Source organism: Podarcis pityusensis (genome assembly GCF_964106645.2).
Source record: "Podarcis pityusensis genome assembly, chromosome: 9".
Taxonomy (NCBI): domain Eukaryota; kingdom Metazoa; phylum Chordata; class Lepidosauria; order Squamata; family Lacertidae; genus Podarcis; species Podarcis pityusensis.
The window spans coordinates 52,293,608-52,365,696 of NC_138034.1; the positions used below are offsets into that span (position 1 = coordinate 52,293,608).

The 72,089-nt window shown below is 42.0% G+C and overlaps 1 long non-coding RNA gene across 4 annotated transcripts; it reads right to left on the minus strand.

Moving 5' to 3' along the window:
• Positions 1-13,475: 13,475 nt before the first annotated feature.
• LOC308485081 lies at positions 13,476-59,402 on the minus strand. Of its 4 annotated transcripts, none has more exons than XR_013990324.1 (7): positions 59,187-59,402; positions 37,023-37,091; positions 22,683-22,892; positions 19,196-19,293; positions 18,028-18,077; positions 15,200-15,275; positions 13,476-13,615 (listed from the first exon to the last, which is right to left on the minus strand). It is a non-coding gene; the product is annotated as an uncharacterized lncRNA (long non-coding RNA). The 4 variants fall into 4 exon arrangements; XR_013990325.1 differs by having other exon boundaries at positions 37,023-37,088; positions 59,187-59,400; XR_013990326.1 differs by lacking the exon at positions 22,683-22,892 and having other exon boundaries at positions 59,187-59,398.
• Between the last annotated feature and the right edge of the window lie 12,687 nt (positions 59,403-72,089).

A 72,089-nucleotide genomic window follows, 5' to 3' on the forward strand; every position in this document is an offset into this window, starting at 1 on the left:
GTGAGAACAGGATGCTGGGTCACATGTACCATTGGCCTGACCAATCATACACTTCCTACCTTCTTATTTAAAATCTTTTTATGTTACCTTTGACCGTAAAAATCTTCTCAAGGTGACTAATAAAACATAAAACAGGAAAAGATATCAGAAAGCAATATAGGGATTCCAAGTGCATTGAAGGCATTGTCTAGTTCGAATTCCTACAATATGCTATATGGTAAGTCAAGGGAAAGTTGCTTGCCTAAGGCTGCCTAAAGGGTTCACATTGGAGGGATGAGATTTAAACAGGGACTGCCTGACTTAGAGCTATGCCAAATCAATGATGGAAACTGTCTCTCAACCAGGGCCAGTGAACATGAGGAGTTGCATCCTAGGAAGTCATGGCTAACTTAAGTCCATTGATTTCAGTGGACCTACACTGAGTAAGACTCCCAAATGCAACCCAAGAATACTGATACACTCCAGGTTAAATATCAGTCTTGGCATATCACCAACAATTATGTGGCGATGGGCAGAGCACTGAGGGGTTATGCTTTATACTTGCGCTGCATGAGACCACTTCTTTTCTTGGATGTTATACCTGCATCTTTTTCTATAATTGGGATAATTTCCCCAGAGATGAGCATTGCCTTGGTGCTGACCTGTTAACACAGCACAAAGAACACAAAGAGCAGGAATTAGTGTGAAAATGTCACTGTAAACTACAATAACCTGTCAAGTTATTAATACAGCATGCTCCCCAAGCAGCAAAATTGGGCCAGTCACATTTATGGGAAGTATTTATATTCAGCCTTTAAACCCCTGAGATTCAGGCGTCACAATTTGGGCACCATAATTAATTATCCCTTTTCCCCAATCTGTTTGTGTAAAATTTGCACTGAGTTCAAATCCTGTGGTTGTCAAGGAGTCTCAGGATATTAGATTTTTAGCCTTGTGAAGAGAACGTCCTTCGGGGGGGGGGGGGGATAGTCTGAAGAACCCTTGACATGAAACTGGCTTTCAGCCCATATATTTTTAGTTGCTGAGAAACATAATCCTAGTGCACGATGTTTAAGGATTGTGTAATATGTTCCTTGATGACTCTGAGAATTTTCTGACAATGATTGAAAAGATTAAAAGTGTGTGTGTGTGGAGGGAATTGGATGAGATATTTGGCTGTGTACAGGTAAACAGTCCTTTGTAAAGCTGAATAATTAGTACTGTCCACATTTATTTTGAGTAAGATAGTAAGAAGCAAAAATGAGATATCTCCACATCAAAACACAGTAGATGCATTTCATGACAGTGATGATGATGATGATGATGTGTGTGTGCATATTCTCATGCCCCAGCAAAATGCACTTCCTAGTTTGGAGATAATTGAGTAAGTCTACAAAATGGGGCAAAAATATAATTTCTTTCAGAGTTGAGGGCAAGAAGCATTGCCCTCACTGTGATGTGGCTTAATTGAAACTGGAATTATAAGTATTGGCCATACTTATTTTGACTGAGGTGGTAGGGAACATGAAACAACACAGAGCTTTAGCTCAACCCCAAATCTTTAGTTTTTTTTTTTTAATTTATTGTTTCAATTTCCATCCCAACCTTCATCAATTCATGATCCGTATGTGTGTGTGTGTGTGTGTGTGTGTGTGTGTATGTGTAAGAATTTGATTAGCTATATGGCAACATGTCACCGTCACACTGGTAACCTGAAGCCTTCATGCCTGGATCACATAGCCAGGAAGCAGTTGCTGAAAAAGGCAGTGAACACAAAGCAAAACAATGCAAAAAAGAAAAGAAAAGAGGGAACTATGGTTGGGCTAAGGAATATTATGGATCTTGCAAAACAATCCCCTTCACACCATGGGAATTTTACTCCACCCCAATCTCTCTCATTTTATTTATTATTTCAATTTCTGTCCTGTGCTTCATCAATACATGGTCCCACCAGAGGCTGCAACATAAAATACCATCAAAATGTCCAGAAAAAAGCCAGTTAAAGCAATTGACAACTCAGATAAAATATATAAAGTAACAATCCATAGTGCAACAGCATGGATTACAGCTGACACATCAGGTACTCCCTGCAAGACCTTGTTCTGAGAGGTGTGCCAAGAGGGAAGCAATGAAGCAGACCCTCCAAGTGTCCCTGTTTTCCAGGGACAGTCCTGGATTTACAGAAGCCATCCCAATTTCTGGTTTGATCCCGGAATGTCCCACTTTTCCTTGGGATGTCTCTATTTTCATTGGAGAACTGTTGGAGGCCTTCTGTGACCGCCGAGCCAAGGAGATAAGTAACTATACAATCTTTAGAAAACATCTGAAGGCAGCCATGTATCAGAAGGTTTTTTAATGTTTAATGTTTTATTGTGGGTTTTTTTTTATGTTGGAAGCCACCCAGAGTAGTTGGGGCAACCTAATCATATCAGTGGGGGTATGAATAATAATAATAATAATAATAATAATAATAATAATAATAATAGACATCCCTATTTTCACTAGAGAAATGTTGGATGGTATGCTGTATCTCATGGGGGTGGAATTCCAGAACTAAGGTAGCCATTGGAGGCTGGTGCTCATTGGGTCTGGTAGGATGGAAAACAAGGAGGCCAACAGTAGACAGAGCCAGATCTCATGACAGGTCAACTGATTCTGGTTTTGTCTGCAGCCTTTTCCTCCTTTTGAGTTCCACAAAGGCATTGAGACCAAGGAGGAGGCTCACAGCCAATGCCACCCACTAGACTGGTTGTAAAAAAGGAGGTAGGCAGGTGGGTGCTCTCCGAGTTTGATGGGGCAGTGCCTTGATTGTCCTCATCGACCAGTAATCACTAGGGGGTAACACCATATTAATGGTGAGAGGAACAAGGCTAAAAGGAGGCAATTGGAATCTCTTTATGGCTACATCTAGACTTCCAGTACTTTGTGGGAGGGATTCAAGCACATACAGTATGTTTAGGCTTGTGCAATGAGTGTGGATTAGAGTGTTCTATTGACCTAGTGTAACAAATCTACGCTAAAAGAGAAATGGACTTTTTGTGGTTAGGAAAGTGGCAGTGCCTTGAAAAGTGTGGGATGAACAAATGATCAACAGGAAGATGTATAAACTCTCAGCAAACAAACATAACGACATCAGAATGCATGCTCAATAATCGAGTCACCTGGAGGACCTCAATGACTCTAGCATAGGGATTCATCCTGCAGGGAAGGAAAGAGGCCTTTTGGATTTGAAACTCCTGATTTCATTCTATGCTAGGACCTACTGACAGCTTTACTGACTGCCTCTGTGTGATGGAAATGGCAGGTGGAGTCGGCTGCAAAGAGGATTTCTGTCTCAAGCATCTACTTCATGGCACATGTGTAACTGAGAGTGTCTAGAGGTCAGGAGAGGACACATCTCTGTTGATATTGGCTTATGAAGAAACGTATATTTATTTTCTTTAATCATCCTCATGACAAGAAGCATTTTCCATTGAACTAATTATACCACAGTGTAAAGTAGATGGGGAAGCAGATTGGTTCAGTGTGTGATGGGTTTGTTGTTTGCTTGTTATTGCTGTTGTTAGCACTAATGGTATTCTTCACATGTGTATCTTGCCCTTCCTCTAAAGAGCTCAGGGTGGCTTCCAGGAGGGCTGCCTCTTCTTTGACCTTGCCTTGTAAAACGTTTATTTTCTCACATTATATCCCATCTTTCTTCATTTATGGAACCCAAGACAATGTACCTGTGGTTCCCAGATGGTTATCCATACAGGGACTGACCAGAGCCAGACCTCTTTAGCATCAGCAAGGTGGTGGCCTTATGTAACTTCTGACCATATTCTGGGTAGATTAGATCGTCATTCTAACATCATCCAACAAGTTTCATGGAATCATGGTCTTCTGACCTAAGCCTAGCATTCTGCGGTATCTTTTTTCCAGAACACAGCGAACTACTAAAATATGTTGCTAAATTGCCCTCCTCCCCACCATTGATAAAGACTAGTGGGACTTTGAGTGCCTTAGAGAGGGATTTGATAATCTGGCACAAGAAATCCCTGCCCAATCACAAGTACTACATAGCGAAGCCTGATCTGCTGGAGCAGAAGATAAGGTCATAGGGATCAGAACTGGGTATTGGTGCCACCCCTAGACAAATTCTGTGTTCCTCAGCTAAATTCATGTGAGGTGACATTTATTACCAGAATGTGTCTATGTGTTTTTTTCACTATCAGCAGCTGAAGGCAGACAGTAGCTCTTTCCAAGAGTCAAATGTGGCTTTAAAGAGTGGCTGCTGCTCACAGTATGTATATTTATCCCACATTTATTTCTGGCAAACAAGTTTGGCTGATTTTGTCTTAGCACATGATAAGCTGGTCTTATACTAGGTTAGATGATTGGTCAATCCCAATATTGTCTATTCTGATTGGCAGAGATCTTTCCTACCCCTGCTGATGGGAAGGCTGAGGGAACCTTCTGCATTTACCACATGTGGTCTGTCACTGAGTTACGGTGCCTTCCCATTAATGTATGTTTGACCAAAGCTTACAACTGGACAAAACAAAGGTGTTTATACTCCATGGGAAGAGAACCCAATTTTAAACTGTTTCCAACTCTTTTATACATTACTATTTCCAGCCACAACCTGATTGGTGTGAATCTGGTTGTTTGTATTTCAATGTATTTGAAGTGTTTAATTGGGAAGAAAGGTACACAGCTAAGATGGTGGTGACTATCAACATTTTAAAAGAACAGTGTAATGTAACGGTGCTAAACACTTTTTTGCTTAAGCTGTATTTCATTAATAGTTTAAGATATATATTAAAAATAGAGCCAGAAAGCCATTTAGCACTAAATAGAAGACTGATTAAAAAAATCAACAGGGTGCCCCATCACAAGTGATATAAGTAATGTGTGCTGGCCTATAAAGGGTAGTGTTGAATGTATTTGCATTCCTTTTGTAAGAAAAAGATGGAAGAAGCACTGGGGGGAATGCAAATGGACAATGGCATAATATGGGCCCCCATAACATGCGGATGAACGAGACATGGTGATTCCACATTAATGTCTAATGTGGAAGCAGCCTTGATTGCCTTCTGATTCCATTCAATCCCATGCTTGTACTCTAGGCTTTGCTGAAAGCCTCAGTGAAAAGCCATAGCTCAGTGGTAAGCATCTGCCTTGTGAAGGCCCATGGGTCCAATTCCCCAGAGACCTATGTCCAAAATCCTAGAGTGTTGCTGCTAGTCTGTGTAGTGTAGTGTAGACAACACTGAGTGAGATGAACCAATGGTCTGAGTGAACCAGAGAGCTCTCAGACACAGAGCTTTAAAGTATGAACCATGCATGGAAAGTTTGGAGGAAATGTAAGTGTGGACAAGCCCTCCATAACAGGCACCTTCCTACATTCCTATGGTCTTACATTTGGTCATCTTATGATTTTTTTTTCTCTCTCTCTCACTCGCTTGCTCGCTCTCTGTATGTATAAATGTCTTATCATCTTTCACTTTCTGTAAGCCATTTCCTTTCTTTTATAAAACACAGTAGCGCTTTTGGCAGCAAAGCATCAGAAGGCATTTGCTGTTGACAAGCGGTATCCATAGCCCACTTCCTAGATCATATAGCGCAACTTCGTGATGGTGTGCTACAACCAGATACAGAGGCATTAACTGGCTTAAATGTGCAAAGCGACTTCGTTCCGTGAGTAATTGCACTGAAGAATGATTGCTCTCCCTGTGCCCTTGTCCCAACGCCTTGTGTTAAGACCAAAGAAACATGTATCTCTCAACATCGCCGCAGCTAACGATGACATGACTAGCAAACGCTGGGAATCAAACCACAGCCAAACAAACACCAGGATTTAAATGCCATTAACACACAAGTGAAGACCTTCTGCTTGCTAGGATTCTTATATCCCAAGAGTACTAATTTTCAAATCACTCTGCTATCAGAAGCCCCACTTAAACAACCGTCCCTCAGCTTGAGAAGAGGAAGACAGTAGACCCCTTACAATAAGAGAGTAGGAAATACCAAGGGTGGGCCGACTTTAGCCTTGTGCACAGCGGCGGAGGAAGCTGCTTGAGCGCCTGGGGCGATGCGCCTAGGGGCGGGGTGAGTTGCCCATAGGGACGGGGCACACCGCAGGGCCTCTGGAGTCTGCCTGCCTCCTCCCACTCAGCTGCCCTACAGCTGGAGGGGCAGCAGGCAGACCGTTTGAGCAGTGCAGAGCCTGCGCTCACCCAAGCCACCTGGGAGAGATGCGTGGCTTGGGCGCGCTGCAGGCCCCGCGGTGAGTGCCGCCTGGCATTTTGTCACCCTCCTCAGTGGTGACACCCAGGGCGGACTGCACCCACCACACCCCGTTCTTCTGCCCCTGCTTGTGCATCTACTAATTCCTAGAATGAAAGTTAATAATGAGCTCAAGGCGGGGCTGAAATGCCAATCAACTCCTTTCCCCCACCTAATTAGATGCAATGATGCTCAAAGCTCATTATGAATGGCTACCAAATAATCTTACAGGAACAAACGTGTGCAGGTAATAGGGAAAACATATACAAATGTGCCCTGCTACAAACTCTAATGAAGTCCCCCACCAAAGGAGGGGCTAATTGCTTCTAATCCCTCGCCCCTCACCATGAAGAGAACAAGCAAACAGTGTTGTGCCTATGTTGCTAAATTCCTGGTGCTCATTCTTATTTCCCAGTGTAGCACTTCATGAAAAGGGAAATAGAAACACACAAATCTCACAAAGGAATTTGCACTGTACAGTTTTCCCTCCAGGGTGATAAAACTATTAGCTTGAAACAAACAGTTTTTAGATGAAAATAGATCTTCCTGCAGAGAACAATGCGATTTTCTAGTATATTACAGAAAGTTGTGTGTTTCTTCTAAATAAGAACCTAAGGAAGGTGGAAAGGAAGGAAAGGGATAGTAAGAAAGATATCAGAGTCCCACAAGATCAATCTATAATCATAATGAAGTGCTGGCGGCAATTTGGCAACTTTGTAGCATCTGGGAATAGAAGGTCATTGGGTCTAATTATACCGCAAAGAGAGGAAAGGAAGAAATGTAGCATGTAGCTGAATTCAGAGCCGTCTTAGATTTCAATCTAAGGGAGTGCAATAAATAAATAAATAAATAAATAAAATGCTTTGGCAACAAGAATAGTATCAGCTGGGAAAGGCTGGGAGGCAAACGATCAAGAGGGCCTTTATATATTTCCTCAGTGGTGAATACTGTGTTAGTGAAAGATGTCAGGATGAATTTGGGCAGTGGGTGGAGGAGCAGAAGAGTGAGAGGAGAATGAGTCCAGGGTTGTGAAATGTGTTTAGGTTAGAAATCCAGCATATGGGTTTACGGCTTTAGTTTTACAAGCCAACAGTGATGATATCTGCAGATGTCATTGGGCGTCCCATTTGTTTCTATTCAAGAAGACCATCATTGGTATGGGAGTCTTCCTCTTCTTCAAGAACAACACTTGAGGGTACCAAGAAGGATCAGTGTATCTCTCAGTTCCCAGTAACACGTGCCCTCCCTCCAGGAAGGAATTGCAGAAGTGGGAATTGCAAAGAAGCAGGGCAGCTTCTCAAGGGTACAGTAGCAGAATCCAACTCTTTGTGAGCAAGTCCTAATCATCATGCAATGACAGATTTCTGGGGCAGACTTCAACTACTGCACGTTTCATAGCCCTGAGATGATTGTTTCTCCAAAGAACAAGAACAAGACTTGGGAATGTCTTGCTGTGATCCTCCTAAGAGGATAAGCAGTAGCAGAAACACAAGTTGGTTTAAAAAAACAAAAACAAAACCAGAAACACGCACACATTTGGATCTTTCCTTCTAACTATTTCTTGCCTATCTTACAGCAACAAAGGAATGGACAAATGATTCCAAAAACTAAGCAGAATTGATCCTAGACAGTGCCAAGATGGGGCACTGCCTGTGAATCCTATGTAAGCCACTGTGAACTTTGGAAACAAAAGGTGGTATCCGTACACAGTGGCGGAGCTACATGCTCCGGCACCGGGGGGGTGGAGAGCAGGTGGGGGTGGGGCTGGTGTGCGTCCCGGGGGTGGGCGTGCTGCCCACAGGGGTGTGGTGCGTGTCCTGGGGGCAGGGCACACCGCCTGCAGGGACGTGGCGCCGAGCGCGGGCGGAGGGGGCAGCCATGGTGGCACCCAACTGGGATTGCACTGCCGGGGGCTGTGTGCTCCCCCGCACTCCTCTTCCCCTGCCAGTGTCTGTATACAACAAATGTGCTAGTCTTCTTTGATGGTTTCTTCTTTGTAACAAATTTCAACCATATGAGACTGATAAGGAACAATCTGACTGGGTAACTTTTCATATTTTTCTGGTGACCCTGGGAAATGTGAAAAAGTTGCCTAGTCAGCTTGCTGTATTAATCCTATCTGTTTTATGGTCAACAGCCTTCTTTTGTCGCCAAGTTGTCTGGCCTCCCCAACTTCCTCACTATTTTATTTCCTTACCCTTTCTTACACTATGGAAGGAGCCACTTCGTACCTGGTAGACATCCTTTCACCTCAGGGCTTTTTTCAGCCGGAGCTCACTGTAGCTGAGTTCCGGCACCTTTCAGGTGGGCACCATTGCCATTCGAAGAGAGCAAGGAAGAAGTTCATGGTGAGCTCAGGCACCTCTTTTTCTAGAAAAAATAGCACTGAGCAGCCTGTATTGTTAAATTGGGGTGGCTAAGCTGCTGTTGTCCGGATGCTGTTGGACCCTTCATTCCTGACCACTGGCCATGCTGGCTGAGACTGATGAGCATTGTAGTTCAACAACATCTGCAGGGCTACAAGTTGTCCATCCCTGTCTTAAATAAACAAGCTGTCAAACAATGTTGGGTAGCTGGACTGGAGAGCCACTCAAAGTCAAAAGGGTGTTTTGCTATTGAAAGTAGACCAAAAGCGTCTAGAACGATGCCCTGCTCCATCTACAGAGAGAGACAGGCAGCCTGAAGTAAGAAGAAAGTGTCAGTTTTTACATTTAAGGATTGGTGCTTTATGAGGCTTGATGTCTTAATGCTTCCTCTGGGACTATTCTGCATGAGTGCATTGCACAGGTGGCCCATTGCAATTTATAGTCACAATAATTGAACAGGAGAAATAAGAGCCTTGAGCCTTAACAGCACATGGGATGCAGCTGGTTTGGGTGCTTAGGCGGTAGGCATAACTTTTATATGACAAAGTCTCTTTCTGAAAGACAGGAAGTTGTTCTCTCCTCCCTAGAAGCGTCATGCCCCACTTTTTTTTTGGTAGTTGTGCATACCAGGGCATGCTCCTGGAATCACTTTGTCAAGCCCTAAAACGAGCAATTTAATCCACCATAATTTATATGGCTATGGAATTCTTTTCAATGAACATCTGTGAAAGAGTCAGTTTGAGAAATGCAGGAACCAAGTTGTCATTAAAGCTGGAGACTTGAATGAATATTTTATGATCCTCTTTTTCAAGTTTTTATATGCTAACATCTCATATGAAGTTTTCTTTCAGCACGCGTGCAAGGAAAGCACGGCCTTCGCCCCCCTAAGTTGCCTCCTTTTGGAAGATATTGCAGGATCAGCTATCCCCGAGTTTTCCTGTTCATCACTCAGTTTTAAATAAATGGCCAACCATCTTAGATTGTTTCTTGAAAGAGCAACAGGCCTGTTTACTCTGCCTGGAGCATGCTGCCGCTGCTGGTTTGGGAAGTGGTGTGCACATGGTGTTAGTCACAAGCTATATCTATCCTATCGTTTCCCAAACTTCTATCCACAATGAGAAAAAGAACTAGATATGTTTTATGCTGCTAATGTGGGCACAGCCTCAGAGTCAAAATAAAATCTTCTTCTGAAAAAAGAAATCTAGAATGTCATTAGGGAAGAGAACCAACCATTATGAATGTGAAATTAGGCTGCAATACTGTGTCCTACTGAATTCAATGGGTCTTACTCCCAGGTAAGTAGGGTAAGGATTGGAGCCTAAAATAGTATCTGTTTATTGGTGTGTATAACATGGGAAGTTTAAAATCAGTTTCATTAACACACAATTAGAATTATTAAAGATAGTGGGAAGAATATAGTTGGTACCATATGCACACTGTTAAGTGTGAACAGTGAGTACAATTCTCTGCTTCTAAAAGTGTGGTTGATGGGATGGGGGTGGGGGGTCAGCTCAAATATATGATGAATTCAGAAGCCAAAATGTGTCATTTCACATCTTAGGTGTTTTAAAATGAATTTTCCAGTATAAAGGTCTGTATCGTGGGCATTATTAGATTGTTTGAAAACTACTGAAGGTAATGGAATGAACAGACCAGGCCCCATAGATGTTTTCTCAGGAGCAGGGTTGGGGGAGAAATTGAATTCAGTTCACACTGAAAGCTGAATTTACCTAATTCAACCTTTCTGGAACACTATGAGAACTGAAACACAGCCATCCATCAGAATTCACACTTCTACAGATTTTGATATGCATTTCTCTAGCAGAGCAATGTGTACAAAAATGTGTGCATTAAAAATCCATATTATTAGGAGAAATTGCTTTGCTTTGTGCTTATTAGGCAAAATTGCAAATTTCACACTACAGTAAAATGCTGGCAAATTTTCACGAGGACAAAAATTGTAAACTGTTGATTCTTGCTATAATAGGGTGAGATAGCACCGTTCAATGTGCTGAGAAGATATGAAGTGAATATGGCAGCAAGGGCATGAATTTGTTTCATCTGCACTCTGATTCGTTTGCAGAATCCCAGTTTTCCATGCTGAGCCCTATTTCCCAGAAAATACCTCTGCATATTTGGAGAAAAATGAATAATGCTGTTGCCTCTGAAGTATATCCAAGCTTCTGCCACAGGAGGTCACTCAATAGCAATGCATAAATCTCTGAAGAAGTGCAATGTGAAAGGTGACAGGACCTGTTCAAAACATTTGAAAACCAAACCGGGGTATGTCCATGTCCATTCTGAATATACTGAAGGGCAGGATTTTCAGCTGATCCTTTTGAAACCATATGTATTTATTTATAAAAATATTTATATTCTTCTATTTCTAGAAAAAATATATTAGAGCTAATTACAATTATACATTCACTGTTCTCCTAGCCTGATTTTAGAAGTCAGCTGAGCTGGTGAGAAAATAATTGATGAAAGATGGGGAAGAAAGTTGGGGAAGAATTACACTTCCCTCACCAACTGGCATATTTTGGTCATAAAAAATAGAACCTATCAGGTCATTTCTAAAGATGTGACCAGGGCAGGTGTGTGAACAAATATGGCTATATGGCTCCCTGTATCATATCTAATTTGTTTTGCTCCAAGCGTTTCTGGTTTTATGAAACCTGGTTTGTGGTTAAGACTAGCAAAGCTAAGATGGAAGAGAGGAGATCTCATTTGCAAAGACTGCATCTCTCAGCTGCTTGCATCCCATCCCTTGCCTTCACTTCCATGTCAAAACACACTGTGGTGCACTTGTGCCTGATTCTCCAAGTCCTTCACTGTTATACATTTAAGCATGTAAGAGTTTCTGGGCTGGATGTTTTTTGTCTCCACTTCTGTATATTCACATTTATTATTGACCCTATATTACTAGATCTGTTTAGCAAGGCACATCCAGTCCTGGGTTTGTCTCACTCTCTGCTGTTTCCATTCTGCTGCAGTTCCGCTTCTGCTAAAACCTATGTTGTTGCTCTTATTATCTACTTTGTGCAAAACTTATGAAATTAATTGCACGATTAATTTCAATGCATTTCAGTGTAAGTCAAACATCAAAAATAATACAGTAAATTAAATCCTTTCTTGCATATATTTGGCAGTTATGCAATACTGCCAATACTGATGGTATTTGCTTGTATGATTTCCATTCATGACCTCTGATGAACATTTGAAATGCAGGATTTCTGCTCTCATTTCCATTTCAAATGGAATCCTCCAGCATCCCTAATTCCCCACCCACCCCATTCCTTAGTGTGAGATTAGATTGCAGTTTATTGAGAATTCATTTGTAATTTTCCTTAAAATGATTAAAATATCAATTAAATAGAATGCTGTACCTGATTTTGTAATTTCCTTTAGGCTGAGGAGGATCCATCCATCAGAACTGGACTCTGAGGAATGGGATGGGGAGGGAAGTTAACACAAGCTTCTAAACAATGAAAAATGTCAGCTCCCCACTTTAGCTTCCAGTGTGAGACTATAATGCCAGAGTGTTGAAGTAGTTACCACGGGGTGGCCAACATAGTACCATTCAGATAACATTGACTACAACTCCCATCAGTCTTGAGCACTGGCTACACCCCTGGGTAAGAGTGTAGTGCAGTGGTACGTCGGGTTAAGAACTTAATTTGTTCTTGAGGTCCGTTCTTAACCTGAAACTGTTCTTAACCTGAAGCATCACTTTAGCTAATGGGGCCTCCCACTGCCGCCGTGCTGCCGGAACACGATTTCTGTTCTCATCCTGAAGCAAAGTTCTTAACTTGAAGCACTATTTCTGGGTTAGCGGAGTCTGCAACCTGAAGCGTCTTTAACCTGAAGCGTATGTAACCCGAGGTACCGCTGTATTCTTGGTTCAATTTTTCCCTCAGTTCACTTCAAATTGCACACTGAACTTGGGGCAGTTTTTCTCTTTCAGTCTAATCTACCTCTCAGGGTTGTTGTGAGATTAAAATGGGAAGGTTGTAAGAACTGAAAGCACCTTGGAGAAAGGGTGGGGGGAAATGAACAAATCCAAGGCCTGTTGATGGGCCGGGCTGGGTTATGTGTGATACTATGGCTGTGTACATACCATATATTTAAAGAACGCTGGGAACTGTAGTTTTCCCTTGCAGAACTGCAGTTCCCAGTGTCCTTAACAAGCTACAGTTCCCATGATTTTGGGGAAACGCATGTGCTTTATGGTGTGTACACAGTTAAGGTAGGAAGTTCTTTTTAGATCTTTCAGTCCTAGGAAGAGCCTTTGCATGGTTTCCCTTTGATTATATGGAAACTTACTGTCCCATTTAAATACTGAGCATCACAGAAAAAAGAGATGGTAAATTACATATTTTCTATGTTTCACCTTCTAGGGAGCCGGGGGAACCTCCCTACAATTCTGATTTGCCTGTTGATCTCCAGCATTGTTTTTGATGAGTTGCTAAATTGCTAAATTGATGGGCCAAGCAATTTATTAGGTGTTTTGTCTGTTTTTAACTGCAGTCTGCCTCTCAAGGAAACAAGTATTGTCTGTGGTGTGGAAGATGAGTCTCTGTGTGATGAGAGCCATGTGTACCAAGCCCCCATTTTTCATAACTGCTGTCATTTTACAGATGTATGACCCTCTTCGCCTGGTTACGGAGAAGCCGGGGGTGGGGTAGAGAATGGGGAAAGAAGATAATATACAGGGCTCCGCAGAAGAAACTCTGGTAGGCAGATACACAAATCATGTCATGCAAACCAGACCCGGCTAAAGGAACATTGCATCCCTCTTCAGAAGACAATAACAGATAGGACAGAGAAAGATGGAGTCTGAGATGATTAGGAAAACAGGAACGGTTAATGGATAACAGCAATGTGGCGCCAAGTAGTTCATTTCATGTCATAAAGATATGAGAAGCAGCACAAACAGAGAGCAGGTAAAAGGTCTTTGAAATTCATCCAATCAATGCAGATACAGGCTTGTGTCCCCAGTGGATCTGGCAGAAATGGTTACAGATGGTGGAAAAGTTAATTTATTTCAAATGGTGTCGTTTTGTTTTCTTGGGTATTTCAGCTTGGGATTCTTTGTAATGGGCCTACAGCTCCAGTCTATGCCGGTGCTGCAGCACTGACAATGTACAATGAGAACCAGAGCTACCATTTTGATTCTCGAAAGCAGCTACAGATGTGATGCAGATGTATAACCAATGGGGTGCAGCGACCTCTCTCCCATGCTTTGCACGCAGGTGGCCTCATGGTTGATCCCTAGCATCTCCAGCTAGAGCTGGGAATAGCCCTTGTCTGAAATCCTAGAAAACAACTGCTGGTCAGTGCGCTGCAAACATCACTGAGCTAGATGACTCAGTGGTCCAAGGCAGTTTATCCTCACCAACTGGCAACCATTCTTCATCATGTTGAAAGGAGGGACTTGTCCATTTGTCTCTCAAGTGAGATGGGAAGGTTCTGCACCAGGGACTTGTGTCTGCTGGTAATAGGGGAATGTATTCAAGTTCCTGTCAGGCTATTTCCTGCTATTTTTCTAGAAAAAGAGGTGCCAGAACACAGCTCCCTTGTTCTTTTAGAATGGCAATGGCATCCACTTGAGAGGTGCCAGAACTGAGTTCCAGTAAGTTCCACCTGAAAAAAGCCCTGCCCTCGGGACATTTTGACCGGCAGACACTAACTCATGAACATTCATTGAAGATGAATGTTGGAAGATGTGGGACTTACAAAAGAAAGTACTTCTTCACACAGCACATAGTCAAACTTTGGAACTTAGTCCCACAGGAGGCAGAAATGGCCACCAACTTGAAGGGATTGAAAAGAGGACTGGGCAAATTCATGGATGATATGGCTATCCATGGGTACTAGCTGTGATGGTCATGCTCGGCCTTCATAGTTGGAGTTTGTGGAAGCCACAGGAGGGGAGAGTGTGCTTGTCCTCAGGCCCTGCTTGGTGGTTTTCCACAGGCATCTGGTTGGCCACTGTGAGACAGGATGCTGGACTTGATGGGCCTGATCCAACAGGCTCTTCTTATGTTCTTATGCTGTCTCCCATTCACTTTTTTAAAGGATTGATTTAGGTAAAGGTAAAGGGACCCCTGACCATTAGGTCCAGTCATGGCTGACTCTGGGTTTGCGGTGCTCATCTCGCTTTACTGCCCAAGGGAGCCAGCATACAGCTTCTGGGTCATGTGGCCAGCATGACTAACCCGCTTCTGGCAAACCAGAGCAGTGCACGGAAACTCTGTTTACCTTCCCGCCAGAGTGGTACCTATTTATCTACTTGCACTTTGATGTGCTTTTGAATTGCTAGGTTGGCAGGAGCAGGGACCGAGCAACGGGAGCTCACCCCATCGTGGAGATTCGAACCGCCGACCTTCTGATCAGCAAGTCCTAGGCTCTGTGGTTTAACCCACAGCGCCACCCACATCCCATTTGATTTAGGATAGAGTTCAATTAAAGCTATGATTTTCAGCACAGCACAGTACGATTATACAATAGTTGTTAACACGGGTTACATTTTACCCTGACCAGTTCCATACAAAATTTCAACACATTCAAATACAGAAAAATCTAACCTCTGAAATAATAAGATTGTTAATTATTGCAAAGTTCAGGCTGCAATTCAACAAATGATGCTGCTTCCAAGATAACCTGCGTAGGGAAACATAAAGATCAGTCTCTGTGTGCAGTGGTTACATCACACATGATAGTGCTGCCCAAGATGGTATTGTGTGCCCTTTAGATAAATATCCCAGTCAACAGATGCATATAGACTAAAGAAGAGCAATTGAGAAAAATGCATGTGCTGGGAAAGTGCAAGGTAACGACTCTAAGCAAAGTAGATTTGTATTGGCATAAAGCCCTTTCAGAAACATTTGCGGTTCATTTTGATCAATGGATTTGAAAATTCTGCTTTGTGGATATAGCAAATACTCAGCTCTTTGCTTAACGAGGTGATAAGGGGCTATAAAGTCAGCTGAGATACGACATTGCAAACAAAATACTTTAGATTGTAGGTGCTGTTTTTGTACCGAAACACATCTGCCTCAATGTTGGAAGCAGTGCCCTTCACTGGTGTTGACAATGGCAGAAGAAAGCACTATACAGAAGTCTGGAACGAAGCCTACTTCTTCAGCCTATTTAGGCAAACTAGAACCCTGGGCAATGGCATAATTCCTCCATGAAACAGCTTGGCTGAACACAGTGGGCCCCTCCCCAGGCTGAAGAACAGAGCGGACTGCAGAATATCTCTTCTGATAGGAAATGGGAGTATTGTATTGAAAAATGCTGTATCCCATTCCCCAGCATGAAGAATGACTGCTTGTCAAAGAAGCAGCAGTACTTTGCATGCTACTTCAGATCATCCAGAACTTCTTCTCTAGGCTTGGGGGCAGGCAGGCTGGTCTAAGAGCAGCACACATATATAAGGCACTGCTTCTCACTTTGGGAGCAATCTGAACCCAAGTTCTGCAGGGATGAGCAAGTTAGGATCCAGTGAGTTAGGATATAGTGGCCATTGATAGTCTTGTTGTCTATGTATCTGCCTAATCCTCATTCAAAGCCATCCAAGTTGGTGGCCATTCATTGCTTTTCACCTGGCAGACACTCCTTCTGGTGGGATAGGATAGATCAGCTTGTATTTCTTGCTGGGGAGGATGCCTGTCAGGTAGGAAGCTGCTCCTTCCATGGTGTAACAAAGGGTAAGGAAAGAGAGGGTGAGGGTTATGGGGCAGACAAACTGGCAACCAAAGAAGGATGCAGTCACCTCTTAGCCGTCCCTGAACCAAGCCACCATATTCATTTCTATATCTCCACCAGTGCCAAAGAAGGTTGCTGTTGTTGCTGTTGTTATTGACAATAGTTGCCAGGCTTAATCAACATTTGAAAAAAGCTTTGAGCGCCTGGAATAAAAGTGACTATAGTATAATTGCAAAGACACCTTAATAAGGATAGTGATCTGTGATAAGCATCTTGATGATGAACAAGATTGAAAGTAATGAATGAATCAATCCAAGTCACATTCCTTATTTATTCTTTTGGGGGGGGGCAATGTTATTTTCTTCCAAATCTTTCCAGATCTCGGGGCATGCAAATATCTATTTTCTTTGCAGTAATGTTGTTAAGAGCAGCCTGGATAGGAGAAGGAGGAGGAGGCATCCCACAGAAGAGATAAAAGAGTACAAAACAGCTCTTGATACCGTGGAGTGTAACCAATTCCTAGGAGTGAGCTTGTGCTTTTGAATATTTTATAATTTATAAACTGGGAACACATGATGTTTTGCTTTTCAAACAGTAGCTCATATTGCATATGCCCTCCATAGACGTGGGATGAAAAACAACAACAGAAAACATGCCCTTTTGTTCCCCAATATTTGGTAGTGCTCTGTGATTTTCATCAGAAGTTTGGCACAGGAGTCATCTGACAGACTGCCTTGTCTATTAACAATGTATAGTTTGGGCCACCCCAGACAACATAATTTGGAGGGCTGCATTCCTGCTAGTTCCATTGAGTACTTACAGCATGATACACTAATCCGACATAAAGACAGTGGCAAATGATGGGGTTAGTTTTGCTGTAGATGACAACGAGGGTAGAAGAACATTGTTGGAGGTAAAAGGCTTTGCTTCTGCTTCCAGTGTTGTACTTATTTGCTAATTTGGACTGGGGGAAAGGCTCTAAGTTGGGTTGTGCCACAGCCTCTGGGGTTTGAAGCAATCTTTTATTTGTCCTGAATATTCCAATTTTGCAACATTCAGCTTTACTGGATTTTTGCAAGCAAGTTTCCTGTAGTAGAATTCTTTTTTTGTACATTATTTTCACTAAAGTATGGACATCTGTATGCATTGTCCACTCACATTTACATTTCCTAGATGTTCTTTGGGTGGATAACAGCATTGCAAAACTTGGAGACATGTAAATTTTTGCTTCAGATATTGAAGGCTTGCTGTGTTTTGGTTCAGGAAGTGTGAATCCAGTAAGCTCACATGAAAATGTGAACTAATTTCACCCCCCATCCCTGCACAGGACCTCTAGGGGATAGCGCCAATGCTTCAAAGAGGTTGGGGGGAGAGGGGGGCAAATTATGAAGAGGGCCACAGCTCTGTGAGACTGATAAAAAGTGTTTGTGCCTATACAAGCAGTGGAACAGAAGCACCCACCCGAACAGGAGTTTGCTTGTTATATGTGTCAGCATTTATGCATAGCTGTGTAAGAGCCAGGCGGTGCGGGGATACTGTACATCTTCAACCCTTGAATCGTACAGCGATAAGACAGACTCTTAGGATTAACAGCCCTGTCAAGGGGAAGTCTCTGAAGTGCTTATTTGTTTAGATGGAGAATTTCATTCATCATTAAGGGAGTGATAGAAATGGAAGCCCATCTGACGTGGTATCTGAAGCCTACCTGGAAATATGTTGAGGGTGGTGAGATTAAACGCCGTCCCCTTTCTGGATCTGAAAGTAGCAGTAGATATGAGACATATGACTTCTGAACTATTTGCTTTCTTCCCTGTCTCTCCCCCCTCCCATGAAAGCATGACAAACCCACTTGAATGAGCAAAGGCTTTTCATACAGGCAGCTAGAGAACAAATGACATTACAATTTTAAATGCAATTTTCCAGTCATACTCTAAGATTAAATAGTGCACGTTTATACAATAACTTATAATTGCATTTTCCTCATTTTGTTCCTCCTAAATTTGCTTAAATTGATAAAACCAACACATGTGTATTGTTTTGGAAGTATTAGCTAGAGATGGAAAGACTACAGTCCTACCTTCACTTAAAACGTCATAGAGTTCAATGAGACTTACTTCTGAGTAGGCATGGTTAGGCTTACAGCTTTATTTATTATCTGCTATCTTAATAATTACTGCCCTGCCTTTCTAGAGTGAGAGTACTTACTGTTATTAACATCAAACAACAAAGTCACAAATATAACAACACAATAGCTTAAATTTAAAAACAGAAACAAAAGTATACAGCCTTGCATTTATTACCTGGATCTGAACCCAGTGCTAAAATAGTAAAAGGTAAAGATAAAGGTACCCCTGACCGTTAGGTCCAGTTGCGGATGACTCTGGGGTTGCGTGCTCATCTTGCTCTAGGCCGAGGGAGCTGACATTTATCCACAGACAGCTGTGGTCATGTGGTCAGCATGACTAAGCTGCTTCTGGCGAACCAGAGCAGCACATGGAAATGCCATTTACCTTCCCGCCAGAGTGGTACTTATTTATCTACTTGCACTTGGCGTGCTTTTGAACTGCAAGGTGGGCAGGAGCTGGGACCGAACAACAGGAGCTCACCCCGTCGTGGGGATTCGAACTGCCAACTTCTGATTGGCAAGCCCTAGGCTCTGTGGTTTAGACCACAGTGCCACCCGTGTCCCTTTAAGCTAAAATAGTGGGGAATGTCTATTCCATAGCTAGAGGCCTGTGTGCTGGGGACTTCGTGGGAATGTAGACCTATGCATTGTGGAAACTATTTAGAAGTAAATACCATGGAAAGAAATGGAAACTTCTGTTTACTAAGTAAATTTGGGAACTGGAATATAATAGTATGTTTACACTTACATTTAATGTACACTTATCAAATTTTCCAGTGCTGTATTTCAAATCTGTGATCCCATGATGTTCACATCCTATGTTCTGCATGGTCATCCTGTTTCTTTCTGAAGAAAAACAAAAACATTTGAAGGATATTCTTCTTCTTCTCAAAGCAGCTTCACAGCAATTGGAATCTACAAGCCAATACAAGTCTGAACAACTTTGCAAAGCCACCTCTGCTGCTGTGGGTGGTCCTGCAGTAGTGATATCATCATGGGAGTGAACAGGACCCAATTCAAAAGAGCATCCTCAGAGTGCAGACATCCAGAGTGGTCAGAATGCGCATGCTCAGATATGCACTTGACACCCACTAGTATTTCTCAGCAATGCCACATCTGCTCTTACTGTCAAAACTTTGAGTGTGTGCAGATGAGAGTGATGGTACAAACGCGTGTCAACTATGGATGGGGTAAAAACAGTAACTCCCCTAAACATTCCTCGGTGTGAGCACATATTGAAACAAATCATATCCAGATCAGCAATATGGGACCTTTGGTGATGTTAACATCTCAGGTAGAAAGCATTTTCAGGCGCAGATTTAGGGGAGCGTGACTGGTTTACCTGCACTGGGAGCTGAGCTGGGAGGGCGCTACAGGGGGCACCACAACAGTGATGGAGAACAGAAGGTGAGAGGTGGGGAAGGAAGGAATTTTGGCATTGAACAGGGTGCCACTGAAATTTGAAAGCCCAAGGTCCACCACTGGCATTTTGAAGAACAGCTGGAAAAACAGACTTCAAGTCACTCTGAGTTGAAAATCAGAATCACTAAGTCAGAATCACTTGTACTCTAGTCCCCGAATTACCTTACTAGTGTGTGCTTCAGGAAATAAAATGTGTGGAGATCTATTCTGAAACCAGCTTTTACAGTTGGGATCGTTTTATTCTAGAGTGGCAAAATGAGGGGAGGGACGTCAAATGCAGACATGCTCTAATTTGGTGGGAGAAGTAGTTTCAGAATTCAGTTGTTTGTAGGCATGATTGTATGTCAGCATCATGTTCAAAGAGGCATGAAAGGTGAGAGTAGGAGAGGCTGTAAGATCTAAAACAACTGAGAAAGCAAGAGTGGTTCCACGCTGTTGGTGGTCTTCCAGATACTGGACCTAATTGGATGTTAACTAATTAAAGCTATCTTGTTCTGTCATTTTGACAATGTGTGCAGTGAAACACGTTGGTGAAGAAGATGCTTGTTTTCCTGAGTGAAAGAAACAACAGTGGTGACAATTCAAATACAACTCTGTGTAGGAGAAAAGCCACAATGTTAATTTTGTATACACTTCTCTTGGCGCTCTATAGAAGAGTGGTTTTACATTGTATTTAAATATGTGTAGGGAAAAATGGGATTGAAAATAATAATATTCTAAGGACATTTAATTTGATGTTTGGACTCTGATCCTAAACACAGCAGGTGGTTTTTAACTGGGGCCACATTGACACCATTGATTTAAAACACTATGATGTCACTTTAAACAGTCATGGCTTCTCACCAAGAATTCTGGGAGCTGTAGTTTGTTCAGGGTGCTGAGAGCCCCACCCAGAGCTACAATTCAGCGTTGCAGGGGGTTGGACTAGATGACCCTTTGGTCCCTTCCAACTCAAGATTCTATGATTCTATGAATTCCTAGAGTTCCCTGCGGAAAGGGACTGAATGTTAAAACACTATGGAGAATGTTTTACATTATTCCACAATTTTGCACGATAGAATCATGGAACTGTAGAGTTGGAAGGGACCACAAGGGTCATTTAGTCCCACCCCCTGCAATGCAGAAATCTCAACCAAAGCATCCGTAACAGATGGCTACCCATCCTCTGCTTAAAAACCTCCAAGGAAGGAGAGTCCACAACCTCCTGAGGGAATCCATTCCACTGTCAAATGGCTCCTACAGTCAGAAAGTTCTTCCTGATGCTTAAGTTCTTCCTGTTAGGGAATGTATGCTAAAAATCCTGGAAGATTATGCAGCCAGAATCTGACATTTTACTCGCCTAATGTTTCCCTGTTTCCCACAGGAGTGTTCACTCCAGGATGAGCAGGAAACATTTACAGAAGCCCCAAAACTAACATGTCGATTTGATAGCAGCGCCTTTGACAAACCGGTGCGGTTTAACGTGAGGCTATGAGACCAAGCCTAGAGTGAACTTAACTTCAGAAATAGGAAAGAGCAGATGAGAAAAGTACAGTGCACAACCCTGTGTTGAGGACCGTAAATCCTGTTTTAAATCCTGCTGTAATTTTGGCTTTCCGTCCTCTCCCCCCCACCCAACCTGTATTATTTCACAACTGATTACTTCTGACTGCTCAACACCCAGTTCCCTCGGAAAGTGCTAATTAAGAGACTGAAGAGGCTCATCTAATATTTATACTGGTGGTGTTGCACTAGATCATTTTGCAGTGCATGAACAGCGTCATGAAGAAGGAATTAGAAGCAGTATAGCTCTGAGCCCCAGATAATCCTTCGCTGATTAGTGAGATTCTCATTGCCACCTATTCTGAATGCACTCCTCTCAGGATGTTGATAAAGCCTTTCGGTATCGCAAGATGGACTACCAAGCACAGCGCTAGCTTTCCTACCCAATCAAAGTGAAGCCCCCAGTTCACCTGGTTAAGCTATCCTAATCCTAAATCGGCTTTTAGATTGTCGCTTAACAACTCTGAGGTACTCCAGAAGGATCCAGCGCAAATCCGGCAGTAAATGAGGCCTAGTCTGAGTGAAAACGAACAAACAAAAAGCTTTGAGGAAGGAGGGGCAATATTTTTCACCCCCTAAGACTTACAGGGGGGAAAATCTATTCAATGAGAATTAAGGTGTCACAAATTAGATGGTTCTATGAAGTCAACCTTCCTGTGAAGACTTTGAATTTTTCAGCCTACGAAAGATTATATACAATTGTATCTTAAACCCCATATGATGACAAATAGGGGATTTTCCAAGTGGTGGTTTTTTTTTTACACTTTGGAGGTTATTTTTGCACAGGGAAATGACAAAGAATAGAGCACCACAGAATTTTAAAGTGTAATTATTCTGTGTGTATTTGTTAACAATGACAAATGTCTGGGCAGCCTGTCCAATTATCGATTAGATCTGTATTTCAGACCTTCCAATTAACCTTTATATTAAGGTATCATTTTGTGGTAAAGAGAAGGCTGTGCCTTGTAGCGAAAAATTGTACCCTATAATGTATATTCTTGAGTAATGGTATATATGGTGCACCGCAAATCTCAGCGCCCTTTATTGACTATTTTAACAAGGACATGTTTGAACACTCCTGCTGGACGCTTCTCCCATTCGTAATTAAAGAGGGGGAAAGAAAGCCAAGTTAAGCACAATGGCAGAGAGGCTTCATGCAGACATGCACTGGCGTTGTCAAGGTTGCTTGGAAACCCCTAGACTTCAAGAGATTATTGTATGGATGAATAGAAATGCTGGGAGTCATTTCAAGTGCTCTGAGTTGGGCTTACTGCTCGTTTGACTTCTCCATTTAAAGAGCAATGCTTGAAAGAAGCAACCGCAACTTCCCTGCCCACAGCAAGCTTTCAAATCTCATGCATTATTGGATAAAATCAATATATCCTGTTCAGTAGCTTGAAAGCTTCTGTTCCAAAGGAATGGCATGCTTTGGAGCCTGCTGACTGAATCTGGATGCAAAAGGAGTGCCTGATTTGCTGGTGCTGCAGAGAGAGAGAGAGAGAGAGAGTCAGTCTCACCCTTGCTTCTGTTCTCCTTAGGAGCCAGCTGGGCCTTGGATGAGCCAGTGGCTCCAGAGCTCAGATCTACCCCAGGCTAGAGTTAGAATTGCTCTAAGTAACAACTAGCCAACCAGCCTACCAAACAACAACCCAACATGTGCAAAAAAATTTAAAATGGTGAAGTTGACAATAATGACTGAAGACCTTGAACTGAAGCCTCTTTGCTCTAAAGAGGAAGTCTGTTTTGCTTAAAGTCTGTTTTCCTCAAAGAAAATGTCAAAGAATTCAGCATTCTTTTCTTGCTCTTTTTCTTTTTTCTTTTTAAATATACACACTATTTTGGAAAAGGGGATAAGAAAACAAAAATGCCAACTGCATATGGGGCAGTGACACCAGCCAGCAACTGGCACTTAAAGTAGATACAATGGGCTGTATCCAATGGTCCTCCTACTTAGAGTAGACCTATTGAAATCAATAGACAACCAACTCAGGCCTGTTAATGTCAGTGGGTCTACTCTGAGTAAGACTTAGTTGGAGGCAACCCACTGAGTACCAAAGATCACTGATTCTGGAGTTCCCACCCCCGACGATCGTCCTTGAGATCTAAGATATTATCCTTCATAAATAAATTGAGTATAATAAATCCAATACACAAACCCCATCCTGTGGTGGTTTGTCTTTTCTTGTGGGAAGCTTTAGCAGTTCAAGGATTAGCTAGCTTTCCCCTTCCATGAAGGGTCTGATGTAAACCCTTGGACCAAGAGCTTAAAGTCTTAAGACTGTTAGAAATTTCCATCAGTCAGCCGGTATGTTCGTGAATAAAAAGTTAGTTGCTGATCTGACCCCACTCATTGCTCTCTGGAAAGAAGCCATCTAACTACAGACATTCAGCTGTGCCAAGTGAGGGAGAAAGGGGGGGCAGTTATTAATACAAAAGTAATGGGGCCGTTTGCATTGGCATTTGAAGTCACATATATACCTAGGATGCAAAACCACCCATATCTATAGATCAATTTGTTTGAACATCAGAGTCTGGATTTGCAACTTCAAATTAAGACCCCTATGATGGGGGGGGGGGAGAAGAGGAAAGAGACATTGCACCCTCTTTTGTAATTCAAGAACACTGTGAATAAAAAATATTTTAACAAATTATTTTGTAAATCTATGCTGAGCACAGTGTGAACTGTAGAATTTTATTGTATATAGAAAATTAAAACTGAAAATTAAAACTATTGTATATAGAAAATTAAAACTGTTAAAACTGTGTGCATCTCAAACAATGATCCTACTCATCGGAAACACTAGCCCTTTGCAGCCCCCCCCCCAGTGGAACAGTTCCTCATATGTGTAGAGTGCCCTTCACATGCTGTCTGAATGTTCAGATGGTGTTCTTTCAACCTAGGTGAGTGGGTGTCTCCTCAACCATCCTAATACAACCATGCTCCATCTATCTCATGACAAGACAGTGTCTTGAATAGGGAGGGACAAATCTGTCAAATTTGGTTTGTTTCTGTTTCTCACATTTCCAGTCATCAGTCCTGCACATTCCCAGACCAGTTTGTGATATATATATGTAATGAAATTTAATTAGCATTTCAGTGTGAATTTCTTTGAATGCACACATTTCTGAATACAATTTTGCCTAATATGAATTTTTCCCCCAAAGCAAGTTCCCCTAATTTCTCCTGCTGCCAGTGTGGCTATTTCTGTGGCTCTGACCCAACCAGTTGACATGGCCCAAACCTGGGACAACATATTCCTGGTGTTCAAAATCCTGCATGAGTCATGCAACATGAGTGACATTGTGGATCTGAAAAAGTGCTTTTTGGGGGCATGGAACAAAACACGCTTTTTTCAGGGTGAAATCTTGGCCCAAAATTGTGCTAGAGCAAGATGTCTAAAATGGCCACTGTGCTCTTGAGGGGAAAACCAAGATGTCCTGTTTTGTTTTTTTTCTGGGGCAGCTGACAGGTATGAGATGAGCCATTCCAGGTTAGCCCTAGAATTTTTATCCCTCTTTAAGAAGAGTTCTCTTTCCCTTTTTTACTTAGTAAGGAAATGAATGAATGGATACATGCACACATGTGTATATGGCACCTTGAAAAATTAAAAGGCCAACAGCTTCCCCAAAGTATGGGGTGGGGCGAACAAGACTGAACAGGGATGGCTCTACCATTAAGGCTAGGTGTAGAGAAACTTTGGTCCTTCAGATCTTGCGGAACTACAACTACCATCAGCCCCAGTAAGCATGACCAATGGCCAGGGATGATGGAAGATAGAGCCCAGTAACATCTGGAGGGCCAAAGCTTCTGCACACTTCCATTAGGCAAAGTGAGGCAGCTGCCTTGGGTAGGACATTCTGGGGAATTGTGGCAGGACAGTGGTGCCAACTCCCTGGCTGTTTCTCATGAGTTCCCTAGGCACTTCACTCTGAGCAGGGTTTGCCTGCACCCTTGAAAATAGCCTGGTGCCCACAGATATAATAGAGGACCTCCTAGAGGTCCTCTAGGAGACAGAGGACACTATCTCCTAGCCACCATTGAAATAAGATTCAAATGACACTTGACATCTGGGCATGGGATGGGCAGCAAAATCTTGCCTCAAGTGGCATGATGTCTCAGGGAAGTCCTGAAGCTTAACCATGTCCCATGTGCTGGTATCCACACTTGTCCTTTCCTGTGAGAACCCAGGAGAAAACTTGACTTGCACTGTGAGTCAAATATTCACTCTGAACTTGGTTTATGTCAATCTTCATCCTAGGTGGTGTTGAAGTCTACCAAAAGGATGGACCTATTCCCTACAGCGGATTAATTAATAAATAAAATCTTGCCAAATGGCATTTCATGAAGGACCATGAATCCTAAGAAAGATTGGCCCACAAAAGAGAAAACATTGCCCCATACCTTTTCCTAAATGGTATTTAGACATTGGTACTGACATCTGTTTACATGATCACATGATTGGAGTGACAAAAAGGGGTCAGGTCAAGGGTGCACTTCGTCCCACCACGTTTGTAGTTGAAACAAACAAGCTAATAAAAGTTAGGTTAGTTAATTTTTATGGCTCTATTAGTGAAATGCAGAGTTTATCATCGTGGAGGAAGGCAAAATCATGATAGATTTTAAAAAACAAACAGCATGCTCCGGACTGCACAAACACCAGCAAAGTGTAGGTCAGTGGCTAATCAAAGCTGACAGGGACAACAATGGGCTGGGGAGTGACCAAAGAGCAGAGTTCTAGATATGGGAAGAAAACCAAGAGAAGTAAATCAGCTTAAGTCCAAAATGCTTCAGATCAATTGAGTTGGGAGCCTTGGTGAAAGAGCTAAACTAGATGTGACATTAATTGCATGATTGCAGTGAGCATGGGCTGGGTTACCAACTATTCTGAAGCTACTATTCACTCGGGGGCGGGTAGTGGGGAACTTCCATTGGCACTCATAGGATTTCCCTTCCTAGAACAATTTCCTAGGTGGAGATTTTCTTTGGGACCATGGTGTGTGTGTGCGCGCGCGCATAAAAGGGTTAAATCCTGGCCTCAATCTTGATCCCCCCAGCTGCTATTTAGAATTTTGAAAATTATCACAGAATTGGTGTAAATGTGTAGTCTAACCCCCACAACACTAGACACTCATCAGCAGGAGCCCTTCTCCATGTGCCTCCTCTAAGGGAGGTGTGACCGGTTTTCTAGTGGTAGCTTCCCAGTACAGTGGTACCTTGGGTTGCAGATGCTTCAGGTTACAGACGCTTCAGGTTACAGACTCCGCTAACCTGGAAATATTACCTCGGGTTAAGAACTTTGCTTCAGGATGAGAACAGAAATCGTGCTCCGGCGGCATGGTGACAGTGGGAGGCCCCATTAGCTAAAGTGGTGTCTCAGGTTAAGAACAGTGTCAGGTTAAGAACGGACCTCCGGAACGAATTAAGTTCTTAACCCGAGGTACCACTGTAGTGGAATGCTCTTCCCAGGGAAACGCGACTGATACCATCACTGTCAACTTTCCAGCACCAGGCTAAGACCTTTCTGTTCGTCCAGGCTTAGGGTTCTTAAATTGGATCTTATGGCAGCTTTGTTTGTGGTGCTCTTTAGTGTAAGGTTACCAGATTTTTTTCAATGAATCCAGGGACACTTATTGTTTGCTATGTACATGTGAATGCTGAGAAAGCTGTAAATCCGGGGACTGTCCCCGGGAAGCGGGGACATCTGGTAACCTTACTTTGATAGGGTGGGGAGAATTTATCCTTTTTATAGTTACATTGGATGAGTTCTGTAGAAATTACGTTTATTAGATCTTGTTTTCACTTGTACCTGGTTCTTAACTCATTTTTAAAATCTTGCTTGAATTCTATGGATTCCAAACAATAAATGTAACAGTTAATAAGATAAATAATATTATACACCCAGAGTAGGATAAAGCTATGTATCTATCTATATGCAGTATTGGGATTCTTAACCAAGCATGGTGACAGTAAAGTGTTACAGCCAAGAGAAGCTCAAAGGCACTCTACAAAAGCCTCTGAAAAAACAGGCAGATGCCTTATACTGAGTCAAGCCACTGATCCATCTTATCTCAGTAGTGTCTACACTGACTGGCAGTTGCTCTCCAGGGTTTCAGGCACAGAGTCTTTTCCAGTACTACCTCAGAATATTGGACATGGGACCTTCTCCATGAAAAGCAGATGTTTCCTATTAAGTTGCACTCCCTCCCTCAAAAACAAGACCTTTATTCTTCACATGCTCTGTTCATTAGCAGCAAAAGCTGAAGACGGCTCAGAACTAGTCCCATCCTTTGGCATTGATATCCTAAGGACATAAAGATGCCATGTCATTTCTACATTCTCCTCCCATAGCTGCCATGGATCCAAGTTACAAGTCCTGAGGGACACAGCTGCTGGGGAGGGAGAAGAACGTATCTTCAGCCACCCTGCCCAACCATAGTGGCGTATTTAGTGATAAAAGCAATACCACCAGGTGACGACCTGGCTGGCAACCATCACAACTCTCATTTCACCCAACCATACTCTAGGGGTAGACTGATGTTCTCCCCAGGAATTATCTCCAGACATGACTTTAAAGATAAGTTTGCAGCAACAAGATATAAGCAGCAATTCTTCTTTGTTGGCAACGAGGGATTAAAAGGCAATCTGTGCACAATCTTGTAAAATCGAGGCAAAATCTAGGTCAGAGGTCTTGGGTTTAGTCATATGATGGGGCTTCTGAAATTCACTAGTTGCAAATTTGAGGCCTAAATCATTTGAGATGTAGAAAAGTAGGAAGATGCATTCATGATACAAGAAGTATCAGGTGACAGAAATGTGGAAGCACGAGAATGTGCTAGTAGATATGTCCATGCAGTGATCTCATGTTGGGAAAGGAGCAAAAATTAGTGTGTTGTACATGGAACATGACACATTGCATTATTAGCACAGCGTAGCAGGTTGGACAGTGTTCTCGAAGCTACCAACATGAGTTTGACCAAACTACGGGAGGCAGTGGAAGACAGGAGTGTCTGGTGTGCTCTGGTCCATGGGGTCACGAAGAGTCGGACACGACTAAATGACTAAACAACAACAACAGCAGACATATGAGTGGGATATCAGCTGCCAAGCCCTGCATTCAGATCTCAGCTCAGATGCAAGCTTATTAGATAGCCTTAGGAAAGCCTCAATCCACCATCCGTAAGATCAGGATGATAATAGTGGCTTACCTAACAAGTAGCTGTGGTGATGGTCACAAATGCAGATGGTTTTAAGAGTGGATTAGACAAATTCATGGAGGATATGACTATCAATGGCCTCTGGCCATAATACCTCCAGGATCAGATGAGGTTTTGCTTCTCCAGTCACTGGAGAACACAAGCAAGAGGTGGCGATTGTGCTCATGCCTTGTTCATGGACTTTCCAGGGGTATTATGTTGGCCACTGTGGGAGACAGGGTGTTGTACTAGAGATAGTTCTGTGATCTGACCCAGCAGAGCTCTCCTAATGTTCTTAAGCTTATGTGCATGAAGTTCTTTGGGCAATTAGGAAAAGTTCCATACAAGCACCAGTTCTATGTATAGCAAGGATGGGGAATCTGTGGCTCTCCAGATGTTGATGAACTGCAGCTCCCATTATCTCTCCCCACGGCCAGAGCTGGCTGGGGCTGATGCAGGTGGTAGCCCAACAATATCTGGAGGGCTATGCTCCCCCCCCAAACAATGTATAAGATTACGCTGTTGTTTTGTGTTTCATTGATTTAAATGGGAGGTTAAGTATGTCTCAAAGAAACCAATGAGATCTACAGTGGTACCTTGGGTTACATACGCTTCAGGTTACATACGCATCTGGTTACACACTCCACTAACCCAGAAATAGTGTTTCAGGTTAAGAACTTTGCTTCAATCCAGAGGGGCCACTAGGGGCGCATTGGAAGATGGCTGACAATAACATCTCTCCGACCCACATGAGGTAATTAGGAGGCTGTGATGGGAGTAAATAGCCTCCCTGCCCCCCCAAGGGTGTGGGGGGACTGCCCTTGCCTGCTGTGCCCGATACCACCCCCCAAATTTGTGGGGATGGGAGCACTAGGCAGAAAGCCCTCCTGTGGATCTCGGCACTCCTGGACGCTGTCTCTGATCCACACCTCTAGTTTGCAGCAACTTCAAAAGAAACGATTAGGAGGAAGCGAATGCACATATTTCAAGGAAGAAGGGGGAGTAAAGACTGCTAACTGAAGAGATCTCTGATAAACAAGACGGGTTGGAGGAACAAGAATAAATCATGAGAAGACCCACCAAGGCTCGGTATGGCAAAGGGACTGGATGGGGGAGGCGGAAAAACTTTCCTTTCTTTTCTCTGTGTGATTAACCAAGAATCCCCCCCCCCCCACAAGTCACAAGTTAGTAATGCTGTTTAAATGACTTAAGCTGTGAATTTATGACTGTGTGGAGATAATTTACTAACCAAAGCATGTTTCAAGAAGATCGTGGAAACTATAAGAGCTTTGGAATGGCGCAGTAAAAAATACCGTCGCCATGTTGGCAAGTTCTGTCGGAGGACTTCAGTCTGGGAGGAGGAACAGAGCTGTTTTCATATTGTGGGTGAGACTCCTCAGAGGGACTTAAGAGCGACAGATTTGCAAGATTAAGGATGGAAAGAGTGATGTTATTTATGAAAGCGATGATATATGGAAACCATCTTGATATGAGGACTGGACGAACGGAAAAATTCACACAGGATTATAATTGGTGTTTGTCTGCTTAAGGAGATTATCAGAAGAGATCATAAAGGAAAGAAGAAAAAATATACGAATAAGATGAGATGTGGAAACAGCAAGATAAGACTGGATAGAATTATGAGCATTATTTGGACTGATTTGTAGATATTAACGCAGTAGCAAGAATCCCAGTTCGGAACTTGAAATATGGGTCCCCTCAACAAAAATTTAAAATTCGGCTTTGTAATTCGGAATTTATGTGATGTGATTTGATTTGATTTGATTGGTCGGTTAATAAAAATTATTTTTTTTAAAAAAAGAACTTTGCTTCAGGATAAGAACAGAAATCGTGCTTTGGCGGAGCGGCAGCAGCAGGAGACCCCATTACCTAAAGTGGTGCTTCAGGTTAAGAACAGTTTCAGGTTAAGAACGGACCTCCAGAACGAATTAAGTACTTAACCCGAGGTACCACTGTACCTTGTTTCCATTAATATTCACAATAACACAGGTGCATGGAGACTTCATAGGACCTACTAATGAGTATCATGTGATGCTTTGTACTGGAAGAATGTTCTTGGGTTGTGCCTTACAAATGATAGGAAGCCAATCCGTTTCCCAGATCAGTTTGGAAGCTCTCCCAGCACTTGTTGATTATTCTTTTCTTTTTAAACAATGCGCTGTAGGACATTCTCAAATGTTATGGAATCTCCCCTTCTAACTAAAACTGAAGTGAAGTAACCCCTAATATGACATGAAATTGCTGCCATCTCATCTATACTTTCTCCTGGTGGGGCTCATTCAGCGTGGATGCAACTCTTAAAATGCACTGAAAACACACATGTTAATCTCTAAAGATGCGAGTAGCTTTGCTGAAATCGATGTCCTGAATGTTTGTAAAGATTTGTGGATATAGAACTATTTGCAGGCCCAGGAAGTAAATGATAAACCACACAGAATCCAGTAGTTCATAATAAGTCACCCTGGCTGTGTTCCAAGAATTGTTGCCAGTAATAAGAGTTTGGGAGGCTGACTCTATCTAAAAAAAGATTCCTTTTTACCATTAAGGCTTAGTCTGTGTGCTCATCCTTTGAACAGAGTGGGCTGTTTATTTATCTGTATGTGTGCATAATAGCCTGAGACAAGGTAAATCCCCCCCACTTTTCTTTCTTGTCTTTCAGGTATTTTTCCATCGTTTCTTTGTGCGTGACTGTTTGATTTGAGGAGGCTCCTTTTTTCTTTCAAATAGAACAGGGGAGTAAACAAAGCACCTTTGCATTATGAAGAAAGGAGGGGGGGGAGAGAGAAGAGGCAGCTGAACAATCGACACAGCAAATAACACTAACTCCTTTTGGCACTTCTTCTTTCAAACCTGGAGAATTAAGAGTAAATGCTTGCGTTTAAAAACAAAATGTTAAAAACCCCATGCACCCCCCACCCTTTATCCCACCCTCCCAGAAAACCCCAACCCCCCCCCCAAATGGCATAAACACACACCAGAAATATTTGATCTGGTCTTTGTTTGTGTGCTGGTCTTTCTGATCTACTGAGGGGCAAGAAAGTGGTACGGTGGTACCTCGGGTGAAGTACTTAATTCGTTCCAGAGGTCCGTTCTTAACCTGAAACTGTTCTTAACCTCAAGCACCACTTTAGTTAATGGGGCCTCCCATTAGCCGGAGCACGATTTCTGTTCTCATCCTGAAGCAAAGTTCTTAACCCGAGGTACTATTTCTGGGTTAGTGGAGTCTGTAACCTGAAGCATATGTAACCCGAAGTACCACTAATTGCTATACTGCACAGAGTAAAGAGCAGCAAGGTATTTCATCCATACGTGCATTTATCACTGAATCCATTGTTGGAATAATAGGCTTATACTTGACTCACTCAACACTGACTGGCAGCAGCTTCCCAGGGTTTCAGACAAGGGGTTACTCCCAGTCGGGGCTTGAATGTGGGACTTTCTGCATGCAAAGCAGATGTTCTACCACTGAGCTGCAGCCCCTCTCCAGAGATCCTCTCTAGATTCACAAGCTGTTCCTGCTGATTCTCCCCAAGAGGAAAAGGCTATCACAAAGCGAAATGGGAAACTCTTGCTGTTTTTCTCTAGATGGCAGCATCTACCTTATGGTCTGTCTTCTGAATGTGAAACAAAATTCACATGCAAGACATGAAACGTTTAGCATTCTGGTTTGGTTCTGAATGTGTAGATCCCCATGGCCTGGAGTATTTGCATGGCAATGCTACTTACTCAGCAGTAAGTCCCACTGAGTTCAACGGGGTTTGCTTACTCCCAGAGAAGCAAAGGGAGCGCAGCCTTAGTTTGCAAAGCTTCTCTTGGTTTCTCAATTCCTCTTGTTGATGGCAGTCCCTTGTCTAGTCGAGGGCACTTTTCACATGCTTTCCCTCCCCATCTCTTTTCCGTGAAAATGGCATGGTATCTCTATGGTTGTGCTTGCCAAGATTAAGGAGCAGGTATTTAAATGGTGTTACTGAGTGCAATGGTGCATCCGCTATTAAGCAAATGGTTGCCATTTACTCCTCCGGAAAAAGAAAAGCAGAGCACTGTCCAAATTTCCAGGGGGAGAAGCACCTTCCTGCCTAAACACTGGCTAGCTCAGCCATTGCTGATGAGAAATGCTTGCACTGGTGTAGTGCATCTGCTGCACTATATGAATTTCCCCTATAGAAACAGAATATCAGTGACACTGACTGGAATGTTACTCATATTATAATAATTTTATGACTGATACAACGGGAAGATAATAAAAAGCAACAGTTTCACTTACAATGCATTTTCCTGAATGAACTCTGCTCCCCTTGTAGTCCATACATCAACATTCTAAACAGATATATACATTAACAGAATGTGATCCTCATGTGGAGTGTCCAGCTAGTGGAACAATCTTCATGGGTTCTCAACCAAACTTGGACCCTGCTCTGAGCACACACCAGGATACTATAAGAAATTGGGATATTGGCCAACTTCCATAACTTCATAAACCTTCTCTTTCTCTGAACTGCTAGGACTCAGCTAGATTGGTAAAGAAAAAGTGATCTATACGTGTTGTATATGCAGTATAGGGATGCGGGTGGCGCTGTGGGTAAAACCTCAGCACCTAGGACTTGCAGATCGCATGGTCGGCTGTTCGAATCCCCGCGGCGGGGTGCACTCCCGTCGTTCGGTCCCAGCGCCTGTCAACCTAGCAGTTCGAAAGCACCCCCGGGTGCAAGTAGATAAATAGGGACCGCTTACCAGCGGGAAGGTAAACGGCGTTCCGTGTGCTGCGCTGGCTCACCAGATGCAGCTTGTCACGCTGGCCACGTGACCCGGAAGTGTCTGCGGACAGCGCTGGCTCCCAGCCTCTAGAGTGAGATGAGCGCACAACCCTAGAGTCTGGCAAGACTGGCCCGTACGGGCAGGGGTACCTTTTTTATATGCAGTATAACATTGTGCCGCCAGATGGCACTGTTGGAGTCCTGTTTCTTCCTACTGGATTTCCCCGTTTAAATTACGTGTTTAATGGAAATACTTCTTTGATGTGTCTAGATTTATCCCTAGTCATTCAGAGTTGGAATATCAAGGAACTTCCAAAGTCAGAGAAGGATATCATGACTTAGAAACTCCAGATCATTCAGAAACATAATCTGATCCAGAATGCAGCCATCCAAGCGAGACCTCTTGGAAGCTGGGTTGTCATCGTGTTGGACATAATTATGGTACCAGCTGTGCTTTCAAAGGAAGTCAGAGTGCTGTCCAAGGAATGGAAGCTGATAACCAAAATAACCAAGCAAGGATCAGACAGCATTCAAATGAGTGAAGAAGAAAGAAGGGTCCCAGAACTCTGAGCCAGGAAATGGTTGTGAAGCACCAGCCCCACTGAGATAACATTTGAAGATATTAAGAAATACCTGTATAAATGGGTTGCGACTCCACTTTGCCATGCTGTTCATAAAGCGAGAAGAGCTGTGAGCCTTTCTCAAGCCAAGAGGAACAGAAGGGTCATGTTTAATATAATAATCAAGTAATCCATAGGCATTAGGACAAATAGCATACTCCAGATACACTTTCAAAGGGCAGAAGAGCTATCGTATTGAAATCAGATGCCGTGTACATCACACATAATTTCTTCCCGCACTCCACTTCTGTCCTGCTCTGCTTCTTTCTGGCTCTGGAGATACATCTGTTTCTCCTCCCTCAGTTGATATGATCCAGTTAAATCCAGGCTTTGGAGACACTTGCATGAAACATCCGCGATTCCTTGATTTTTCAGAACATAAATCTTGCGACGAGCCTCACTATGTAGGCCTCTGTTATGAGATCATTTTCCCTATGAAATGCTATTCCGCCCCCCTTTGCAGCTATATTGAGACCCATGCAAACATAGCACTGTCAAAACTGATCTCCATATAACACACCAAACAATTGTTTCCCCAGAACACTGATGAAGAGAGTGAAAAGGGTAAGGAAAGAAAAAAAGCTGCTAGCTAGGGCTCTTCAGCATTTTAACAGGCAGCTATGGCATAATTGGAGATCTCGAGAGAATGCAGACCCTGAACATATCAAGTCACAAAAGGCTTTGCTCAGATGGAGATTCTGAAAACAGGCAACCTGCTATCAACAAAGATGGCGTCCTGTGTGTCTACTGTATTCCCCTCTCAGAGCTACAATTCTCAGAGCAGTTTAACATTCCTTTTTTTCACAGAGAACTCTTGGAATTGTAGCTCTGGGAGGGGAATAGGTGTCTGCTAACAACTCTCAGTACCCTTTGACTACAACTCCCAGGATTCTTGGGAGAAGTCATGACTGCTTAAAGTGGCATCATAGCTATCAGTCAAATCAAAAATTAAAAAAGGAATGGAAATGTTTTGAAGATTATGTGTTAAAATATTGTTCTAAGGAAGGTATGCCTAGAATAAAAATGTAAAGTATATCTATGATTTGGAAAAGAGAAGAGATAAAAGAAATACAAGGAATGATACATTTGGAGAATGCAAAGATAAAAGTTGAAATAGAGATTCAAAGAAGTTGAATTGTGGCGGAGGGAAGCTGTGGGTGGGAGGGGGAGTATTATATGATAAATATGTAATATTTGCCTTCAATATTTTTGGATTGTATTCAATCTATTTTTCCTTTTTTCTGTACTACTTACTTAAACAAAATAAATAAAAGTTAACATAAAAAAAGTGGCATCATAGCATTTTAAATGTATGGTTCCCAACATTTCTCCAATGAAAATAGGGGCGTCCTATTCCATCACCACCACCACCACCACCACCATCATCACCATCATTTTATTATTTATACCCTGCCCATCTGACTAGGTTGCCCTAGCCACTCTGGGCGGCTTCCAATGTATATAAAAACATAGTAAACCATTGAACATTAAATACTTCCCTATACCAGGCTGCCTTCAGATGTCTTCTAAAGGTTGTATAGTTACTTATCTCTTTGGTTCGGGGGTCGCACAACTCCATACCCGCCAACATTTTTCTGATGAAAACAGGGACACCCTAAGGAAAAGCAGGACATTCCAGGATCAAATCAGAAACTGGGACGGCTTCTGTAAGCCCGGGACTGTCCCTGGTGGGTCTGCTTGGAGGGTCTGCAATAGTTTAACAGTGGCTCTACTTGAATACCGCCTACTGATCAGAGTCCTAACATTACATAGTTTTAAAATGACTTGGCCCAAGGCAAAAGCTACTATCACTCGGAGACTTTATGATATCGAATTACAACAAGAAGGCGCCCTACTCCCAGAGACGTATAGATGTTTAAAAGCTTGGCCTAATTTTGCAGCTGCCCCTTACTTAACTAACATCACTAACGAAGCCTATAGATGGGCTTTCTCTAGAGCCCGCTTTGAGACAATGCCCTCAGCAGTGCTGTACGGCAAATTCACGCGGGTTCCAATGCATGCGCGTCTCTGCCCTTGTATGTCTAATAAGGTAGAATCTGTCACACACATTCTTCTATCTTGCGAATTCTATAGTGAAGAACGAGTTCAACTTATTTTACCGCTTCTATCAAAATTTATACCCCTTCAATATTATTTGGAATCCTCCCCTGAAATTCTTCGAAAATACCTCCTGGAAGATTCCTCAAGCTCAATATCATATGAGGTGGCTAAATTTTGCACTTTAGTAATTAAGAAGCGTAAATCTCTTCTGTTGAATGGCACACTGTGAAGTTCCCTTGTGTAACCTTTTTTCTTTTCTGAAGTTGTTGCTGATTTCTTGTTGTCTGATCTTGTGGTGTTTAGTGTCACTGGCTTTGGCCGCAATAAACTTGAACTTGAACTTGAAAATGACTTGGCCTTTTCCTCCATGAATTTGTCTAATCCCCTTTTTAAAGCCACCCAAGCTGGTGACTGTCACTTTATGTTGTGGGAGCAAATTCCCCAGTTTAATGATGTGCTGTGTGGAAGAAGCAGTTGCTGGGAACCGCAGAAGGGGCGGAGTGCTCCTGTGCCTCTGTCCTGCTTGAGGACTTTTCACAAGCCCTCATCTGGGTGGCCATTATGAGAACAGCAAGCTGGACTTTTCTTTATGTTCTTCAGCACTTTATTTTGTCTGTCCTGAATCTCCCAGCATGCACAGCTTACTACAGAAGTCGGCTGAAGCTGTTCTCAGTTTTATTCCCATTTATTTCAGACAGGCAGTGAGGTTGTCTGGATCCTCCAGAACAACCAAGTGTTCAAATTATGTATCATTTCCAGAGAAATTGGCTAGAGTGGAAGCAACCAGTAGCAAAATGGGTTTGTGTAGTATAAAGGAAGTGTGTGTGGGTTTTTGGAGGGGGGGGGGGAGAAGAGACAATAAATCACCCATACTGTTGCATCCCAGTAGTATCTGGTTTTGAATTAATTAGGTTAATTCCTTTCCAATATCTAGAAGTTAGGAAGGCCGACTGAGACAAACCTCATCCTAAGTCTTCCAGGCATTTCCCTTCTTAATCCATTCCACTGGCAGGAGGGATTCATCTTACTTCTTTCAAGGAAAAGAAAAGAAAAGAAAAGAAAAGAAAAGAAAAGAAAAGAAAAGAAAAGAAAAGAAAAGAAAAGATGTGTCAGGTTGGTTTGATGCTCTCTAACAATATGAAAATAATATTCCCAGTTCAGTATGGACATAGTTACACTAAGGAATAAAGCCCTTTCCCCAGCAAATACTGGGAATTTTAGTTCTGCATATGATGGGCACTTGCTCAGTTAAAACAACCAAACAACGTGTCACCAACAATATTTTCATGAAATCTGCAGCTGGCAATTTATCTGTTGAATTATTATAGTTTGAGCAGAAATATTATTACCAAGGTCCGACCCTGCTCCAAGCAGTTTTCCATTTGCCACACCACTTTCCTGCTCTTTGCCTTTGAATCAGAGCAAATTCCAATCCACAGAAAACCCAATTGGTGTATGTTCTGATTCCACACACAAAAAAGAATAGGTTTTCCCAGGGGAAAGCAGCAGGACAAATGGAAGTGTGGACTAGCACACCCTAGTTCTGAGAGTGGGATAAGGGAATTTCTAGCAGAGAACTATCAGTGCCGCACCAAACTACTATCCCTAGGATATTTTCAGTTAGAGTGGTATAAAACTAATATAGGTTGGTAGGGCAGATAAGTCCAAGCTTCTGATTTCTCTAACACTTTCCCCAAAGGACCAAACTCTGATGCCATTGGCAGCGAGGCGTCATCCTTCCCAATGTGAAAATGGGCGCTGTTACCTGCTATATACATTTCTACATATACAGTGGTACCTCAGGTTACATACGCTTCAGGTTACATACGCTTCAGGTTACAGACTCCGCTAACCCAGAAATTGTGCTTCAGGTTAAGAACTTTGCTTCAGGATGAGAACAGAACACCACCGTGCTCCGGCGGTGCAGCGGCAGCAGGAGGCCCCATTAGCTAAAGTGGTGCTTCAGGTTAAGAACAGTTTCGGGTTAAGTACGGACCTCCAGAACGAATTAAGTACTTAACCTGAGGTACCACTGTACATTCCTAAAACATGTACATGCACACACACACTCACACACACACACCATGCACAGTTGTGTTTTTACAGTAGGATCTGGACTGCATTGCATAAATTGTGTTTGACATGAAGTGCAGTTACAAATATTTCAAAATTGCATGTGGGGAAAGCTCAAGAAACCCATTCCCATTGTTATCTCTTCATATTTTATTATTTTCACAGCAGTACCAAAAGCTATGTAACTAAGACCAGATTAGCAATGGAAACTTTTTCTTAGAAACAATTCCCAAAAGATGCTTGCCCATAACTGGTCTGATAGGTATCTGAGCAAAATCAGCACAGTCCAGCACACAATCAGCAAAAGTCCAGCACAGGCATGCTTAGTTTGGAGATGCATAGTTCCTAATGTTCCAAAGAACCAATAAACATTAAAATTGCTGGTTTTCTTTTGCCTTCTATGCACATGGATGCTTCAAAAATCCTTATCTGCATTTCTCCTTGAATTTTGGATTTTTGAATTGCTTGCTCTTGTTTCTGAAATGGAACTGATTTGTTAAGTGAACTACCAAACAATTCTTCTGTTTTTCCATAACAAGGTCCTTGGAAGGTTTTTGCGTGGGTGTATTCTGCAATATGGCATTGATGCAATCAAGGAGCAACAGAGGTGGATTTATAGTGGACCAACTAGATATCATTCTGCCTTATTGGTTGTTCTGCAATGCTTCCTCAATGTTGTCCAACATTTACAATCTGGAGGTGCAAATTGGTAGTATAGCAGATCAAAAGCAGGACAAAACAACAAGTGTGGAACACTGGTGGTTATAAAAAGTTGCAGGCTTTCAGCAGGAGGCTACAGGACATGGACTGACTGGAAATGTCCACCTTGAAACATTTGCAGGTGTGGATGTCAGGGACTGGATGGATGCAGAGGAATGGTGGGAAGAACCAGCTGGGGAACCCCCAAGGGAAGAAGACTCAGACCCCAGGGATTTGTGGAGGGATGACGATGAGTGATCAGAGAGAGGAAACTGGGAGGTGTCTGAAGCTGAAAAGATAACAGGGCTTAATGAGGAGGGAGAGTCTGTGGCACAGAGAAGTCCAGAATAAGAATCAGTAGCTGCAGCAGAAGAGTGGGATGAGGGAGGCCAAGAGGCAGAGATGTCAGGCTGGTGAGTATCTCCTGCTCCTGCTGCGATAAGCTCCCCTCCCTCCTAGTCTCCCAGAACCAGGAGAGGCATGAAAAGGGTGGAGGAGAAATTAGCCATGGAGGTGCAGTCTCAGATTGCTTGGGAAAAACCCAGGAGAGGAAGGGACTTAGGCAGCGGTGGGATGGGGGGGACCTTCAGTCTCTGCAACTGCTTTGCAAGACATACCGAAGAAGAGTTGGTGTGCTCATTAGGTTTGACACTCCTGTGCAGATCCTGGGTTTTTCATTTATTTTTAATTAAGAGTTAACTCCACTTGCTTTGTGTGATTTACAGCTGGCTCACTCCTAACAGTGAATGTATAGAAAGTGGGGTCAGTTGTAACCAACCCAATACCATCAGAAGCAGAATAATCATGAATGCACAACAAAAATGGCATCTGGATGGGGCATTTCTTATCAATTACTTGTTTTTCCCACCCCACAACAAGAATGTTACAAGCTTTTTCTGGGCCCACAGAAATCTTGCTTGGGGACACTAGATCAAAATAGCCTTATATGCTAGTTTTCCTTTCTACCGGCTGAACCTTGCCACTCATAGAATGCTGCTCCGGAGGGCCTCCAGTCTCTGAGACTAGCTGTGTGTGTGTAAACATCAGACCAATCCCAACTCCTTGGATCTCAGCCTATTTATTGAACCCCCCCCCCTCTTTTAAGGAGCTGAGAGCAGTATAACCGAGGTTATGAACTTGCATATAAAAATGAGAAAGGATTGGCACCATACCTGATGGGAATTTAGTAGTAACTTTTCAAACTGGAAAGAGGCTCCTACACTTTTCCTGAATGCTTCCTGCGTGGCAAGATATGTGAATATTATATTGACCACAGCTTGACTTACGAATGGAGCTTTACAGCTACCCAACTGAAGTACTGTATTTAGGAAAGGGATAACAGCTGCACTCAATGGAGTTTTTATTGTCCTTTCAAGTAACTCAACCCAACAGCAGCAGCATTAAGCAAAGTGTCGTGGCAGAGCAGAGAGCAGCACGGCCCGTTCCTTGAGGTCATGCTATAAGTGCACAGTTATTTCCCTTTCTGACTGCATTGTGCTCATCATACCTGTAGATGGTGGGAACTACTCAAAGACTGCACCCCATTTCTGTTTATAGGCATAATTCCTAAAAAGTATAAATTGCCTTGTCTTCCAGAAAAAAGGCACAACATAATTTATCAGTGGGCTTGAATTCAGTCTGCTCTCTGTCCTAAAGAGTCATTTAACGTAAGTAAGGAACATGCCAAATGCACACACAATTTAGGAAAGACTTTAAGTCTATGAAAACCATTTGGAGTCACTATAGAATTGATAAATGGAGGAACTCTTACCCACAATCAGTACAATAATCCAAAAAAGCAACATTATTAAGCCTTTTTGGCAAACAAATCACCTTTAAAGGGATTTTGGAAAGACTTGGCTATCCATATATATAGAAAGAAAAGCTAAGAACCATACTGGAAGGATTGCATTAGTGAGCCACAGTGCTAACTCTTGGAAATGAATTTTGACAAGTACTCTTGCTCAGTGCTTTTAAAACTTCTACTCCGATTGTGGATACTCCTCTGTGTTCATTCAGTTAAGTAGAATGTTACAGGGAGTCTTCACAGAAGCAAGGAGTCGCAGAAGCTTCAGCTGGGTCATAGGTGATGTATTTACAAGGAGTGGGATTTATAAGGCAGCAATCATGAGCAACAAGCACTGAGATTTAATGGGAGGAAGACTATAAGACAGGAATGGACTGGCTAGTGAGGAGCCAGAAGAAAAAGGAATTTATTTGGAATGATACTGGGAATTTGTACAAGGAAGCGTGATAACATCAGTTCCAGGTCTGAGGAACCTCTGTTAGGCTTTGGTGGACTTACCAGGCAGAACCATTCCAAATGTTGTCACTTTATTTCTGCAATTTTCTGGGTTAAGGGGGCTGCGCCAGATTTTTTCTGGAATCAAATAACATGGAAATGAGTCCTAAGCATGCACTATATTTCATATGTTTTCCAGAAGTGGCTTTTATATCATATGAAAGTTCAGATATAATGTGGAAATCAACAGGGAAATACTGAGAAAATGAAATAACCTGTCATATGAATACAGCTATTACCACTTTCATGAAAGAGGCAAATGTAGAGGTTATCCCTGAAAGATCACTGTGTATAGGCCTATTTTGCTTTTAAACACAGACTATAAGGGGGAAAGGTGGGAAATGAATAAGCTAAGTACTTTGAAAGGGAATACGCATTGTATGCTAAGTTTACATAAGCCAAGGTGTGGCCTGCTTACTTGACACACTGAAAAGGATTGTCCAGCGTTTCCACTGTGAACAAACCTGCAGATATCAATTGTGTGGACTGTGGATCTAAGGATAAGAAAAGATAAAAGTTTTGTTTCCTTGTGGCAGTCAATATTGCTCTTTCATACACTTAATCTTTAACTATTTTAAATCTTTTGTTTAGAAGGCAAATTTAGCCCGTTGCCATTTATAAACATGTTATATTCAAACAAGACACCTTAACTATAGCAGAAGCAGTTTCTTGATGCAAATCCATCAACAAAGAACTATCAGCATCTAGTCCAACATTATCAATGCCAGAAACGTGACAGCGGCTGCATTCAGATAGTGTTTTATTCAACTTCCCAGTGTTTCCTTACCTGATAATGTCCCTTTGCAAGGCAATGTGGGAATGTTCAGGGAGGCAGGAGAGGATATATTATTTAATGATATCCTTCCTAACTTGAATTAGCAAGTTCTATATCTAAGCAGAGTTTAAACATTCCCCTTTAAACGCACAGCGATTTGCTTGTTGCAGGCTAGTTTTAGCCTCTAAATATAGGATTCCTGGTAAGATTCCTTATTGTCCCTCTTAAAAAGAATAAACACGACAATCTTATTCAAGTCAACATAAAAGTAGTTTACTCACATTCATTCAGTTCACAGTTGGATCTCTAAAGGCAGACTTATGTTACAAAAGTATATACACATGTGGAACTATCCCATAAGAGAGTTAGTTCCTAAGTGGCTGCGAACAAGCAGTCACTTCTCCTCACACATGGAAAAACAAAATGGAGAAGAGCAGAAAGAGGGAGAGGTGTGTTACCTGCTTTGCTCTTGTTCCCAGGGAGAGAGAGGGCCAGATTAGACCATGCCCACCTCTAGTCACATGCAGAGGAAGTTTGTCCCAGCTCAGGAGGAAACGGGAAGTTTTCTCCTGGCTGGTACAAAGCATCCTCTAGCATGTTCACTCTAGGAATGTTGTACTTGACTGCTATGTGTTCCACATCCCACAGGCACATTCAAACTGTGCCTGCAAAGGAAGAAAGAAAAGAATCAGGAACATACTTAGTATTGGAAGTGCATCCTGCAGAAGATGTGTTTGTGTGTGCTCTCAGGTTGCAGCCTGGTGACTGGATCCTGCTCCCACACCTGCAGTACATGAACCAAAACACAGCTGCCCATAAAAATTGGCCAAATTTTGTGACGTAGCGTTGCATCCCAAAAATGTGTACAGAAATGCATATAGTGTATTGGGGGAAGCATGCATAAAAATGCATATAAGAAGCTCACTTGTCAATGTAGTTCTGGGACTAACCCTCTGGCCAGATCCAGTTCCAGACCCTGGTCTACACTGACCACCAGCTGCTCTCCCCAGTTTATTTGACTAGTTGTAAAGGCTTGCATTATTATTTTTTCCATAAGATTTTATTAACACTTTTTCATAATACAATATGATAAAAGAAACTAATCTTAAAAAAAAGAAAGAATACATAGAATCTTCTCTCAAAGGTAGCTCCTAACCCATGACACTTGCAGATAGTGGACACCTACAGTTCTCACCTGGGAGCTTTCCTTTCTTCTAGTCTCTCACCCTGGGAGATTTTCCCTTCCCTGCCTCTCACTCAGGTCCTTCCACCAACCATCTGCCACCTTCATGTGTGTAATCCTTGTAACCCAATAATGGCCCAGAGGCCTGCATTAAGAAGACTGTCCAGCATATTCCAGTCCCCAACCAACTCAAGCAGTAGCGATGGAAAAGATGTGGCTTGGATGCTCCAGGGAGAAAACATCGGTTTGCACTACCTCTTTTCTATAGGTAAATTACAGCACAGTCCTGTGCATGTCTGCTCAGGTAAATTTTACAGCATTAGTCACATTACTGTCAGCTATTGAAATGCTATGCCAAATCAATCAGGGTTAAATTAAGAAGCAACATTTGCTAGATCTATTTCAGTGACATGTATATTGGCAGTAGGGATTCAACCATCATCTCTTAAACAGTATTAAGTTTTACAGTTTATAGTTCATGTTCAGATGCAGTTTCATTGTGGTGCAAGTTTGGACTGCAGCACTTTGTTTTCCAGAGCAAGTGATAAAATAAGATTAGACTACAAGCGAAGAACTTTTTACTGGCCTTGTGCTCAAGAACGTCATGTCTGATTTTGGAACAACGAAAATGTGGAAGCTAAGCTATTTATTCAAGAGAGTGAATGGGAGAACTGGTGAATGTGAATGTCACAGGCGCTTGTGGTTAGAATTTCAAAGTAACATTCCAGTTTCCTGTATGCTTTCTTGCAGGAAACTGATTAATTTAGAAGCTTGACTTGTGGGCTGTTTTTTTTTTTTTAAATCTGCCACATCCCATACTTTGCTGTCACTTCTAAAAAGTGGCCTTTCTTCTGGCTGTAGAAATGACTCCTTTCTGATTCCTAGATTTCAGAATCTAGACAGTAAACTGGTCACACAGGATAGTGTGATGAGATTCATAGAGCTTTTATTTCTAATACCAAATCTATCTTGTCTGGTACACCATCAGTTTATGAGAGCACTGTTCTTTCCCCCATGAACCTCTTGGAAACCCACCATGATACTGGAAGATGAAGGTATAATTCAGAGAAACAAGACCAGGAAGGGTCTTTGCTTCATCTCTTACTAAGCGCACTAAACTGTGATCTTTGCTAGGGATCAATGGACATAATTGCAGATTCAAGGAAACATTTAGATGAATGTGTGCGGAGAATTCATGACAATGTGCTTCTGGAGCAGATGCTAGGCAGACAAACTGGGATACTGAGGGGTCTGCCGCTTCCTCTTGAAGTAATGTGTACAGTGGGATCTAGGCTGGTGAGGGAATGGCCAGGTGACCTCTTCACCATGTGCACATTTGATTTGAGCTGACAATTTTATTTTATTTTGGTCAAGGATTGAGCATGTGGCCAAAACCAGGTAACCTGAATACCTGACAATGCCTCTGTTATGCTGCAACAGTCTTAATTTTGATTATACCTACAAACACCTTTGGCATGCAAAGAATATTCTCTGCCACTGATCTGTAGCCCCTGAACATTCTTCTGCGTCACAAGGAGTGTACAGAAAGGCTGTGTCCCACCCCATGCCAGGGGCGGACTTGGGTAATCTTTGGTAGCATGTTGCCCTGAATGAGCCCAAAATTTGGCATCCCGAAATGGATCTTCTCAGTGATGGATCTTCTCAATTTTGCACGCCCTCGGCTCAGCACCCTGTGCATGAGAATCACCCACAGAGCCCTAAATCCTGCATTGCCCATTTACATGTTTAATGAATACCTGGAAAGAACCCCATGTATATGACATGCAGATAGTTTGGACTGTGAGAATGGAAATCTTGCCCTTGATCAGTTTCTGGTTTGCACCGGCTACAGCCCTTCATGCGTCTAGATATAAATGCCCCATTCAGGCATTCAAGGGTACACATAGTGGGAGTTTGAATGCTTTAAAAAAGGGTTCTTGTGTTTCCAAGATTCCACTACAGCAAGATACAGGGTGGCAATATGCAGATGAAGAGGCGGGGCCCTGCAGTTGGCAATGAGTCATTGGCTTCTACTGAATTCTATAAGACAAGAGTTGAAATCTTGCAACATGTTTGAGAAGAGGCACTCGGGCTGTGTTCACCAGGCACCCCATGCCTGAATGTGCTTTTTTCTTTTACTTCCCCCCCATAAAAATGAATGGCGGAGACACTCACGTCGGAAAGATATGTCATTTGCTCTTAGGAATACAGGATTGTATCCTGTGTTAGGCATATTCAGAAGAAACCTATTGCATTCATTCATTCATTTGTTACATTCCATTCCAAAGTTGCTCAGGGCAGGAAACAACAAAGCAGCAAAACAGTGCAATTAAAAAATCAAATAATATTTAAAGCATTAAGAACTTCTACAAATATTTAAGTACAGTCACATATCCTCACCTCTAATAATTTCAAGGTTGACAGGAAGAGCATCTTTCAGACATCAAATGCCTGGATAAACAGGAATGTTTTAAATTCCTCCTGAATGTTTTTAATGATGGAGGTGTAAATAATGTTAAGAATTAATGGACATAACCAACTTAGGTCCGTTAATCTCAGTGGATCTTCTATGGGTAGAATACAGTTAGATGCAATCAACTGTTGCAATGGAGCCAAATTATTTCACAGAAATTATAATCAGATGCACAAGGCCTCCAGCTGTTCCTAATTTATGTAAGTGCGGGGAAGAGAGGAAATTTGACTGTTTAAGTTCCAGAGAAGATCAAGTCACAACATCCACTCTGATGCTCAGAAAAGAAACTGCTTAACTTCCCATCTTCTCACTAACCGAATTTGACAATTTTAAAACCATCTTGAATCTCAAGTCTACTGACTGCCATAGATCACACTAATAAGATGGAACAGGATGGGGCATATGATGCCAGTGAGTTGATGAGTGCTGCTTTGAAAGACTCATTAACGAATGGCAGCTTTTTGCCAAAATGTTGTTAATGTCCCCAGAAGTCTGAAGACGCTGAAGACAAAGGTGTGCTATTTTTTTGTGATGAAATGTCTGCTAAATTTTGTGACAGCGTCTGCTAAATCCCTATAATTAGCATGGGCCCCTGTTAAATGTCATGGGGTATTTGATGAAACAGGGCATGAACTCTGTAGCAACACTCTGGGGATCTGTAATGCTATCCAGCGTGACGTTTGGAATTTAACTACTAGATAGGGTTTCCTTATCTAGGAAACGCAGGGGAGAAAGGCATTTGTCCAGTCTAATGACCCCTGTTAACAGATTTATGCCCCTCCCTCAATACAGATTCTGTCCCCTCCGCCTCACACCAAACAAATGCGTTATCGAGTTAATCAAACAACATTCCAAAAACCAGAAAAAAATGAAGAAAATAACCCAGTTTGGTTTTATCTTATTGCAGGTTTGGTTATTAATATATATGGAAAGAAAATAGAAATCTTATAGTCACACACCCACCCCATATGCATAGGATACAGTTTGGTATATTGCATATATCCATGCACACACACACCTATTTATATGTATACTGCTGTTGTGTTGCCATGTAGCGCATTGCAGTTCCTGGACCATAGCTCAGATTCAGAGCATATGATTTGCATGCAAAAGGCTGCATGTTCAATCCCTGCCATCTCCTATTAAAACAGTCTTGGGTAGGTGATGTGGGAAAGACCAGGTTCTGTCTTGTGGAGCCTCCATCAGTGGGTGTAGAATACTGTGGGCTGCATATGTTTCTATACATGGAGCAAATTACGAGGGCTTCCAGGGAGACTGTGGATTTATACACACGGGCTCCTGAGGTATGGGGGAACAGGCCCAGTGTCACTATGGTGCTCTCAGAGGGGTCCCAAGCACCATGGTGTCTTTTTCTTCATTTTCAAAAAATGTGTGGTGTGCAGTCTTCAGAGGACTTCTGGGCCGGACAGCTGGAGACACTACCATATTAATTTCACCCATAATGCCCCTGGGTCCCACCTGCAATGTAGCAGCACTTTGCAATGCTATGCTAGCACAGGGCCCAGAGGTATAATGGGGAAATTATTGTGCTGGCAGCTCCAGTCTCTTGGCCTGGCAGCGCAAGGCATTGGATGGCCCCGAGAGAAGAACCAGTCCTTTCAGCTCCACCACTTGTCCCCACTGCCATGACCCATTGCTGCTTTCCCCTGTCACCTAGTAAGCTTGTAAGCCAACTGGAGGGAGGGCTGCGGCCTCCAGGGTTGTGTCTGTGGGTGCCACTGGCCCCCTCAAACAAGGCTTTGGCTCTGTAGAGTGAGGTATGAACAAGGCTTTGCACTAAACTAATGCTAAATAATCTCTCTCGGTCACTCTCTTTGCAGGCAGTAAAGGTACTTGTGCTTTCCCAGTGTTTAGTTTACCTGGAATGAAGGACAGTGGAGACTCTGGTCTCTGTAACATATTTACACATATATACAAACTGAGCATAGGAAGGAGGAGCTCGATGTTACGATATGAATGCAACGCAGCTGCAAACCAGCTCGGTGAAAACATCACATGATGGGGCTGACTGTGGGAAACAATGTTACAGTCAGTTCACAGGGTGATTCACCGGAATTTGCTCAGTGTGTAATATGAGACCTTCCTGTTGTGTTTGTAAAGGAAGTCTTCGTGACTTGCTTGCTGAAGTCTGAAGTGATCGGACATGTTTTCTGTAGTGCTGCGAAGTCAGAAATAAAGAGATGTAAATAGATTTCTGGCTATCTCCTTTCCATGCTGGGAAGCAAGGAGGGAGGGGGTGTGCATTTTCCCGTGCTGGGAAATGTCGCCTATCGAGAGAGACCTATCCTGAAGTTGCGGGGATTGCAGCCAGGGAGGTCACCGGTAAACAAGCCGGGAGTCTGGGAGAGTTGCCAGTCTCTCCCGAAGAGGCTTGTTTTCCAACACTCACAGCATTGACATTCAAACATATATTGCCTCTTCATTAGGTTCCCAGGGAAATCCCCAAGCCATAGCTTTGGGTCCAGCCCAGAGCAAGACAACTCTCTATGTCTCCAGCATCAGCCAAAACTCATGCCTGAACAGCCACCTGCCCCTGCCATCATATTGCTCTCCTGTGTAGACTGACATAACATCCAGCCAGGTGAGGAGGGGAAAGACCCCACCCCCATTTGTCTCTATGGCAACAGAGCCCACTCTTTAAGATGCTGCTGATGGGTATATAGCTTAACAGATGAACTGGTTTGGCAGGTTCAGCAGATTGTTTTTTCTAGATTCAAACCTCACAGATACAGGATAACAGGCCTGAGAGGGACCCACAGGGTTACATTCCCTTCTGAGCAAGCTTCCAAGGGCCACATTCCAGGGGTGGGTGGGACCATAGACAAAAATGGATAGACCAATGGATGTTACAGACTCTTAGCTTTGTACTGGAGGCTACATTTTAGCCATGCAAAAGTCAGAGGATTTATACACCCAAACAAAAACTTCTCCATCCTTCATCCAGGCAAGCAGTGGGCTCATTACAATGCAAGGACACATTCTAGCCAGGCAAAAGCACTCAAGGAAAGCATGGAGCAGGGCTAGAAAAGAGGGTGTATGGCCAGGAGAGAGTCCTGAGGACTGGATTAAGAGAGCTGGAGGGCTGGATTTGGCCCCCGTGCTTGAGGTTCCCGACTCCTGATCCTCAAATGTTATATACTACACTGTCAAATTTTGTTGTGAACAGGACAGAGAGAGCTTTAAAACATAAATGATTATTTGTATTGTTTACAATTGAAATAAGGCACAGATCTGGCTTGGGACAAATCTACCTGTTATGATTCTGTCCTAATTATGAACTGTAGTGCAGCTGGTAGAAAAATAAACAAACCCCTAACCCTCCAGGCTCCACTCTAGCAGATTCAACACATTGATGTCTATAGATATTTGGTTTTAGCGTTCCTAACACTGAGTTGGACTGGCCTCCAGGCTGATAATTTACCAGGCGAGCATAATGGGCTCAGTCCACTGAAATCATCTTCTGCACAAGCCCTGTTTAGAACAGGACCTGTACAGAAGTTCGGGCGGATTGTGCCATCTGTCAGTAGGAAGAGCTCACATAAAACTTAGGTAAGAAAAAAAGTTACCTATTTTACCAAGGACTTATTCCGAGATTAAACGTAACCTCAAAACAAATAGGTTCTGTGAGTTTATGCTAACTAGTCTAATTAATCTTCATGTTTGATCTTTGGACTAATACGTTGAACTAATTTGGGATTAAAAGATTACAAGTAACATTTTGAGTTGAAAGCTGTTACATGCCTCATGTCAACACTGCGGTGACAGAATTAACCCCGGAAGCCCTTTGGATTCCACACACTAGATGCTGCTGCTTGAGCAGAGTTAAGGCGACTTATTAGTGAAGGCATTATAAAGTGCTCATCCTGAAATGTTAGCTGCTAAGAGTACAATGCCAAAAGTCAGACACTTTGGGTTTTGCTTATTGTATCACCAGCATCATAATCATCCTCCTGCATCATCTTGGATTTCTTATCCACTCTTCACCATAAGATGACAACCATATAAAAATACAATAACAAAATTAGTTAAAACAGTCTGCAAACACCACTGTTGTGTTCCATTCGGAAAAGTTTTTTTTAAAATGTTTTCCAATTGTAATGTTTTTATTTGTTTATAAATTTGTATATTCTAGTGTTGTAACCCACCCTGGTACCTCAGAGTAAATGGCAGGTTAAAAAAAATCTTATAAATAACAAACAAACAAACAAATAAATAGCCATTCCTATTCTCAGGACCCCTGATAATGCAGGATTCCTGATTTCAGGGAGGTTTGTAAGCATGTACAAAGAAGTTCAATTGCAAGAAGAGCTCTGCTGGATCAAGCTGGTGGCCCAACTAGTTCAGCATCCTTTTCTTCTAATGGCCAACCAGATTACAGAATCACAGAGTTGGAAGGGACCACAAGGATCATCTAGTCCAACCCCCTGCAATGCAGGAATCTTTTGGCCCAACATGGGACTTTAACCCATGACCTTGATATTAAGAGTCTCATGCTCTACCAATTGAGTTATCTCAGATGCCCATGGGGATCCCACAAGCAGGACCTAAATGCAACAGCAGTCTTCCCACTTGTGATTCCCAGCAACTAGAGACTGTTTGCTCTTGGAATCCCCTTTCAGACCATTCTTCTGAATATAGACAGGGATAGAATTAGAGAACTGTAGAGTTGGAGGGGACTCCATGGATCATCTTCTAGTCCAATCCCCTCTGAATGGCAGGAGCAAGGCAAAAGTTCTGCCCCCAGGCTATCTACCTACTTTGTGCCCTCACATGTTCTTTGAATGCCTGAAGAGATATATCATAACAATTAAAAACAATATGAAATTAATAAACGAGAACAGCAGATTAAAAAGGGACACATCCTATGGATGCTGGAAATCATCCAGTCTGAGGACACAAACATGCCTTCAGGTAACAGTGGAAGACCCACAAAGGTGAGACCTCAGTTAGGGGTTTCACAATCTGGACACTGCAGAGAAGGCCCTTTCCCTCCATTCCACCAGCTGTTCTTCAAATGAGACTCACAAAAGGCTTCTCCTCTTGACCTTAATGAACAGGCAGGATCATACAGGAGCAAAATGCCCAGTGTGGGTAATACCGTTATACAGTTTAGTTACTAGGTGGCCCTGGTCTCATTTGTAGCTGGGTAGACACAGAAGTTCCCCATTGCTGGTCTTATTTAAGAGATACAATAAAGTTCTTGTCTAGTTTTGTGTCATCCTAGCCTCCCATGACAGCTCTTCAGGTATCCTGGTCTCAAGCTGTTTATGGCTTTGTTGCTGTACAATAAATAAACTACTACTACTACGGGGGGTTTCCCCCCCAGAGCTACCAAAACATTTGGCATAAATCATGCATTAAGCATTTCCCCATAAACCAAATGGACAAATGGGTCTTGATGTTATGCACTTCTTTCCATTAAAGCTGCGAGTCCCCCTGATGATTTATTGCTTGGGTTACTTCTCTGAATTACTGCTTAACCTCCTTTATATTAAAAAGGGGGACAGGATATTGGAGTTTTCTTAAAGTTGGGAATTACTAATGGCCCAAATAAGATGATTCAGACATGTTTTATTATACTCTGTCATGAACCATGCATTTTTTGCACGGGAAACCAATGATTAGTCCAACTTGGGTCACATAACTTGGCCAAATCAAGGAAGGTTTTGAAAGCTAAATAACAGAATTAATAGTAATGCTTATTTTATTCTTCTGGATTCATGGAGTGCAGTCATTGTTTGGTGATTCTTGTAATTTCTTGAAAGAGAAGCAGGGAGGCTATAGGCTTCTATTTTGAAGAGCACACTTGAGTACTTTATGAGGTGATGATAGCAATTTAATACCAGGTGCTATTTGCAACTAAAATTTAAGGAAACATACCTTACCTCAGGGAAAGGAGAACAGTACTTGGATACAATATGTCAGTATCTTCAACTAAATCATTGCCATAAAATTACAATGTTTTCTGCTAATACCTAAAATATTCTGCTGCTTTTGCTGGAACATGGCCTTATTCTTTTCCTGTTCCAAATGGAAACGCATTGTGTCATGCGCTTTGCATTCATAAATACTTAACATCTGCCACCTAACTTCCTATATACATATTATTCAATGACTCCTTCTGAATCATTTACCAAAGTGGGTAGGGAAATTTTATCATTTTACTCATGAAAGTGAAACTCTTTGTAGTGCTGGTTATTCCCAATGTGGCTGAAGTTGCTAAACAAAATCTACTCAGCAACAAGGGGATGGGGTAACTGGTAGAGCAATCCAGTCTCCCCATCAGTCTGTGTGGAGTTTGGACTGAGTGGAGGTGGACTTTTGGTGGCCTGCTGGTGGGGGGCAACAGTGGTGGACGTTGGGGTCTCTCTAATTTCAGTGATGCTCTGTGTGATGCCAAAATTCAGTGCCCTCACCTCTCACCTTCCATTCTACCTCATAGTTGTGGCACCCCTGAGGCTCCAAACCCAGGGTAACCAAACTGGTTGCATTCCCCTAAATCTGCCTCTGGGGCCAGCTCAAAAATGGAGAGTTCTGAGACTTGGGAAGAGGCAGTACTGAGGTGATGCCATGAGGCCTGATCTGTATTTAATAAACGTGCTAGTCTGGACTGGTGAAGAGATCAGGCCCAATCTTGAAGAGAAGAAGAAGAGTTTGGATTTGATATCCCGCTTTATCACTATCTGAAGGAGTCTCAAAGCAGCTAACATTCTCCTTTTCCTTCCTCCCCCACAACAAACACTCTGTGAGGTGAGTGGGGCTGAGAGACTTCAAAGAACTGTGACTAGCCCAAGGTCACCCAGCAGCTGCATGTGGAGGAGCCGAGACACGAACCTGGTTCACTAGATTACAAATCTACCACTCTTAACCACTACACCACACTGGCTCTCAATCTTGCTGCCAATACTACCTTCTACTCCTGGTCCACCACTCGCACCCTAATGCACCAGAGTGGTGAAGCGAGTTCTCCTTCAACAAATCTTTCATGTCTTCTAGCTTGAGGATGCCTAAGTTTGATAGCCCCTTTCTTGGGTATTGATGGCCTCACTGATCGTAAGGTTCAGTAGTTATGAGTCTCATGATACATACATACATACATAAAATATATGAGCCAGGAAAAGCAAGGACCAGGCAAAGCCTGGATCTGAAGAAGCTTTGAGTCACATTATGTAGCCTAAGAAAGTGGGTTACAGGAGATTCTGTCTGCCCAGCTGCCACCTTGGAAGTTGCACTGAGATATAGCTGCCATTAGAAAGATTAAGCATGCTTCAAACACATTAAAATTGGTGAAGCGGTGGCCATTTGCTGTATCTCTTGTCTTTATTCCATGGAGTCAGGCTTCCCTTAAGAACAAAATTGGTGAGCACAATAATCTCAGGTGTTTGGCATCCAGGGTCCCTGACAGCTCACATTTCCATTAAAGCCTAGGAGAAGACATCATGATGTAACTCCTCCCATGGTGCTTTTCCAGATCTGAAAGTATGGGAAGCCATGGAGGCTGCAGAATGCTGGATAAATGGTTAATGGAAAGAAAAAGTGTCTCCACCCCCACCGTTCTACCCGGACACTGAGGTCCAGTGCCAAGGGCCTTCAGGCGGTTCCCTCACTGCGAGAAGCCAAGTTACAGGGAACCAGGCAGAGGGCCTTCTCGGTAGTGGCACCTGGCCTGTGGAATGCCCTCCCACCAGATGTCAAAGAGAAGAACAACTACCAGACTTTTAGAAGACATCTGAAGGCAGCCCTGTTTAGGGAAGCTTTTAATGTTTGATGCATTACTGTATTTTAATATTTTGTTGAAAGCTGCCCAGAGTGGCGGGGATATAAATGGGGGTATAGAAGGGTGGGGTATAAATAATAAATAATAATAATAATAACACCCATACCACCTGCAGACACACCTCAATGGTAAGGTCATGAACCCCACATCCACTGGAATTCTAAAGTAATTTTAAAGCACACTGTGAATGTGGCAGAAGATAGAAGCATCTTTTGTGGGGGAGAAAAACTTTTTGGGAAACTGGAGGACAGATTTTGGCACGGGATTACTCAACATCTAATTATGAAGGCAAATCAGAATAAGGGCAGTGCTTAATTCCCTCATTCTGGAGCATTATGTACAAAACAATGGCACTTGATGGGTATTGGGAGTGCAATTTGTGCCACTCATCCATACACCTCATATTTTACACCTGTTCATGCCTTTGTCCTCCTCCCACATTGTCAAAATGCCACCTAACGTTGCACCTTAAGAACAGGGTGCTGGTGTTTGGGCTGGGCTGGGTGTGTGTGTGGAATCTTGCCTCCAGACTCATTTTCTCCACACACCAGTGCTCCATGCATCACTTTACATAAATGACAGCAAATACCGCAACTGAAGCCTATAAGAGAGTTGTCTATAGGGGCTTCTGAAGATCTTACCTAACCGATGTTTGAAATGAATATCATTCATCAGACAATTAACCCACTTTTCCAAGGTTGAGTGTTCTTATTATATTTAAAAATAATTATACACAATGAGTATGGTTCATTGTCCTGTCTACAGAATCCTTTTGCACTTGTGGAGTTTCCTCCTAATCATAGAAAAGTACTAGAGTACACTTGATTGTACAAAGTTGCTGGACAACAGCCATAGGTTACAATCCTATAAACAATTATGAGGAATAAGACCCATAGAACAAAGTTGGACATAAGATTGACCTAGTGAATCTATTTAGACTGCCACTCTTTGCTCTTTATTCTGCTCCATAAATGTAGAATGCCCATAATCCCATTCTTAATGACCATATTGCTCTTTCTTATGAACTTCAGGATCATGAGCAGAGGAGAGAAATTGTATCTCTGAAGTGTGAATTGGAAAAAAAGTTTCAGATTTATTGCTTTGTATCTTCTAGGTACGATGGTACTTATTTTTCCTCATGTGCCATTTAGAAGTTCTTAAATAAAGGACTCTTATGCCTGCTAAGGGAATTGACACAGTTCACTAAAATAATTTCATTCCACTGGATAGCAAGGCATGAAAAGCTGTAGTTCATCTTTTCATTCATACCACGGTCTGCCAGGGTATTAAATAAATTCCCCTCCCTCTTCCACTAAGTGGTTGGCATTTACTCAGTCTTCAGTGCTGAAGTTACTTTAAGTACCGTTTGAGTTATTAACTTCCCCCCTTATTTGGATTTATATTGAAAGTTGTCATAAACTACTGCAAGTTGAAAATGGTGTCTGGAGAAATCCACGTTAAAAGCATTATTTTTTCTGAAGTATTCATCATTATTCCTGGTCTTGCAGTGGCATCCTCTGAAGCCAAAAGAAGTCCTCAAGAAGAAAATAAATCAATTATGGCAAGATTATCTCATGCTGGTTATTATGTTAATATGAGAAACCCAAAAACAAAGTTTAGGCATCAAAGTCTAATCAATAAGTGAAAATCACTTTCTCCCACTAGAAGAATGTGTATGTTCATTTATTTATTAAAAATCATTTGTATACTGCCTTTCATTTCAAGCAGAACAATAAAACAGGCAGGACATAACAAAATACAACACTAAAACATATAAACATATATCAAAATTTATAAATGTGTTGGAAAAGCCAAGACAGGCAAAAGGAGGTACATCTTCACACAGTCAACAGCTAAACGTCAATAGGGATGCAGGTGGCGCTGTGGTCTAAACTACTGATCAGAAGGTCAGTGGTTCGAATCCACATGACGGGGTGAGCTCCTCTTGCTCCTAGCAGTTCAAAAGCACACCAGTACAAATAGATAAATAGGTACCACTGTGGTGGAAAGGTAAATGGCATTTCTGTGTGCTCTGGCACTTTTCACGGTGTTCCGTTGTGCCAGAAGCGGTTTCATCATGCTGGCCACATGACCTGGAAAGCTGTCTGCGGATAGACACCGGCTCCCTTGGCCTGAAAGCGAGATGAGCGCCGCAACCCCATAGACGCCTTTGACTGGACTTAACTGCCCAGGGGTCCTTTACCTTTTACCTTTTTTATCTATTTCACAGGGAGAGAAAATATTGTAACAAGCTACCCCATTCTCCATGAGCTGTGCAAGATTCCAGGGGTTGCAGACGTGCTTACCAAGGCACAGTTCCCTTTTGGGACAATGAGGCACAGCCGAGTCTGTGGTGACTTTATGATATATGGTTTCTTTACACATCTACACAGCCCGAGTCTGGATGGAGAATGTGCAAAACAGTCACATCTCAAGAGGGTCCTGTTCCTACCATTGCTGCAGCCTCCAATTCCAAGAGACCCCAAGCATCACATCTAACCCCCTCTGCAGCATAAAACCAACTGCCTGCCTCATGCTCTGCCCACCCTACCCTTCTTGCAAAAGATACATCTTTTCCTGCCTTGCTTACCTCATAATCCAGCGCAGTTCTGGAAACCTCCCCTTCCCAACTCTGGAACTGTATTTTGCTAATTACACCCCGCTCCCCGTGGCCAGCAGAGATTCTTTCGCCTTGGTGAAGAATTTACTAAAGCCAGGAATTAGCAGTGTAAAAATACTGGCCGGACTTGGGTTAAACTATTCTCTCCTGTGTTCCCAGTTGAGGAAAAAAGACCATGGTTTTGTCATATTTGCTTGCCTTGCGTCAGGGGCAGTGGAATTTGCTGTCTATGAAGAAAAGTCACACTACCTGACGAGAAATAGTTACGTTATGCTTCCAAACCATCTGCACTGTCTCTTTCTTTTCCTCAGGAAACAGCAGTAAATTATTTCTGGATCTTCCAGATATTTTTTTTTTAACCTCAAACTACTTCTGGTTAACTGTAAAGCGAATAGGAGAACAGACATTTCCAATGTTAGATCCAGCAGCAAATATATCAATGTGGACTTGCCTGTCAGTTTTGAAATGCAAATGTAAAACTTACACTGGACAGAATGTTCATTTGCATTACAAATACATCACCTCTTCTGCATAAACAAGCATCAGATGTTAACATAAATTGCAGGGGGGAAAGAAAAATGCTCAAGGGGAAATTAATACTCCTGTGTGAAACAATGTGTTGTTTAAAACAAACAAACGAACTTGGGTTTTTAAGCAAAGGTTTTTGAATGCTCATAGATTATAGGTTTTTGGGTCCAGAGTAATTGGCATCACAATTATATATGCATGATTTATAAAGAAATCCTATTAATTTCAGTGGAATGTGGGGATATATATATATATATATATATATATATATATAATCCTAATGAAAATGTATTGGTATTCTAGTACAATTTCCTTCAGTGAACATTTTTATATACAGTTTTGACTAATGTATACAATTCCGAAAGCAACTTGCCCTAATGTAATGTATCCTTCTGTGTTGTTTTCACTAATATATTCATTTTTAGGTGCACTTTCCCCTAATTTATGTATTTTTATAAGCATTGTTGGGTTTGAGAACTACATTGGAAAATTTGGATAAGTGTGAGTTATGTTTCAGTTTCCATATTGATTTGAAAAGTGCAAATTTGCCTTTAAATGTGAACTGAATTGACTTCAGCTTGCCCCTATCCCAAGAAGGACATTAGCATAAATCAAAGTCTTCTGCCTAATTTAGTTGTGCCTTGAGTTTTTTGTGGGTATTGTCTTTGCAACTCTTCTGTCTGTAGGTTGTTTCTGATGCATTATATATAATTTGCTAAGTATTTCAAGTTAGTTGACAGAGGGAAATACCCATATGATTGTTCAAGGATTTTGACTCAAAGATTATATATTCATTGAACATATTTGCTATGTTAAGCATAAAAGAGCTAATCCATTCTTATCAAAAGGTCACTTATTATTTTAGACTTTGAATGATTTTATATTGCTTAATTATTTTCATTTTAAAATGGCTGGGGGTTCTTATATGATTTAAATAGTCTTCTTTTTGTAAGGTCATGCTTTATTTATTTCCAAATGCACACTCCAGTTTTGTTTATAAAAACAAACAAACCTCAAAACAGTTTACAAAAAAATAATAAAACAGAATGAAAGCGGCTCAAATTCATAAAATAAATTTCATACAGAATTTAAAGCTATTTGGCAGAAATAGTACGTAAAGACTGACTTGAACTGAAAGCACATAGCATTCCCATTAAAAATCTTGCAGGCAATGAGAAACCGATAACAGGTTTATAAATATTTGCAAGGGATTATTTTTCACTGGTTCCCTCTGTCACTTCAAAGGACAAAGATGGACATTTTTACCAGGAAAAGTGCAATAACGCCTGACTGTTGGAAGGTAAACACTATTTTAATGAAAAATGGCACCAGTCTTCCACAAAAACAAACTTGAGTTTGTCCTGTGCATATTTCACATTAGATCATGCAGAACTCTTGTGATCTAACTTCCCATAATGAAGCAACTAGTGAATGAATGAATCAAGGCTAGCTTTAATCGCTATCCTTTGCATTATTTAAAAAAAATAAATCCAAAAAAAGGATTACAGCATATGCTTTTGAAAAATAAGTTTTAAAAAGAATGCAAAATATACAAATCAAAGGTTGCCTCATTTCCCTTGAAATAAAGAAAGAGTTGCCATTTCCCCCAAAGGAAACTACAGGTGTTCAAATGGAGGCTTCCAACATATTTATGTATTAAAAAACCCATCTTTCTCTTGCCATCTGTCACTAAAGAAGACGAGATATAGAACAGTGGCAGACTCATGTTCAAAAGGCTGTCTTTGGGATAACAAAGAGAAAAGTTAATGGACACAGATTTACAAATTATTAATGATTTCTCTTGCCATTTTTGAAAAATGAACGCTATGCACACCGTCTCTCTTCCCAAACAGATTGCATTTTATTCCTCTGCAGTTTGTCCATCAGGCTTCACTCTGACAACATAATCCAAAACTAATCCAGAGCATTCAGTTTTCCTTGTTGGCTCTCATGCACACTGCTTAGACAAATCCTGCTACCTGTCAGCCCTCCTGTGTGTGCCAGACAGCCTGCCAGGTTAACCCCTGGGGAAAGCGAGAGACCTACTGACTTAACCCCTACTTCCCTTCCAATAATCCACTGTAAATATGTAGCGTTAACGGGCTAACTGCGCTAATCAGGGCTGGATCTTTTAAAATCTGCTTCATACACACTCGCTAAGTAGTAAGGATCTGAGCATCACTGTTAGAAAAGGGGAAGTCAGTGCATCCAAGTATATCAGCCCCAAAACAGCAGATGGCTAGGACACACGGAAAGGATTTAATCACTTAAAGCAGTGTGTGAAAACACATGCATCAAATTGCTAGGCCACCTAGTTGCTTATGAATCCATCTGAATTGTCAGCACAAAGTCAGGAAAAAACAATAATCCAAAGAAAGCCCAAGAAGCTCTACCTTTGATATAATTTATTCCTCCAGGTTTTGCTTCTTATAATTCACTTTTACATATATCCCCCTCCTCTGTCCAGTACAGCTCCAGCTTTAGATTTTTGAAACCTGCACTTTAAAATAAATTTCTGTAAGAACTGGCCCTTGCCATCATAAAATTGCTTCCCTCACACATTGCTTACAATCAAAATTGCCTAGCATCTTCAAGCCTTTTTCAATTTGGAGGCCTCCTAAAATCCGAAACACACAGCACAACTTGAGTAACAAAGACTTTTCAAAGTACTCACTCTTTATTTGGTGTTGCAGGGGGGAGACCCCAAAACAAAACACCATTGCTTCTCATTGGAATTCAAGGCACATCACTCTGTCATTCTGTGGCAGCATCAACAATCCACAGCAGAAAATAACTTGCGTAAGCACGGCATACCCGGGAGCACTTAAAAGCCCCGCTAAGCTCAGCCACATGAGATCTGTAATAAAACATTGCTCAGCTCATTTAATGATTGGAAGGCATGATGTCCAGGACTCCAGGTTAATATCTGAAGTGGGGGGAGGTAGAGTTACCCATGGGGAGGTGGTCCTGAACTCTGTCATGAACAAAAGTAGGAAGGGAAGATCTTTTGTGGCTTGTGATAAGAACATTCATTTTAACTCAATTAAATTCCTGGCAGTCTCTTGGGAGGAAGAGATGATATTGATTCTTTATATTCATATATGGGTATGTACAAATGTGCAAAACATTTTGTACAGTACTATAAATCAGAAGTATTTAAAAAATACTGAACACAGCAACTTTGCTATCATGATCACAAAACAAAAACAAAAACACTAAGAAAACAACAGCCCTCAAAAACATTTTCTTATAAATCTGGAGAAACCTGCAAAATAATATACTGTAATAGTATTTTCCACTTAACTTTTAATAAATGTGAAGAATTGTTAAGGAACATTTGCAGCACTATCATTAACCAGATTCAGAGTATTTTTGTGTACCTTGAAAGTTTTTACAATTATATTTTCTCAAGTAAACATTAATCATTCATTCATTTTGAGGTTTATTTTGGTAATGAAAATTGAACCTTTTTCTTGCTTTTAAGCTATTGTTCTTTTCTTTTTGAATAATATATAAATATCTGGTATTTATTTTCACAGAAAGAAAGAAAAAAATAAAATGTTGTGTCAAACCTTCTGAAAGTATATATTTAATTGATTTTCAGAGGTTTATAAAAATACAGCCATACTAAATCTTAGGAAAGTGCATAAATTATTGTGTAAAAATGAACTGAATATGAGGGCTTTCTGGACAGATGTTAAATGCTTTATTTGAAAATGATGATGGCACCATTCTGGCTATGCTATTAGAGCAAATACCTTGGAGACATCTGTTTTCTAAACTATTATCTTTTAATAAACGCGAATTGTCCAATGTTATCCTAGGCTAAATTAAATTCATGCAGCAAAAAGAATTCTTTTGCAAAGAATAACAGATGGCAAGTTTGCTAATCAAAATGTAAAGACATATAAGAAATAAAGTGGAACTCTGAAAACTGCAGCCACAAAATAATCTTAGTCTTGGCTGCCAAAAGTTATCCAGTCTTTAGGGATGCAAAGCAAATTAATTTTGAAATAACCTCATGCTGTGGTTACCTAGGAAATGCCTCAGTTTAAAGCTAAATCTCTTTTCTTTTGTGCTTACTGTTTTGCAGTAGTTCAGCAGCCAGCACAGGATTTACTGAAGAGTCATAGCAGAGCTAAGCAACATGAGTCAATGAAACTACACATCGCAGGAATCATTATTGTTGAACATTGAAATTTTCATTTCAGAGTGGTTGATAGTTTTGCTATGATAGCTCAACCACCATCCTTAAAGCTGTTTAAAAATACCAAGACTGGGCACATCTCAGTGTATTTCCATTGAATGTCGACTACTTAGGTCATTTGTTGATTATTTTTCTTCCTGACAAAGCAGCTGGGAGATGTTCTGTCAGCTATTGATCATGCAACTTATCAGCTATTCACAACATACGTCTTTGTAGCTGCTGCGAAATCTAAACAACTTGGATTCATTAATTAACCTTCTCATATTTGGCAGGAGGGGGGAGTAAAAGTAAAAAGCATTGATGGCCTCCAAGCTGTTGTTGTTTTTAATTCCTTTTAAATGTTGACCAAAGGAGAAAAAGAAATAAAGTGCTAGTGCAATACACAGTCTTTTGTGTGCACGGGGACATTGTGCTTGTTGGCTGTGGAGAAAGAACTCTGTATGTTCAGGGGCAATAACTTTACCACAGCCAGCTATAGGAGCCAAATATAGAAATAGGATGGCAATGTGTTCTCCTATTCAGAGGTCAGTCTCCTAGCTCAAGGCACCCTTTCTTTGAAAGGCTGACTGGCCTAAGTCCAGTTTCAACAGCACCCAGACAGCTGAACAAAGAGCAGCAAGGTCAGGAGGTTCTGAGGGTTGAGATGCAGACCCCAAGGCCTGCTTCACATTTGGTCTCACACAAAGGCTAGAGTGGCCTCTGCAAGAAGTAGGGCTTTTTCTATAGTGTCCATAGCACTTTGAAATGCTCTCTCCCAAGAGATTCATATGGCCACCTTCCAGTCCTACTCTGGCCATTAGGCAAAGTAAGGTGGGAGCCCCAGGCAGGAATTGTGGGTGTCACAAAAAGGCAACAAATTGTTAGCTATATAACTTAGTATTGTTGAACTGCTGGCGTGGGCAGGGCTGTCTTAAGCATATGCGGCGCCAGGGTGCAAAGATCTCCCCGGCGCCACTCCCAGTTACCCAGTCCCAGGTGTGCAGGAGGGCAGAGCCGGCCGGCCGTCTCAGTGTCTCGCTGGCTTGATCACCCCCAAACTTGCAGCGCAGAGCGGCCGCAGCAGAAGAGCTCACCATGGCGCTCTGACCAACAGGCGGGCTCTTCCCCAGACTCAACTCTTTGGCCCCGGACTCTCAGCCTGGAGCCCCTGAGAGCCCGGCGCCTGGGTGCCCCGCACCCCTGGTGCCTATGGGTAAGACGGCACTGGGTGTGGGGAATGTTCATTGGGTTTTCTGCTTTAGGGGCTAAAATAACTTGCCTGGTGTGGCCATTATATTATTATTATTATTATTATTATTATTATTATTATTATTATTAGAATTTGTTAGTCACTTTATCTTATCCAGGGCAACCCAAAGGGATTTACAACCAAACAATATATGGTGGAGGGAATGGCTTGAGCTGGCTCTTTCCCCCTTCCTGATGTTGTTTTGAAGGCAAGTCAAGGTTTTAACTGTTTTAACACATGTAACTTTTGTATATGCCATTATATTGTAAATCACTTCATGATGCCCCATGGGAAATGATTCATAAATGAATCTTGCTGTGCAAGAGCTGGTGGCCAGGCACTCATTAAGAAGTCATTGTGCAGTTAACTTAAAGTGCAGTGCTATATCTATCTATTTCAGAAGTCAGTCCCTTTGTTTTATGGGTCTTACTCCCAGGTGAGTGGGTACAGGGTTTGGCATTGTGGAAAACAGGGTTCTTGTGTCTTTAACAGCTTTATCTCCATAATCAGGTCCAGCAGGACATAGCTGGCTTCCCACAGTGGAAAACACAAGGCTGTCCTCAGACTACTTTCTTCAAGTTTTGGTTATGCCATGAGTCCCTTGGCAGCCATTTTATGACTGGCACCCATAGCACTCTCTCAAAAATAAAAATGCCCCCTCTACAGGTATCCCTGTAGTACCCTTTTCACTACAGGCTACATTCCTGACTTATGGCTGTCTAGCCTGTGCTTAAATTTCTTCATTGGAGGAGAGCCCATCATCTCCCAAAGCAGTCTCTTTGGAGTCATCCAGGCTACAGGCTCAAACAAGACTTGTTCCATGTCAACTCCCAGCATAAGAGTTCTGTTTGATAGCCCAGAACTAAGTTGAAATGGTACATTTTCAAATGATATTCATAAAAATATGCCATTATGTGTTAGTCTCAAGAATAATTTTATGCAGATTCCCCATTCCTTTCTATTTTATTAAATATATCTTTTGTTCTTCTAAAGAGTCATATTGCTAAAATGTGTCCTATGTAATCTGTTGATACTAAACAGGCACCTCATGCTGAACGTGTGTTATAAGCGTCTGGGTTCTTGGGCTTTCTTTAATAACTTAAAGGCACATGTAAATTGTGGCACTATCAATGCATTTCCAAAAGCTAACACACACAAATAAAATATCCTTTGTCTTTTTGCAAAACTACTCTACCCTAAGTGATTATTAGAAACTTGGGGAATGTGAGCCTATTTAAACTTCAAGGCAGAATAAACAATAGATAGTATCCATCAGTCTCACTAATCATTTTGGAATGTTTTGTTAGACCCCCATTTACTTTGGTCTCCTCCCTTTCAATCATGTGTGGCACCTAAAGCTCACTTCTACAATGAAAAGTATAAGAAATGTAACAAATGCAAGAGCTAATGTTGTACACAAATACAATATGTGCCTTATGTACAATGTAACATGCCATCACCTAATGATCCCAATATCAGCCAGGGTCCAAAGGAATGTTTGCAGAAGAGTCCATGTGCAATGTGACTACTGACATCCATCCCCATCTATTCCACCCTCTCTGCTGACTGGCAAACCTCTCTTGAAATTTGGGTGAGCTTAGAACAAGACATCCTGGTAAAGTTTGGATCCATGGGGAGAGAGGTTCTTATGTACAACAATGAAATTCCCACTTGGTTTATAAACCAGAAAACCCCTGAAGAAGAAAGACCTTTCAGTGCCAGATTTATGTATAAGCTAAACAAGCTATAGCTTGCCCCCCCCAAAAAAAAATTAAAGGGGAAAAACCTGGATGTACATTTCCAAAATATAATTTAAAAAACAAATAAAATAAAACCTACATGCAGCAACAGTGTTTTGTGTTGTGTAGGCTTCTATAAGTAATGGGCCCCGCCTGCTAGCCTGCTCCCTAAAATATCACTGGTTTGCTCATTTCTATAGATAGGGTGCCTACATTCTGCATGAACTGGTTGCATGGCAACATGTGCAAATGGCTTTAGATACCTGTTGGTCCATAAATTACCATATAGCATATATTCAACACAAAAAACAGCGGCAATTTGTTGTTGACAAAGGACAGCTGGACATATAAAGGGCCCCATTACCTACTCATCTGATGAGTAGCTTAGGGCCTCATCAAACCTAAATCCAGTCCTTGATCTTCCGCTTAGGTCTGAAGCACTCCACTCCACATAGGTTGACTTTGATTCCATGAATTTGCATAGTTGGACATATGCTGAATCATTTAAGAGACTGGGGGGGGGGTAACATTTTTAAATCCCCTCCCCTCCCCTCCCTCCCTCCCTCCCTCTTGTCCTTAGGGGGGAAAGTTGGAGATATAGCTCAGTGATAGAGCACCTGTTTTGCTTACAGAAGGCATTGTGTGCAATCCCTGGCATTTCCAGGTAAGACTAGGAATGTTCCCCGGAGAGCTGCTGCCAGTCAGTTTAGACAACACTGAACTCGATGGACCCATGGTCTGATTCCTGTGTTGTGCCTAACTCAATTTTACTGAAAAAGTCCATTTGAGATGAGAAAAATCTCAAACATACCCCGTAAAATCCTGGAATACTGGAGAGGATGCTATGCTTCTGCGTGAGATCCAGTTGAAGTTGTGCTGCTTTCAAGCCCAGCAGATATGAACTCTTTGAAGGTCTCCATGTGATCCTCATTTATTCCAAAATATCCCCCACATCTTTTCCAATAATCCTGTAATTGCTTGCCCACTAAGATAAGGCTTGTCTTGCCACAACTTGTGCCTTCCAAAATAGCAACAACACAGAGATGATACCAAGCTGGCAGTGTTCCTCTCTGCTGATTATGACATTTGGTTTCTTTGCCTTCTTCACTCAATTTGCTCTAGCAGATAATCTGATATTTCTGCTACTCAGTGGAGAAAACTTGGCAGCTGTGGAAATCTGTGGGTCAAGCTCTGGAATGCTGTTTTCCAGCCATGGAATACACTGGTGCTTATTTTGACTCATGGGTTTTGACTCATTATAGCAATATACGCTAGATATTAATATCGCTCGCATTTTCTAGGAAGCCAGATCTGTAGAGCAAATTACATGTTTAGGATGCCTTTATCTGAGCACTACTAGTTGAACGTACTTTTTAGATTGCTTTTCAAAGCTTCATTGAAGAAACCAAATATTCAGAGCTAGAGTTTGCTCGTTTTGATTAAGCAAAAGGACCGTGTTTTAAATATTCCACTGCACATTCTAAATTCCTTGAACAGTCTCCCTCCCCAGGAAATCAAAGGGAATCAAAATCTAACATTTTCCTAAGTTTTCTGATGGCTCATGTAGCTGCAACACAAAGTCTATGAGAATTTCAGTGTGATGGAGCAACAAAGTTTCCAGACTGGCTGTTTATTGAGCACTCCCTCATGTTGATACATTTGCACAAAACTTCCATGCAGGATGTACAATGCCACCCATTTACTGAGCATTTATCCTGAGAGGATTGCATGGAGATTACATGGCATTGCCAGCCGGTGGTGGCTATGTGTATTTCTCTAACTTTTTACAGTTAGAAAAGTGATGGGATCATTGCATTAGAAAGTGTGAGCCAGCTTCCAAATATGGTGCAAATAAACAGCCCATTTGGAAGTGTCCTAAGCACTTACTATGGAGGAATGGTTGATAAAATTATTGGACATGTTTAATGATAGAAAAATCACCACTGACATTTATTAAGGGTTGGAAACTTCCTATGGACTTTTTGTGTGAAAGATGAAAGAAATTTGTAATATATGGATGTGAAGATTGAAAAAATATCAGTTTGTAGAAGAATGATTGGAAGTTAATGAGTAGGGTTGCCATACATCCATAATTTCCTGGACATAGCTGGAATACTGCAGTTGGTGTCCAGATGGAAAACACAGAAAACACTAAAATATGGCTGTATGTTGGCAGTGTTGGTTCTGGCAATTTCCCTTTAAATTACCTCAAAATCTCCATTGCATATCTATCTATCTATATCTATCTATCATCTATCTATCATCTATCTATCAATCTATTTAGAACTTTGGACAAAACTAAAAAAAAGCTCAACAACTTTGCAAAAAAAGAAAGAAAGAAAGAAAGGATTTTTGTGTCCAGGTTTTCACTTTTTGAAATATTGCAACCCTATTAATGAGTGAACACTATATTTAGCTGCAGGACAAAGAACTGGAAATCTTTCTAGCTTTCTTAATTTCTCCCCTCTCCCCTTCTCTTCTTTTGCTCTTCCTACCTTTCTTTATTTCCCTTTTACTTTTTTCTTCTTCTTTCCGCCTCTGTTCCTTTCTAGATTAAATATCTCTTTTATTTTAGTGTATTACAAAAAAAAAATAAAAAAAAATGCTTTGTATTGGGTATGAACTTTTGTATATCTTTGAACAAATATCTATCACCTACCTACCAACCTACCATAAGCTTCCATACCCACCCAGCGGCGTAGCGTGGGTTATCAGCACCCGGGGCAAGGCAAGTAATTTGCGCCCCCTAACCCGGGGCAAGGCAAATAATTTGCGCCCCCTAACCCGGGGCAAGGCAAGTACAGTAATTTACTCTCCCAAGCAGCAGCAGCAGCGAGGCTTCTCTTTCCCCCGCGCTCTCCTGGAGCTGCCTCTTTTCTTTCCTTTTTTCCCTTTCTCCAAGGCTTTTCGCTTTCTCTCCTTAATTGATTCCTCCTCCACACCGCAGCGTTTCCTAGCTGCTCCCCCCCCTTCCCCTCTCTCTCCTCCTCGCTCTGCTTGCCTTGCCCTGCACCGGCAGCAGCAGGCGCAGCCAGACCCCCGCCAGCCAGCCCGCCCGCCCGCCCGCCCGCCCGGCTTCCTCTCCTTTTTTTGCCCGCGGCAGAAGGCTTCGCTCTCCCCCTTCCGCGACCTCCTCGCCAAGCCGAGCGAGCGCGGGCTCCCTAACCCGTGGATTTTAGTAGGGGCAGAGAGCTGCTAGTGCGAGCGCGCCCCCCGCCCATGTTGCGCCCGGTGCGGCCGGCCCCCCTGGCACCCCCCACGCTACGCCACTGTACCCACCAGTCTCAAACATGCAAAGTGCTAAGTAGGTTAGACCTGTCCTCACAAAGACATCACACACAGCAATGTTTCCCAGACCACTGGAAGGTAATCTCTTCAGCATGCATAGGCTTTACTCCAAAGGCCAGGGTTCTCATGTCTGTGGAGGAAACCCCATGTGTATTGAGGCTCCTTTCAACAGCTACTAGCCATGATAACTATGTTCTACCTCCACTCTTGGAGGAAGGAAGCCTTTGGACACCACTTCCTATGAGGAGAGTGCTGTTGCACCCAGGTCCAGCTGGCAGGCTTCCCTAGGGGATCTGATCGGTAGCTGTGAAACAGGCTATTGGAATAGATAGACCTTTGGTCCCTATTCAGGAGGGCTCATGTTCTGATACTCATGCAGAGCCAATCCTGTATCAGCTGAAGGATGTTACTAGCAGGCACCTTGTCAAGGGAAAGAGCTTGCATTGTGCATTCCCGTGGGCACCTTTGAACATTCAGAAACAAACACCCAATTTTATTTAGTGGGGCACTCCCACTGAATGGCATACCACAAAGCAACTTTCTTGCTTTCACTATGTCACAATTTGGAAATGAGCCTTTACTTTATATCCCATCCACATCACAGTATGTACAAACCTGTGTGTTTAAATTGTGTGCATTGCAATAGCTCCCCCTTTCAGTTTTATTTCATTTTAAAATAGGGGAAATATAAGTATTTTGCATGTTTATATGTTAGAGGGTTTGGATCCCCAAACAGATTAAACAGATTTAACAGTATTTGCATATGCAGTAATATAGAACAGGACTGTGAATATTTGGTGACTAAGCAAAGTTCACTGTTTATCCATAAGCCGTTACAATATTAATTACATTTATGTTACTATTAGAATGTTAAAATAAAGATAATCCAAATATATATATGCAGGGGAGAGTTTTAAAACTCTCATTGTGTCAATTTCAGAAAATGATTACAGCATTATTTTTGCTTTTGCTTTTTTAAAACATATCTAACGTGGCCTGGTTGCTGCTACTGCAAATGTCACCATCTTAAGATTTTTATATTTATTTGGGTAGCACCAAAAATGTTTTACTTTCATCATCATTTACATATGGCAATATTTATGATACCATTCATGTTGTAACATAAGAATTTTAAATTCAACTAGTCCTACTATATTATATTTGGACGTGCAATACAATTTGTCTTTATATCTTAGTCCAAACCATTTGAAGACTGCGGAATGAAGTCTGGCTCCAAGTAAGAGCTGCTTCAGTCACTGCTATATACAACATCCAGCGTTCGTATGGATTACATTTTAATATTCTCATGGAAGCTTAATTAGAGTGGATTATTACAAGATCATAAGAATATTATGCTGCAATAGGATCATGTAGCATGGAATATTATAAGCTGGCTAATATTTCAAACTGTCTCTCCGTATTATTTTGGCACAAACTTAATAGGAGCATAGGAAGCTGCCTTTTACAGAGTTTGATCATTGCTCAGTCTAGCTCACTACTGTCTACACTGGCTGGAAGCAGCCCTCCAGAGTTTCAGGCAGAAATATTTCCCATTCCTACCTTTCAGTGCCAGAGCCTGAGATAAAGGTAAAGGACTCCTGGATGGTTAATCCAGTCAAAGGTAACTCTGGGGTTGTGGCACTCATGTCACTTTCAGGCTGAAGGCGCCAGCGTTTGTTTGTAGACAGCTTTCCAGGTCATGTGGCCAGCATGACTAAACCACTTCTGGAGCAACGGAACACCACAACGGAAGCCAGAGCGCATGGAAATGCTGTTCACCTTCCCGCTGCAGTGGTACCTATTTATCTACTTGCACTGGTGTGTGTTCAAACTGCAAGGTTGGCAGGAGCTGGGACAGAGCAACAGGAGCTCACCCCGTCGTGGGGATTCGAACTGCCAACCTTCCAATTGGCAAGCCCACAGCACCACCCGCTTCCCTGAGCCTGAGGTATTAGTCTGCTCACCCTTGTTGGTGGGCGGTTGCTTACAAAGCATATTCTCCACCACTGAGCTAAGGCCCTTCCCCAAACAGAATACCAAGATGAACATTGTATTTTTAAAGGCTGTGCTGAATTTTTATCGGCTTAGCTTTTCAAAAGTGGCTTTTTCATAGAATCATAGAACTGTAGAGCTGGAAAGGATTCCAAGGGTCATTTTTAACAACCCCCTGCAATGCAGCAATCCTGCCCTCAGCCTCCTTGGGCAGCCATGAAGCAGCAACCTTCTAGTTAACAACCAGGTGCACTGACACATTATGCCACTGGGGATATATTTGTCAACACACCAAAGAGTCGAGAGAGAAATATTTTTGGGTAAACAGGTTATATTTAGAGAATCCAAAATAACCAGACTGAACCAAATTAAATTTGTCCAGGCAAGTGGGCGGTCCATGCTAGAGCTTTGCAGAATTAAAGCGAAACTGAAAGAGTTCTCCATGGGTGCTGATGGACATGTAGAGAGCTTCTTCACCTGAGAAGCAAACAGAGCCCTTTCCCACATCATCCAAGCACATGGATAGTGTTTCCAGTGCGGATGTTGGTGGTGATGGCTGGCAGTGTGCAAAGGGTGTTGCGAATAACACTCCCTACTTGACACTCTGGTGACTGGAACTTGAGAAACTGTATTGGCCCTTTCAGCCTTTTTCAACCTGTGGGCTTCCAGATGTTGTTGAACTACAACTCCCATCACCCCTAGCTAGCAAAGCCAGAGCTCAGGGATGATGGGAGTTGTAGTCCAACAACATCTGGGGACCCACAGGTTGAGAACCACCGAGTCTAGATTGTCCCTTCCCCCAATAAAAATAGTTAGTTATAGGCTTTTCAACCAACTATTATTACTTGACAAATAATCATCACATTTGAGCAGATTTTGCAAGCATGTTGCCAGTCACAGCATTGTGTTGGAGAGAAAACGGAATGTCTGAAGTTTAATTTGTGTCAAGTTAAAATGGAAGGGGAAGCAGAAAGACACATGGGCAGCCACAGCAAATTGCAGAGTTGCACTGAAGCTATAGTTTGGTTTGGGAATCTAGGAGGGTTTTTTCCTTCCACCTCCTCAACTGATAGGAGTGGTCAGAATATAAGCAGCCCTGTTTTTTGTAAAGGGATGCAGCATGGTCTTAAAATAGCACTTATGTCGGCTTTTGTCGCATTAACTGTGGGAACTCTGGTGGAAATACATTTAGGCACTTGAAGACTATAAGTTCTGAGATAAGCCTGACTGATACCGTGAACAGCTTTCTTGAGAGGTAAATTGCATGCAGAAACTAAACATGACAGGCGGAGATAAAGCACTTATTATGATTAATACCAGAAGATGTAACAATCTTTACTTACTGCAGCCTTGCGGAAGCCTTACTTTTTTACCTGGTGATAATGTTTACCATTCCATTTGCACTCCTAGGGTAGTTTGGAGTTCTTCTTAGCTGACCAGTTTATCGGTGAGAATTGGCACCCAGGCATATTTCAATTTTGGCATTATTGTTGTGCATTGTTTAACAGATCTACAAGACCTAACATCTTACACACCAATTAAAATATAAAGCATGCTGACAGAAAGAAATTTCTTTTTTTTTTTTATGACCATGGCCTTAACTGTGCCATCCATCAATTGTTATGGGTCTTCTTATGAACTGTTTACAGGACGTCTCAGGCAAACATAACTACTCAGACTCCTTTTGTATACCTGTGAAAAGTAGCCCTCCCCTCCCCATCAATGACTTTAATAAAGGTGGTGCTAGCATTGAAAGGAACCATGTTTGGGTTTTCTTTTCTGAGTGTCTTGGAGTGGTTAGATGACGACAGTTTTCTGTGGTGGTGCTCAAATTATGGAGCTCTTATATTTCAGGCATCAAGCAAAGTCCATCTTGTTCTCCCCTGATTTTTTAAAATTCAACTTGCATGTGCTAATTTACTTCTTTATGTTTCACAAGAAATGAGGGGGAAAACAGGAGAAGAGAAAAAGAAATGAATATTATAAATTAAGCAAAACAAAATAAACAGTATCACATAAACAATATAGAATAAATACAAATACAAGGGAAACTAGTGGCTAGGGATCAGAGACATAGCCTGTGGCTAATCATATAGTACCTAATCAAAGTATATAGTTGCACTACACATCTTGCTGTTCCAGTAATGCATAAAAAGATACATTTTTTTAATTAAATCGACCACCTTGGAGCACTTGGGACAGTATATCATGGGCAAAGGGGATTCCAGTTGTGACTAGGACAAGGTGAAGGGTTGAAGACATGGTCCAATGTATTTATGCTTAAATTATACTAATTTAAACTATTATATCTGAACCACATGGTGCTATAAAAGTATTCTCTGAATAATAATAATAATAATAATAATAATAATAATTTCTGACTTTGCATCTATACGTATAAATTTGCATGTGTACATTTTAATGCAGATCTATGCCTTATCCTTGATAATGCTGCTTCTTCAATACACGTGGCCAGCATAGGAAAGAGTACAACGAGGGCACCTGTACACAGGTGTCTGTTCTTTTCCCCCTTTTCAGCTACTAGCTTGGGGAGGGAGAACGGATTTAAATCAGACAAACAGAATGGAAGGAAGGCGGTAAAGCTCTTGCTGTACAATGGCTTCAGTCCAAATCATGCCCTTATGCAGCTGCTTTTAATGAAACACCTCTCTCTCTCTCTTGAGATATAATCAGCATCATGTAATTTAGCCCTTTGTAGCCATCTCATGCATGAGGCCATTGCCCTCTTATACTGCCCTATTCCAACCTTAGGTTATATACTTGGACGTTGGCTTTTAAGCTTTCTTTCTCAATGTTGCCTCTAGAATTCCTTAATCACTTTTATATTCGCTCACTAGCCAGCAAAATGTCTGCCAAAGAGTGGAGTGCCTTTCAACTCCAACAAAATATATGAGCTTTGACGGAAAGGAAAAGGTGGAGATGTTAAGCAAACCTCCTCCCCTCCCCCTCTGCTTACCTCCTGTCTCCCTCCCATGTATAATTTCCTAGCAGTAGCTAAACTCATGGAAACTTCTTTTCTTAATTAAATTAGACGTGAAATCAGTGGTATAGATTCAGTCCCCTGTTTGTGGTTTTCTTTTTATTAATTAGATCTATGCCATC